At 37.4% G+C, this 72,089-nt stretch overlaps 3 protein-coding genes across 4 annotated transcripts in view; 2 read left to right on the top strand and 1 right to left on the bottom strand.

Annotated features, from left to right (window-relative positions):
• Positions 1 to 18,495, bottom strand: part of LOC145782072 (rho guanine nucleotide exchange factor 7-like) — an 18,617-nt gene extending 122 nt beyond the window's left edge. Inside the window, exons 1-18 of one of the 2 annotated variants that reach the window (XM_082593807.1) lie at positions 16,869 to 18,495; positions 12,890 to 13,001; positions 12,415 to 12,503; positions 11,395 to 11,594; positions 10,712 to 10,849; positions 10,211 to 10,334; positions 9,816 to 9,875; positions 7,873 to 8,016; positions 5,922 to 6,087; positions 5,314 to 5,498; positions 4,806 to 4,950; positions 4,616 to 4,734; positions 4,056 to 4,179; positions 3,378 to 3,458; positions 2,821 to 2,911; positions 2,610 to 2,664; positions 2,375 to 2,448; positions 1 to 1,281 (exon numbers count right to left, since the gene is read on the bottom strand). The exon at positions 1 to 1,281 is cut by the window's left edge and continues 122 nt beyond it. In XM_082593807.1, coding sequence (XP_082449933.1) covers positions 1,197 to 1,281; positions 2,375 to 2,448; positions 2,610 to 2,664; positions 2,821 to 2,911; positions 3,378 to 3,458; positions 4,056 to 4,179; positions 4,616 to 4,734; positions 4,806 to 4,950; positions 5,314 to 5,498; positions 5,922 to 6,087; positions 7,873 to 8,016; positions 9,816 to 9,875; positions 10,211 to 10,334; positions 10,712 to 10,849; positions 11,395 to 11,594; positions 12,415 to 12,503; positions 12,890 to 13,001; positions 16,869 to 16,964 — 2,088 coding nt within the window. In that variant the 5' untranslated portion in view covers positions 16,965 to 18,495 and the 3' untranslated portion in view covers positions 1 to 1,196. The remainder of the gene's footprint in view (positions 1,282 to 2,374; positions 2,449 to 2,609; positions 2,665 to 2,820; positions 2,912 to 3,377; positions 3,459 to 4,055; positions 4,180 to 4,615; positions 4,735 to 4,805; positions 4,951 to 5,313; positions 5,499 to 5,921; positions 6,088 to 7,872; positions 8,017 to 9,815; positions 9,876 to 10,210; positions 10,335 to 10,711; positions 10,850 to 11,394; positions 11,595 to 12,414; positions 12,504 to 12,889; positions 13,002 to 16,868) is intronic. The other variant, XM_082593808.1, reaches the window with a different exon arrangement.
• Positions 18,496 to 38,116: 19,621 nt separating this feature from the next.
• On the top strand, positions 38,117 to 60,518 carry LOC145781616 (DNA repair protein complementing XP-C cells homolog). The gene is made up of 16 exons (XM_082593290.1): positions 38,117 to 38,266; positions 47,602 to 47,736; positions 48,057 to 48,202; positions 48,907 to 49,054; positions 49,346 to 49,480; positions 49,940 to 50,419; positions 51,006 to 51,101; positions 51,944 to 52,060; positions 52,524 to 52,647; positions 53,582 to 53,670; positions 53,855 to 54,091; positions 54,250 to 54,483; positions 54,868 to 55,023; positions 56,795 to 56,964; positions 57,575 to 57,758; positions 59,061 to 60,518. The coding sequence occupies exons 1-16, from the start codon at positions 38,153 to 38,155 to the stop codon at positions 59,223 to 59,225; spliced, it is 2,730 nt and encodes a 909-aa protein (XP_082449416.1). The 5' UTR covers positions 38,117 to 38,152; the 3' UTR covers positions 59,226 to 60,518.
• Positions 60,519 to 63,157: 2,639 nt separating this feature from the next.
• Positions 63,158 to 69,175, top strand: LOC145782129 (B-cell receptor-associated protein 31-like). The gene is made up of 6 exons (XM_082593881.1): positions 63,158 to 63,345; positions 64,549 to 64,649; positions 65,434 to 65,584; positions 66,331 to 66,433; positions 67,543 to 67,654; positions 68,111 to 69,175. The coding sequence occupies exons 1-6, from the start codon at positions 63,254 to 63,256 to the stop codon at positions 68,245 to 68,247; spliced, it is 696 nt and encodes a 231-aa protein (XP_082450007.1). The 5' UTR covers positions 63,158 to 63,253; the 3' UTR covers positions 68,248 to 69,175.
• The last annotated feature ends 2,914 nt before the right edge of the window (positions 69,176 to 72,089 follow it).

Genomic DNA, 72,089 nt, shown 5'->3' with positions numbered 1-72,089 from the left:
CGTAAACAAATTATGCGACGTGGTCTTAGGTTACATTGCAGCTGGTCACACGAGTCTGCAAATTGTGAAAAGTAACGTGTGGAGCTATAAACGAAACTGGTTTTCTATGTACATTGGGATGCTCCCAGTAAAAACGCGAGAAATGGCAAAACGCTTCACATACCAAGTGCAAGCTTATGCATGAAGTGCCTTCAGTTCATATTTCCCAATGCACGCGTCGTAGCCTACTTGCATCTGCAGTTCAGACCACGCATGGCCCACGTTAATATCATTTTAAAACGTGACGTGAGAAGGCTACACATTACGCAGGCCTGCATCTTTTTCAAATCTGAAACTCAAGCTACTTTGCCTCAAGTAACATTATTTTGCGCATGAAAAAGTTAAGATTTTTACGTTAAAAAAAACCAAAAAACATGCAAACAAGATATAGCCTAGTGACGGATTTATACATTTCGGCTTACAGCATATTGGAAAACTAAGTAAAATCCATCTATAATATTTGAAAAAATGAATAAACAAAACAAAGCTAGGCCTATGCCAAAACAGAAATAGGCTACTGTAATTTTAAACTATCTCGTAAGAAAAGTATTTGAGGCAGAAAACTAGATCAATCCTACATCATTACACTGACGCTTACGTAAATTATAACAAAAATGTGATACAAGCGTCCGTCGTTTCACATCAAGATATTTGCTATAAACGTTAAAACCTGCAAAACTTACACACCACAATATTATTGATACGATGACAACACATTGTCGACTGATCCTTGCTACTCATAGCCGAGAAACGCTTGCAAATATGAACGGGTGGATCTGTGTAGCCAACGCGAGTCCACGAAAAAAACAACGGTATTAAGTTCACGATAATACTAAAATGTAAAAGAGCAAGCAGTGTGTATACGTGGGCTACAGAACAGCTCCAGAAACACGCAGTCCGCAAATCAGTATTTTGTACATGACTGAATCGCATTGCTTTTAAAATTACTACAATATCGACATTGAACCAAAGTAAAAGAGACTGATTTGCTGGCTGGGTAATAGATTGTTAAGTTGCCCGAATATTTCTTACAAGAAATAAGAGAATAGTAAGTTGTGATAATAATTGTTGAGATTGGTCTTCAAAGATGTGGAGGAAGCCGTGAAGATGCGAGAAGAGCTCAGCAGCTAGGCCGCCGCGACAGGGAAGGTGACCTATTACAAGGGTTGCTTTTTCTGATGACGCTTTGCAGATGATGATCTTGTAGAAGATATTGGAACATTTTCAGACCCCTGCGCTGCCCTGTCAATGATCGAGATTATTGTATAAGACTGTAAACGTTGAGTGTAGGGATATTTACGTGTATTTCAGTAATAAAATCACACATTAATTTCTCAAAAATTTCATGAGAAAAAATTTTCAGTTACCATATTTTCAGATACTTAAATGGAAAATTAAGATTAATAAAAGATTATACAGTAGCAGAAGCCTAAGCTTAATTATATTTATGACGAAATCACTTTGAATGGCTTTCTTGCATAATTCAAACACAAGACAGCAAAGAAAGAAAATAATAATACATGCACATAAAATTCAAATAAAAGAAGCACAAAATAATTCCATGCGAGACTTCAACATTCTTTTAAAAACAAGCAGTGTTTCATACAAGTAAAAGAGGGTGTTCCATAAAAAAAAAACACACATGAAGCATTTAAAGCATAAATTTGTAAGTTGATGTGAGAAAAAATGATTGCTTTTTTTCCAGAAGTTTTATTAAAGAATAAACTAAACAAAAATACGGTACGTTTTAAATTAGTCAGCAAAATTGTATCCTAAAAAAATCTTTAAAGATGATACTGGCAACAGGTCAAAGGTTTGCGTAAAAGCATGTGAAGCCTTTCATATTATTCACAATCATTTGGCAATGGTTGCTTACGTACCCTCGAAGAGCCATCTACTCTTTTTGTTGGCAACAGGCTGTAAATCAACCAGAAAACAGAAAGAATGATTACGCTAACATACACAATAACCAATAAAATCAAAGATATCTGTTTCCAAAAGCAAACAAGAACAAAAAAATTGTCTAAGATTGCGGTCATGCTTTGAAATGATAAAAATAAATGCTTTAATGTCTTCAAGCTTTGTCAGTAAAACATAAAAAAGCTTCAAACATCCGTAGCCCATGATGTGGTTCTTGAGAAAGGAATGTTTTCGTGGGTGAGTCTGTAGCCGAGTTTGTTTAGTAATTTTTGTGTGAATTCAAACGCAAAATTGGAGGGCAGCAGCGATGGCAGATAAAAGAAAATAAACCATGCCAGGGGTGACAAGGCGCTAGCACTCGGGGGATGCTCTTGTCGCCCCGGGGTGCGAGTTCACCCCAGTGGACTGCTCCAACCTTCTAATCAGCGACTCCAGTCGTTTCCGAGCCCTTGTTTCCTCTTCCAAGTTCTGCTGGAGCTTTTTTTGTTCCTGAATAAAAGCAACGGGTAAAATAAAAATCACGTTTTTATTTGAAAAGTGCAACGAATATCTGCGATGAATACGGCGCTATGTAAAAATACACAATACTATTATCTTGATATACCATGTTATAATTTGTATTACGTCACCAATGTACGTGCAAGGCCTACCTGCTTCAGTGAAGAAACCTGGTCTCTCAGCTCATAAACCGTATCAACAAGACTCCTGTCAAAACAAAAAGAGAGAATGGAAACACGGTTTCTCCACCTTTATATAATCATATTAGCAAGTCATTGCAAATATACTGGTAGAAAAAAGAAGACATCTTTCTTTAACTTTAAGTTAGTCAGCAAATTGTTATAACACAACAAGTGTTATTACTTCTCTTCAATAAGTGTGTCATTGTCGGGGTCTTCCACGATAATCTTTTCCTCGAGGATTGAAGTATGTCTGCTCTTTCCTTGGGCGATAGCTACGAAAAAATGAGGTTAAAATAAACCATTTTTGGCTGGTGTTCACTTGATGATTTACCATTCCACATGTAACGGAGCGGGTGTGGACGAGATTTTAAAACAAACTGACAACACAAATGAAAAGGTTTTCTATATTTTTTATATAGGTGTGTGGCGGATGAGTGAGATGTACAAACAGTTGCTTTGATAGGACTCGGCTAACCACAATGCTAACAAGATGAAATGTGTTGTGCTCGATTTTGGCAATTAGCGACATGAAGACAAATGGTATACACAGAAAAAATAATACACAAAAAGAGTTAAATTAGCCTTGATAACAGTAGAAAGCACTTTACAAAGTACTTCAGGTTTTAATCGTTTTCAATGTCATGAAATCACATCAACTTGTATCACTGCTTTACACTGTCTTGTGTGCAAATTGTTGACACTCGAATGCATGCAGTGGTATGACATAAAACTGCTTACACAGAACGGTGTTTCGAATAGAAGTCGGGGTGCAGTAAGAGTCCAGGACTTGCAGAATCTCTCTTTCCTCTTCAATTCGCCCTGTTAAACCAACAAGCTCATTTCTGTACACAAAACACTAAAATAATAACAGAGAGTAAAACACACGCTTGCGAGTACCGCAGTATGTATGCTTGCATAATGCGACAATCCGCTGCACTTTACACGTTCTATCAATTAATAATAAGCTCAATTCTTGAAAAAAGCGTGGTTGGTTATTCATCATTACCTGCCCGAATCATAAACTGCGGAAGGTTGGAACACATTCAAGATTCTAAAATACACGAGGAAGTATAGTGTACATTAAGCAAGACGCTAACTGTGTTACTTCAAGGGTATTCTCAGATTGGCAATCGAGGGGCTCATGGTTCCACCGGCAAGTGCGATGATTTTATAAAAAAAAAAACTAAAAACCAGCAACACCAAAAAAAGGGTCGCGCAGTAATTTATGTTGGTCATTTCAAAGATAAAATTCAACGTCCGGGACACGGCTGCAAGCTGCACTTGTACAAACCGATCAAACAAAAATTACGTTATATCTTAAGTGGTCTCGTTCCAACTAACACAAACAAACAAGTATCAAATTGTTAACCAGATGTTCGATGAACTGAGTCATATAAATCTACTTTGCTTTTCTACCTTTGTCAAATAAAATCCTTTCATTCACCGCTTGAAGGGGCTCGTCAGCTTCACTGGCCTTACGTTCCAACTTGTTATTTTTCTTTTTGTTTCTTCGGATAGTCTTCGGACTTCTACTTCTTTCCTGTAAGAATTTTTACAACATTAGAATATTGTAGGTACGTTGTTCTCATGCAAATGAATTTGTATACATTTTAAACAAATTGGCATGTCTGTTGTTCTCATGAACATTAAATGTGAAAGAATCTGTGAAAGTCAGAAAAGAAGACAAAAATTTCTTTTAAAACGATATTATATTCCTTGAGTATCGATTTTAATCTTATCAGGAGTATCTGAAATCAAACAGGAAATTCGAATCAAAACGACCAACATACAAGTAGGCTGATAAATGATGAAGACATGCAATGATTTAAATTAAGCGCTATAAGAAGTATTGGGACAATGCGAAATAAACTACTCCTGTTATTTTCGGCCTTGCCAAGAAAATAAACTTCTGAACAGAATTGTAAAGTAAACTTCTGAACAGTGAGCAGAACGGCACCGTGTCTGTTAACCCTTACTCTATGTCTGACCGTAGTGCCATGATCACGGCCATTCCCTATGTTGATGTGCTTGCATGGGGCGGCTGGTCTCAGGCACATTTGGCACCACGTTTTTTCACTGGCGGAAGATGACAGGTCTGCAAATTAAGTCAAATGTGAGTTTATTAATTTTTTTTACTGGTTACCGGAGTACAACTTTGCATCTTACCTGGCTTGCTGTTGGTATCGTGGAACAGAGGAGGAGACACAGCTGGGGATATGTGCTCCACCTGACGACTGAAACTGGCCCCAGGACGCGTTGCTCCTTGAAGTAAGGAGCCAGGAGATGCACGGGATCCCAGAGGAGTGGCATGCTGCAAAGAGATAGGGCATTGAATGCATGGGCACTTGGGCAGCATCAATGGAAGAGTTTTTCAAAAAAGTCATTCACCCCCGATAGTGGGGTGGGGACCAAACCAGAATTGAATGGAAACGACGAAAATTCTTTCAACTTGTTTCGTTTCCACATCATCTGCTCTGCGGCAGATCTACGTACCACATTGTACCTAGTGCAGCATAACTAGTAACTACGATATAAACAATTTACGATGATCAAAACAAAACGCCTGAAAAAAAAGTTGATTAATGAAAATAGAAAAACTTGAAGCAAATACCAAATCTCAAAACGTTAGCAAAATATCTACCGCACTGTGTATTATGCGAAAAAAAAACAAGACCTTTGGAGCAGGAGGAATCTGTGTGACCGGAGCTTGTTTGACAATAGGAGACGGAGCTGGCATGGATGCGACAGGGGCAAGGGAAGATCTGCGATACTTCTCGCACTGGATTCCAAGGATTTTTATCCATGAGCGGCGCTCTTCTGCGGATTTTGTGATAACCACAATCCTTTCGATCAAGTTTCCTAAAACAGAAACGGCGGCTATTTAACAACAACACAAATTTTCAGTACCGTCACTCTTTTGATATCTTCCTCTCACTTTAGGCAGACATTATAGGATGATCTCGCTTGGTCAACAGCATTGCTGCTGTTGGTAAAAATTCTTCTCAGTTTTCACCCTGTTGTCATCCATACATATCAAATATTCAAATATATCAAATAGACATACCCAGTATCTAGTATGGCTTGATAAATTATTCTTGTACGGTACGGTATGTAAAAAGGACAAAACACAGGTAGTATTTCAGTTTAGAGAAAGTGCGAGACTATCAACCCGCAACTATCTCACAAGTAAAATCGGTTTATTTCATTTCAGTGATGCGAAGGGTACGTCACATGCTATTAAGCTGAACATATGCTTTAAAATTGCTGCATAAAAGATGTTACCAGTAATTTCGAATGCATGTTGATACGCAGCGCAATCATCCAGCTTCTTGGCTTGCAGGGCAGTCAGCGGAATCTTTCCTTCGTAGTTGAAGCCACTGAGACGCGGAGATGCAGATAGCATAAGTAGAGCGGTGGGAAACAACAGAAGGTGTCTCTCCTTGCGTTCCTGGTCAAATGATTTTGATTTAGTGTGTGTGATTACAATCATGTTTCGGTTATATGAACATCATTTTTGTCGTATCAGTTATTTCATCTCTAATAGGTTGCTGATGACAGTAACGACAAAACAACACTCAGTCGACTTGAAAAATGCGGCAAGTTATATGGAGAGTTAGTGAAGTATCCCTAACATTGGTGCATATAACTTTCTATATGAATATAACTTGCAAAACCTTCGGCAGAGCAAATAGAATATTTAATTCAAATTTGCACCTTTCTCTCAAAAAACAAAACTACGACCAATGCATGGCTCCAACTGTTACATATGGCGCGGAAACACGGAACCTTACAAAAAAGTTAATTCTTAAACTAAGATCAATACAAAGAGCACATGAACGAATTATGATGGGCTTAACATGGCAAGACAAAAAAACTGCTGAATGGATTTCAAATGAAACAACATCACGGAACATTGTGATAACTATCAAAAAACTAAAACGGTCATTGGTCATGGGCAAGTCATATAGACTAACAAATTACCAACTTGAACATCCTAAGAAAACAAACGCAAACAAGGAAAGCCAATAATGAGATGGAGAGACGAGATTGACAAAGAATGTGGCACAACAAACTGGTACATAAAAACACAAGATCGAATGCATTGGCAAGAAAAGAAGGCCGTCGCTCAGCAGTGGCCTACTAAAGGCTGAAAATGATGATACGACACAACTCAGGGCATTGAAAACAATCTTGGTTGCAATTGCACCTTCAATTGACTTCAAACAGAAAAAACAACACATCGCGAACGAATCAATTAGAATTAGAATTGAAGTAGAAGACACGTGAGCAAATGATTTAGAAGAAATGGTGATAATTGAGAAAGATATTTTGAGAGGATCCGCAGGTCAGCTACATTAATTGGATAATGAAAGGAAAGAAATGCAGAGAAAAAAAGAAGAAGTTGGGGAGATGGTATACAACAATGGCCTGACTAGTCAAGCATCGGATAAACAAAAGGCACAGCAGAAGATTGTGACTTGTGGAGAGAGCTGACGCCAAGAGGAGACGCTGACGGCTCAGAGAAGGCACATGATGAAGTTGGCTTCAGAACGAGTTTGTGAGGAAATTCGTTCCCTGGTGTTTTGAAATAAGTAAATCTCTGGTTTTGAAATAAACAACAACATAAATAATGACGCAAATCAACGTTCAAAGCTCATGCGTGGTGGTTAAAGACTTTAATTAAGTGGTCAAAAAAGCATTGAAGCCAAACTTCGTGTCCATCTTAAAGCGTTTCTTGCCAAAACTGGAGACGTTAAATAAAGTTTTCTTAAAGCTTGTATTATCGTTTTCTTTGAGTCGTGTTTTTTCATCTTATTGGCAATCATTGCATACATTTTTCAAGCAACGACAATCAAACTGTGAAAGCGAAAAAAAACAGGAAAAGTCAAGGCTCTGACTGTTGATCAGGCTGTTATGAATCATATCAGCTTCAACTTAGTCATGTGAATTGTACAATATGAGTAGCTGATCTTTAAAAAATTGTTAATTTAATTGTTGTTTAACTACAAAGTCTGAACTGCAGGCTAGTTGTCTAAAAGAGACTAACTTCTTGTTTATTTTAGAACCGAAAAAGTAAAACCTCTACTTCAGCATATCAATCTTCACAGCTGGTTTGAAAAAAACTTGTGTCAATCAAGAACACGCTTCACATCCTTAGCAAGACAAAATAAATTTTGAAAGGTCTAAACGCCACGTAAAGTTGCAACGGTACAATGAAACCAAGTCCTCTTACATCGTTTCCTATGAGGCAAGCAGCTGATGAAAGATATAAAACTTTTCCAAGAGTAGAAAGTGGTTCCCCTTCCCAGTTTTGAATTGTACTAGAAAGTATATGTTGTTCCGCTTCCTTGCGCTTTCGCGTGTCTTGACACACAATCTGAAACAATTAAGACAGTCAGAATCTACTAAGTAAATACCAAAACATAAATTAAAAAAAACACATGCACATTACAAGTAAATACAAAAGCAAATAAGCAGCAAATAGGCGGTACCACTCCAAAGCAATAAAAATATACAACTAATTGGAGACTGTGAGGGTTTCTTTCAACTTTCCCCTCGGCGTCAAGCTTGGCCACAACTCGATAAACTGTCGTCTTTGAGCAGCCAGTGCTCTAAATAATATCGGAAGGAGTGTTCCCAGCACATCTCAATTCGCATATGGTTATCCATTTCGTTAATGCTGCCATGTTTAAAGAAGTTTGTCTAAATATTACTACACTATCTCTTAGAATACCTTTATAACATCATCTGCAGAAAGTTTCATCTGATTAGAGAAATAGAAAAGAAAATTCTGCGAAAATGAAAAAGTTCCAATTTAGCTGTGGGACCCTGTATCTTCCAAGAGTTTATTACCCAATGAAGAGCACAATGCTTTGGTGCTCGCTCCTCTCGAAATTGGTTAGTGTATGTTTGACTGGAGTGTTACCTGAAACTGATTCTCTTTCTACTTGTGTACAAGTATAATGTTGAGATTTAAAATTCGTCAAGGTTGGTACCACCAGCCTTCAATACAGCTGTAGAGGTGCAAACTTTTCCATTGGTGATAGGCTACTTGCTTTTGGGAATGCCAATATAATTGTTTCTGAACTACTTCATGGCCTGCATTACGTAACATAGTCATCACGACGGTTATCAGTCAAATCTCTTCCTGTCTTGTCTTACAGAGTAATGTGCTAATCTCTTGTCCTATAATAATCATTATAGCGCAAGTTTAAAATTTCAGAATGACGTCATCATGACTCTTATGACGTAACCTTGACGTCATCGTCAAAAATAAATCTGAAGTCTCTTTCTGTCAGACTAGGCCCATGGATAAATTTCAAAGAATGTGTACTGTATAGGTTGCCTGAAATAACACAATGCCTTTTTCACCACTAGTGGCCATCAGCAGCATGACCGGTTGTCCGTGAGATCCTTTGTGATGATCTCAAAACTAGCCACACAGCGCGTGGAAAAAGCGTGTTTTATATATGCTATTTGCAGCGCAACATACTGTAGGTTGGTATGGGATATCCTGTGTCTACACATAACTTTATACATTTAAAAGTTAGCCACAACAAAACACCGAGTTGCAACTAACTGCGCCAATGTCATTATAGAGCAAATAATTTGTCGTATGTATTCGGGCAAGGATGCCGTAGCCCGCAATTCTGGACAGCAAATACACATGCGGCACGTCAATGCATGTAGTATAAACGTCAAAGTAAAAATCTGTTTTATTTAGATTTAATCAAACAGGAAGCGGAAAACACAAAAAACACAATGGTGCAGGTGAACTTTCAAGAAGTCAAATTTATACGTTTTTGAAGTGCGCAATGCATTTGAGCAACTGGCATATTCACAACAAACTGTGGCCAAACAGTTCTATTCACATTTAAACCCACACACACAAATAATGTAGGTCTAATTAGTTCAAAACAGTTCACGAACGCAACACCAACTACAATACTGGATCTCTCATTTGATCATTTCGTGCTATGGTAAAATGCCATCCATAAGAATAGACTGAATAGAACTGAACAGACTTAAGTTAAGGTAAGTGATTTCCGGTATTCTAAAAAGACGTACTGTTGAAACAATTCCTTCCCCCGAGAGAGTTACATGAGTCACGCTAGGATAGAAGACAAGCTAAGTAAAAGGAAGGTAATTTTTGAGAGATACAAAGATTCTACTCACCAGGATCTTCTCAAACGTGGTGATCGACTTGGAAAGGTACGCCCGGTCAGTGTGGTTCTCCTTGAAAAACAATAACTTGGTAACACATTGGTTTGTCACATAACTACAACCCAACAATCGGAAACTTTAACTTACAAAGGGACTGCGCAAAAAAATAGGTCAGTCAACATCGATAAGCAGTAGTTAACGCGTTAAAAACTTGCGTAAGAACCGCCTGCATGATCCTGGCATGGCGCCATGAAACAATTAAGTTGGAGACCACTTTTACCTTATATGGTAACGCGATCTGCAAGCTTCACTGTTTAATAATGGCCTTTACGCTGATGGCCGAAAAACAATAAAGACTAATTTGCTAGCGTGTTAAATTGAACATAAAATATAGAGTTGTACTTTACTTTGATATGTCTGGCCAGTTCTCTTAAGATATTAGGATATTGTTCGAGTCGTTTGAATGGTTTGCTCAAGCCACTTGTAAGGAAGACACTCCCTGGTGCTGTAGAGCCCTTCCCTTCCATGTATCTGTCAATGTGGAGTAAAAACAAGTTTACTAAAAGAGAAAGGCCCGAACAAAAGAACGCATGCAAAGTAAAAAGAATACTAGCAGCAGCATCAACTGTACCAACTACTTTGTGTTGCATGTGCTTCAAAAGATATAACTTTGAAACTATAAACTGACATAAAAAATCAAGCTTAAAAAAAATAACACTTTTCTATTTCAGCCATTTTTTACCAATCGTGGATTTAATGGAAATGATGAATTACTTTGTAGAGCAATACACAAGATATCTGTGCTCTAGTTGTATTGTCATACGATAGCAAGCAATAATTCAAAACAAAGCACATCAAAAAGCAAACCATTAACTATGAGATGAAATCTGTGCAATACAAATGTTTACTTGGATAAAGCATCTTTGTTGCTTTGGATAACTTTTACAGCACAAGGATGATTGCCGCAGTATTCGTTGAATAAAGAATCAAAATTATCACTATGCTTGGAAAAGCATTGACCAACTTGTTGTTGTAAATATGGCAATCTGAAACATAGTTGTAAGCATAAAAAAAACGGTCTAAATATCGGCTTGTGGTTTAGATCCATCTAACGAAGAAAGTCACAACCAAATTGTGACGTTTGACAAGAAACAGCAATTGTATTTACAGCTAAGAAAAAGGCTTTCAGATTTTGTAAGATAGCTTGAATAAAATGAACTATGTGAAAATAGAATCCAAAGACCTGCTTTTAGTGGCTTGCACAACCTTCACGTATTGACTGCACTGCAACGCTAAAGATATATTCAGCATATTTCTAAATATACTTTTTGTCTTTGTTTGATGAACCAGCCTTCACTCAAAGACCAGCATGGTACTGATCTAATGGACAAACAACATTAGAGACCATCAGTCCACCATAGAGACCATCAGTCCACCATAGAGACCACCAGTCCACCACAGATACACAAAACTATTGTGAAAAGATACATTAATCTTGAACTGTGTGTCATGATAGGCACAAACAGTATGAAAACGATTGCTAAATCCTATCATAGAAATGCACAATATTATTCAATATTCATTCACTTACTTGGAATTTTCTTCAATTTCCCGAAGCACCTTTGTGTGGAATTCAAAGATAGTTTCTAAGTTGCCACAAAGCGTCTTATACTCTGATTTTGACAAGCATTCTGACTGTCCAGATACAAACATTGGGCGAATATACTTCATCAATAAGCTTTTAAATTCTTTGACATATGCTCTTTCCGTTTCTAAAAAATTCTGTAACACCTAAAAAAATAAAGGAAAACTTAAATTGATCAAATATGTCAATGAAAAATATGTTAAGGCCACATATAGGAAGTTGTACTTACTGCAACTGACATTTCATACAAAACACCAACATACAGTAGCTTACATTTTTGAAAAAGTGGTATAAAATATCTAAATTTCAAAGCAACAATGTGCAGAGTTATAAGATTAAGACAAAAATTATCAGAAAAGTACCCAGTACCAACTGTTAAAAAAAGTTAATCGTCTCTTGCAAATGAAAGAAGCAGGAACAAATTTATTTGAAGAAAAAAGGAAAACTATTCATAAGATTGTGCAGAACTTTATCATGGATAACTGTTCTCATTCTCACTATGAAAGGAATATATATTGTTTCACAATAGTTAGTCTGACATGAGCAAAACAAATATATAATTATAATATATATAATATATATAATTATATTTTATATATATAATTATATATATATATATATTATTATATATAATTAATATATATAAATATAATATATAATTATTTTTTCTGCAGATTGGATTACGGTTATAATATTTAATATCTTTTCAGGAATGCAGGTTTAGAGGTTTTTTTTGCAGATTAAATTACAGCTGTAATATTTAATATCTTCTCAGGAAGTACAGGTTTAGAGATTTTTTTTGGCAGATTAATTTACAGTTGTAATATTTAATATCTTTTCAGAATTATCGATTCTTTACTGTTTACATGTTTTTTGCAGACCTTCTGATGATCCGTTAGGTGAAACAATTTGTAAAGGCTTCAGATAGTAATAACTACATTTGATTTAATTATATACTAGCCTAACCTGTTCATAAAAAGCTTGTTTGGTTTCTTGATTTTGCACAGCTTCTTCTTTGAGTTTTTGTGCAGCAGTTGGACTGCCAGTCCGATCTCCTGCAGGAAATTAATGTATATATATTATATACTGCATTATACATGAAGAGGAAAAAAGCTTCACATTGAGTTTTGCTTAATTGATATTTCTATGTCTCAGCTAGTATTAATGAGTCAGTGCCTGCTTTTAAATGTTTCATTGAAAAGCCCATAAGCTACTCGCGAATTTTTTTGATTTGATATTTTCCTGTACATAATTTTTTATACTGAAACGGTAATCCACAAATAGAAAGGACAAGAATATTAATCAAATACAACACCGATGATTAATTTGAGTAAGTTAATGTGAAATAAAAAATTACTTGTATATTTGTGTCAAAATTAGATTATGCATGGCTAGGCCAATACTTGCGCGTCGGTATGTCAATAAATGCATCATTTCTTACCTGATTCTGACTTTTTACTGTTTTTCACCTCACGTACATAATTACTGGGAAACCAACCAATCTTCCCATTCAATTTTCCTTCATACCACCCTCCATCATCTTTAGTTATTAACTAAAATATAACCACAAAGTTGTAGATATAATAGACATTTTGATGTGTAAAATAGGCCTTACACTTACAACACATAAATAAACAATTTGATAGAGAAAATAAAAATTTTGTGACAACGTACAATATATATAATATCAGTACTGCAGTAGCAGCTGCCACACAACAGACAGTAGCAACTATTGGATGAACAATGACAATATGTAAGCACATGCCAGTACCACAGCATGAAAGCACATCTTCACTGTGGCACCAGATGATACACATAATTATATAAACATATACAACACACAATTTGTTCTTCAAAAGAAACAGTGCGCCCTGATAGCTCAGTTGGTTAGCGCAAAACCTCTGGAACAAAGAAGCTTCAAGTTTAAGCAGCGCTGGTTCGACTCTCGGGGTGTGCACTAGAGCAACGCACGTTAAGGACTGCTCTTCATTCAGCAGCATTCAATGGATGGAATATTCCCAGCAACAACACTTCAACAATCGGAAACTTCACTCTGTCAATCTCGCTGACCGGATTTGTGTCAATGATTCAAAGTCTCTACAAGTATGCGAAACTGCCAGGATTAAGCTCTGCAAGAAGCTTTCCCATTCCCAGTCCGAGGATAAAGATTCAATCAATCTATCAAACACAGATCACAATACCAGATTATTTACAGTGATAGTTAAAAAAAAGATATATAGATAATAGATATATATATAGTCGTTTGTTGGATATCAAAACTGTCATTTAAAGAGTAAGCTACGGTACCATGCCAAACAGCAGTGGAAGTTGAACTTTTGACAATCAATTCTAGTGTTAAAGAAGAATCTTGAAAATATCATGCAAACAAGACATTACAAATGACTAAATTAGAAACAAAATTAGAATGCAAGACAGATGAGCAAATTATTCAGAAAAACAAAAAATGAAAATTGTAGGACATATTTTTGAAGGATTGGCGAGCCAGCCACATTATTAAATTGAAGGTGAGGTGAAAAAAAAAGAGATCCATGGAAAGATGATGTACAATAATGGGCTGACTCATCAAGTATATAATATAGGTTGTATATCGGCAGAGATGTACGTATACGCCGCAAATTCTACGCCGCATACTTGCGGCGTAGACTTTTTGTTTGTGCTAACGCTTGCGGCCACATTTTTTTGGATAGTTTGCGATTGAGACTACGCCGTAAAGTTTTCGCGGTTTTTTAGCGCATAGCGTCAACGCATACTTTTTAATGTATTTTTTTCGCTACAACACGCCAATACCTTCCAGCACTGCAGTTGAAAGAATGTTTTCAATGGGCAAAGGCATATTGGAACCAAAACACAGCAAAATGTCAGATGAACACGTTTCAGATGTTTGTGTTTCTTCGTGGAAATTTAAAATAAAACTCGTTTGTTTTGAGTGGTTTATACCGTGTGCAACTGTGCATGTTTGGCACCTAGCAAACAAATTATGAGTTTGCGCTAGTGTATGCGCTAACGCTGACGCTGCCAACTTTTTTTACAAGTTACGTTGACGCATACGGCGTATGGTTTTTCGAACGTTTGCGTTTACGGCGTCAATATTTTTTGTATGCGCGTACATCACTGTATATCGGAGAAAGAGAAAGCATAAAAAACTGCAACTTGATGAAAGAGCTGACAGATAATCTTCAGCTCAGAGATGGCACTTGATGAGGATATAGTTAAACAGGCTGAAATGCACATTATTTTTACAATCAACCAATTTTATACTTTGGTCAATGGTCATTACCATGACAAGTGCAGAAAACTGACTTTCACAATTCCTTTGTTAGCATAGCATTTAAATTATTCCTCTAGTCTTTCATTAATCTTGGTTTATAGGTGTCATTTCCATTCTTTCATTACATCAAAGTTCTGTTTGCTTCTTTTACTCATTTTAATGAGATAGTTGTTTATTAAGGCTCAAAGTTGATAAAACAAAAATATTAACTTCATTGCAAAGTATTAATAAGCTGAGATTTGCAGCTGACTTTGGTGAACTTTTAGTCTTTCGCTGCCATCCTTGTTGTGCGAATTATTTGTGTTTATTGTGTTTTTGCTTTTTGTGTCTTTCTTTTTCGCCAACAAAACAAAAAATAAACTGAACTGAGATCTGTTAATTGTATCACCTATTTCCAGACATCTTGATATGATTATTTGATTGATGCATTCAACAAATTTATCCATTTAACCAAAAAGTGTTTATCGTGAATTGAGTTATAGTTGGGAATGTGGTGTGTCCTTAAATTAAGTAGGATTTGGTTTGGGATTTTGATGCGATGAAATGATTAATAAGTAAAAGCAGTAGGCTATACAAATTCCTCTGTTATACAGGATGTCTCACAAACCTTTTAACCCGTATTATATAACCTTGCATAACTTTGTCAATTTTAATGCTTTTTTCATTCTTTTTCAGATTTAACTAAATTAGCCTATAACAAATTTAGATCTGCAAGGATGAAGTACACCAAGGAAGAGAAAATTTTCTGTGTGACTTTGTATTTGGAGTCAAAATCGTACAAAAAAGTGCAGTCAAAATTCAGGCAAAAGTACGACTTCAACAAATTTCCATCAAAACCACTCGTTTTTTATTGGGTCAAGAAGTTTCAAGCTACTGGATCACTTCACAACAACCAGACAATGCCTACAACACCAAAAAATGGGAGAAAAAAGACAGCTAGGACTCCAGAGAACATTGCTGCAGTTAGGGACTCCGTTGGGAAAAGTCCAAAGAAATCGATCCGTAAACGGGCCCAAATGCTTGGTCTGACCCGGTCCTCTGTACAGAGGATTCTGGAGGAAGATTTGAAACTCTATCCATACAGGATCCAGATAAAGCATAAACTTACTGATGCAGACAAGGCTAAGTGAGTTACCATGTGCCAGTGGTTCATGGACATCGTCGAAGAGGACCCTGACTTCCTTGACAACCTCTGGTTCTCTGACGAGGCTCATTTTACCCTGTATGGGTATGTCAACAGTAAAAACAATGTGTTCTGGGGCACCTCTCCTCTTGATGAAGTGCTACAGAAGCCCCTGCACTCAGTCAGATGCACTGCCTGGGTTGCAATTTCAAAACATGGCATCATTGGCCCAATCTGGTTGGAAGATGAAAATGAGAACGCAGTCACCTTCAACAAGGAGCGTTACCTTGTGGTCCTCCAGCAGTTCTGGACCGCTCTGGGGCGTAGAAACAGAGGAAGAAGCCCGTTCCTAAGAGCAGAGCAATGGTTCCAGCAAGATGGTGCCACCCCCCACACTGCTAATGTCACCCTGGCATGGTTGGATGAGAAGTTCCCAGACCGCCTAATCAGCCGCCGCAGAGGCCCTGAGTGGTCCCCTCATTCCCCGGACCTCAACCCTCCTGACTTCTATCTGTGGGGCTATCTGAAGGACAATGTGTACCAGGATAATCCTCAGACCATCCCTGAACTAAAACAAGCCATCACCCAGAAGATCAGGGCCATCCCAAAGGAAGAATGTGTTCGGGTCATTGACAACTTCGCTCGCATGCTCAAATATGCCTCCAACACAACGGTGGCCATCTGGAGCATGTTTTATGAACTGCTGTATTACCACTGTGAATGTAGTATTACATTGTAGGCATGTTGTTTTTCAGAATTGTTAACATCTCAGCTTTCCATTTCAGTTTAGTTTTTGTAACTATGTTGATTGGTTCATGAAATTAAGCGATTTGAATGGGTTAAAAGTTTTGTGAGACACCCTGTACCATACCTACCACAAAATATTTAATAATGATATAATGCCAAGTCACAACCGAAACGAACTAAAAGCCAACAAAAACTTTAGGGCTGTGTGTAATATTTGCTGCAATACAAAAACATTTCACTAAAAAGAAATTTTTAACTAACCTGTATTATGTCACCTTTACCAAATGTCAGCTCATCTTCATTCTGGCGTTGGTAAGCATATTTAGCTTTCACTTTTGGAAGAACATATTCTCCCATTTTAAATTATAAAATGATAATAATTTAAAACAGACAAATTCTACAGGCTATTGAAGTTGTCACAAAAATCAAAAGTTGTTGTTCTCCTAAAACAGCAATTCCAAATCAACATGTTTACATCCAAAATTAAAATAAACAATTGTATACCGTAGAAGGGGATGACTTGGGACACGTGGGTGACTTGGGACAGAATTTACTACATCACTTTCAGCGCCGAACACCCAGTTCAACTTCTACGCAATGCTACAAAATTTATACCACATATGTATACATAGTTTCTGCTTAAGTGAGCTTAATATTCATGTAAAAACTAAGTTTTCCATGAATCTGTGCTAACTTTTTTTTTTTTTTTTTTTTTTCGCTTTTGAGAGTACCTGAAAAAAATTTATCAAGTTTGCCATATTGCCTTGCATGAACTTGGAAAAGTCTATATTGTTTTTTTAGACTGTATAGTTGTGAAACCATCACTGATATTCAAAATGTTTAGAAAATCTTTTTAAGGTGCAATTTTTACCCCCAAACTTCACCCACGTGATCATGGGGTGACTTGGGATAGCTACTCACTTTCACACTGATAACAGAATTAGTCTTAGGAGTAGCAACTCTGTTGAAATAGCATTATTGCCAAACTGAATATTAATTTCTTGAAACTCATAATTATAAATGGGAATGATTCGTGAATTCCTCATGTTAAAACTGGCTGACATCATTTGCAATTACTGCAGGTGTTCTCTTCTGATTCTAGTTGCTCGATTCCATAATTATTCTTATTTCCTTATTTTACAAGCAGGTTTATGAAGGAAATATTGTTCTTGAACTTAAAAAGTATGGGAGAGTATGCGAGTTTGCATATTGAACTCATTGTACAATTGTGATATTTTTCGTTACAGTAACCTTGTAATGAATCTCAAATGCAAAAAATTGTTTTTTGTTTCATCTCTGTTGTCAATTATGATCTTTTTATGGGGTGTAGACTTGATGCAAATTAATATTTAGTGTTAGTGTGATTATGACTGATTTGTCAGAGTCTTGTTAACCTGGTTTTTCTAATCTGCAACTGCAGTGCAAAAACGAAAAAATAGGATATTTTGTGTCATATCATCCAGTTCTGTGTACAGTATGTGTGTGCTTAAAATTAAAGATTCTTTTAATCAGTTTTTTTCCGGTGTTAATAAATTTTTTTAAAAAGACATTACTGTCCCCAGCAACCCCATCCATTTAACTGTTCTAAATCTGTTGTTTTTAAATACTTTCCCAAGTCACCCCCAACCGGGGTGACTTGGGACAGGCATGTTTTTTTAAAAAAAAGTCTTGGAATTGAAGAAAACATTTTTGATCCTTATTTCTTTGTACTCACTCCAGTCTGACTTATAGAATGACCTATGCTGAGGCAAAGCACAAAAAGACATTGCTTGGATATTTGCAATCAAAGTTTAAAACTATTTCAAGTCACCCCCTTCTACGGTATTAGGATGATAATGAGTGAGAAAATCTTCACAGAACACGAAACGCTTGGGGACTTCTAAAAATACTGAAGATCTACGGTATCTAGTTCAATTTTTACAGCTTCATAACATGCATGATTTGTTTGCAACAGTCAGTGGTGGATTTCCAGAAAATTAGCTTCCGGAGCGCTAGTTTTTTACTTTCCAACTGCACTGCACTGCACTAGGTAGAAGAAATTCAGAAATATGTCTTTATAAGACTTTGAAACAACACACTTGATGTACCTAAAACGTTGCTAAAGTAATTATCATGGTTTATAGATGGTATAGCGTTGTTCAATGCAAATATTCACATTTTAGTGAAACAATTATACAAAAAAATACAAGTTATAGCACAGAAAAAAAAATAAAAAAATTTGTTTTTAGTTTTTTCCACTTTTGATTTTTCAAGTTATAGCCTACAATTTTTAAGACACTTATCGTATTCAAAATCATAAAACCTCTGGCGACTTCGGTTCTCAATTGCCGGGTTACGCCAATGGCGTAATCAGGATCCAACATACCGTACTTCGCTGGTTAAAAATTTCTCAGTGGAAGACGGATCATTCGTATAAAGAGTAAACTTTAAACAGTTACAGTGTGTAGAGAAGCACGGTCAGATGTCAGTATGAGGTTCATTTGTGAAAATCTGCGCTCACACTCGCTCGATGAAATTGGAAGGGATTATAGTGACGTTATCAAATTTTAAAGACTCTGGCATCTTCTTTTCGTAGTTATATATTCACGAAGTCCTCTCACAGCAGCTTCGCGTTCATCTAAGCGCAATCTCTTTGCCACTTCAATGATTTCGTTTTCTCCGTGTGTCATTAGGCTACTGTGTCCTCTTGCCAAATAGTTGAATCAAGTATTTTTCAGCTGTTAATAAATGACAAGTCTGTTAAAGTCAACAAGCGATCTTGGATGGAATTTCCTAAGTGATTATAATATGTTGTTGGGTGGAAAATATCACCCTTTGGTAGGGTGGAAATGACCATCTTTCCCAATAGGCTATGGGGTGGGAATGAAAAAGTAGAAGTGGAATTTTTAGACCACCCCTAGAAGTGGTTAAAACTGCACTTTTTGATTTACAGTGTAGAATATGCGGGGATTGAATAGCGGGCTATTTCTGCAATGGTTTACATGTAGCCTAATTCTACACCTTTGAACTCTAAGTTTTCTTCAGCATCCTTAGCAATGCCATAATGTCGTCCGGGTTCGTTCCTTCGTGTTTCAAATAATTTTGCAAGATTATTAATTTTGTTATCTGCATCTCAAATAGTAGCCTACATGCTCTGTTTTACAATTCAAGGCTTAGGCTATTTCGGATAATTCTTGCGAGTATTCGTATATCAAAGCCAAGTCCAACAAGAAATCCGTGGATGTTGTCTTCGACAAGAGTCCTTGATCTTTCGCACGTTCCCGAGAATCTCTTGTGTCGCTAATAGCCCCCTTTTTGAAAAATTCGACAAGTGCTGAGAAATCATTCCAGACGGCACTAACTGTGCGGAAACTCGAGGCTACCCAACGTGTGTCCAGTACCCTTCCAATTTTCAACAACTGCACTTCAACAGCCGCTGCACATTCACCCAATTCCCTGTTATTGTTAGGAAAAGCGTGATAAAGGCTATAGCGTTTGTCTATAAAAGATCGATTCAAATTACTGACTGATTTTACAGCATGACGAACTGATAGTTCCAATCTATGGTTGCACAATATCACACCACAATGTCTGGAAATTCATCACAAAGCAATTTTGCTACACCATTTTTGCGACCTATCATCACAGCCGCGCTATCAAATACAACACCAATCAAACAAGAAGATAAAAATGTTGTAGACATGCCATATGATTTTAGGCAGCTCTTCGGGGAATCATAGATGCCATTTGCTGTAAGAATAGCGAGCTCAACAAAACCAACAAAATTGATACATTCACAGGTTCGCTTCCGTCAAGACTGGTACGAAGATATTGTCAGAATGAATACCCGATTTAACGTGTTCGACTCATCAAGAATTATGGATACTTTTACTGAACAGGGCAAAGCATAATAAGAGTATAAAATATTTGAGCTTCCGAAACTTCCTAAAATATTTGACCTTCCGGAGAAGTCAATTTTTTGATCGAGCTTCCGGAGCGGCGCTCCGGACCGCTCCGGCTGAAATCCAGCCCTGGCAACAGTGCTTTTGCATAAAATACAAAAAAAATATAAATTGTAGGCATTCATTCATTCATACCTTGTCAGTTGTAACGCCAGTGTCGAAGCCAGGTAAGAGCAATGTTTGTGATGTTTTTGAGGTTGTTGTCATCACAAGAAGGGCTAAGGGGGCAGTTGGAGAAAATGTGCTTCATCGTCTGATTGTCTAGGCCGCAATCACACTTTGGGTCAGCAGTCATCTTCTATCGGAAAAACTTGTAGGCATAAGCTAGCTAAAAGACAAAACACTATCCAGCAGCTGACCAAAAGTCAAAGTAGCAGTCCGCCCGATGGCCGATAGCTCAGTTGGTTAGTGCATGACTTCTGGAACAAAGAAGCTTCAAGATCAAGTGGCGCTGGTTCGACTCTTGGGGTGCGTTTGAGCAACACAGGTTAAGGACTGCTCTCCATTCAGCGCATCTAATTGCTTTCCATTCAGTCTGTCAATCTCGGTGAACAGGCCTGCAATTTACAAAAATTACCTCAACAACAGCAAAAAATATAGTTAACTTGACATGTTTTGAATTTTAACTAAAATAAAGAAATAAATAAATTTCAGCTAAATTTTACCCACCAATGCATTGCAACTGTTTTATTTAATTTTTTCTTAATCATTTTAGAAATATCTAACTTGGCAACTCTGGTAACAAAAACTGCAAATCGAAAGGCGGAAATTGATGAAAATAGAATACCCCTTCTTTTCTTCCGTGGTATGAAAAAGAAACTAGAGGTAAAATAATGAAATATATTAAATAATTTGAGTGATATATTTTCCGGCGTGATTGTGATTAGTAATATCCATAACTATGAAATAGGAAAATCTTTGTCTAATGAATCATGTGGGCTATACCAGGGCTCCAAAATAAATATGGACTTGTCGCCTTGTCGGAAAATACTTCATATAAGGATAAAGGAGATTCCCAAAACAGAGATATCTAAAGAAGGGGACACGAAGACTTTTATTACGTCTGACAATAGAAGCAGAGCCACTACAGGGCTTCTGTTTATCGTAAATAAGCTCAGTTTATTGTAAAATTACAATTGGCACGAATATCGCATTAATGCGAATTCGTTGTCTTTTTCTGCAACTGTCGGCATTCTTTCCAATGCAAAACCAGTGGTTGTCAATTTCAACCATTCTCTCTGTATAAGTTGTCTGCTCAATGTTTTTGTTTTATTGTGTATGGTTGAATATGACTGCAACTGAGAGTTTGGCATGCAAATGGGCGTATCTAACGGTTGGCATGGCATGCACTAACCTATTTAACCTATATTGGGCAAGCATGCATATGCCCACGAAACATTAGTTTTCATACTGCATGAAGCAACAGCATGGTTTTGATTTTGAATCATGTATCTTTTTATTTCTGTATTTTATTTGCAGTTGCTGAACGACTGTTCAGACTAATCAACATTTACGATTTTGTGAATGATATTTAGACCTATCGAAGCGTATGTTCTTTTGTTTTAATTAGTTTTGCTCGCCTTACAAATCGTATCTTTATTTTGTACAGGTCGGCTAATATTATTAAAATTCAAATCACGTCGCTAAATATTTCAAAGTTGAACTCGTAATTAAATTTGCTTTGCCTTTTTCAGAAATCTTGCATCATGAACAACAACAGAGGCACGTGTGTTACGCGTACTGCCGCCTGAAACGAAAAAAGTGTTACAGAGCCACTTGCAACCGACTCTCTAGCGCCTCGTAACGAATGCAAAAAGCGGAATGCCAACAATTAAATGCTATGACGACGTCAATGATTTCCATCTGCGATGATCTCTAACAAACAAAAAGCAAGACAAGGCTACATTTGTTTCAAGTCAATCGGCATGGTCTGCTTTTCAACAGAAAAAGTCAGACAAACAATGAATGCCTGCTACGGTTTGCAACTATGGCCTGCTATGGATACAACAGGACGCGCAGGATTATCTTTTTTATGAACTTTGATAAGACCGTGAAGCTTACCTGGGCTGCTCCCAGAAGGATGTCGAAATTAAAATTAATAAAAACAAATTTGACACTTGGGTTTGGCGAAAACCAATCAATACCAACCTCCTTCTCAATTTTAATGCTGTATGTCCTTCTACCTACAAATCTGGATTAATTAAATGCCTGCTCAAGCGAGCACAAGATATTTGCTCTAATTTTGATAATTTTAATATTGAAGTCAATCGTTTACGGTCTGATTTTATTGCGAACAACTACTCCACATGGTTTTTCAATAAGGTGCTGAGGGGGTTTTGGGATTCACGTTCTACGCACTCTTAAGCGGACGAGCGTGAATGGAAAAACTTTCTTACAGTTCCCTTTGTGGGTAAAGCATCGAGACGCTTCGTCAGTAATATGTCAAGTTTTATCAAAATGAAGTTCAACGTGGACATTGTTCCTGTGTATAAAATGTTCAAAGTTGGCTATTACTTTCAGCTTAAATCTGGGACTCCCTCCTACTTGTGTTCAAATGTTGTGTACAAGTTCACTTGCTCGCATGACGCGAATTGTACATACATCGGTACCCGCACAGCAAACAATGTCGGCTGATCGTTGGCCAACGGTCGCGAACGTCGCGGTCGGCTTTTCGCCGCCAAACAACCATTTGCCAACTAACACTATTTCTTTAACTGAACAAAGAATCAGTAAAAAAGGGTACAACATGTTATAATTTGGTGATATAAACCACATAAAACATTTTTTTTACCAAATATATATTGTGTAAAACTTGGTTGTGGACACAATGCTAAGACAATGGTGGGCCAACGTCGCATTTGTCGTCGTGGGCATTCAGTTGAAAACCAACCTCCAGCCACCAATTGTTTATTTTGATATTCCGGGTGAAATAATCTTACATAATGAAAAGTACCCATTACAATTCTGTGAATTGAAGCTTTTATAAATTTTTATTTCAACAAACGTCAATATCATAAATAGGTTGTTAACACAACGTTGAACCAACGAAGAACCAACGTCACGTACGTCACCGTGGGCATTCGGTTGTCAGCCAACCTTTTGAGAATAAATCTCAATTTTGGTGTTTCTGACAAACGAATTAAGAAATATGGCAAGTATGTATTATAATTCTGTGAAATGAAGAATTTTTAAAGTTTATTTCAACAAAAATTTAATATGACTAATATAGTTGTTGACGCGACGTTGTGCCAATGGTGGACCCCACAGCGCGTTCGTCGCCGTGGGCATTCGGTTGTGAACCAACCTTTCTACAACAAATATCATTTTTCGTATTCACAACAAAATAATTCGAAGCATTGGCCAGTAGACTATATGTTACAATTTGACGAAATTAAAGTGAACAAAGGTTTGTTCTAACAAAAACGCTATATAAAAAATAGTTTGTTGAAGCGACGTTGAGCCAATGGTGGACCCCACAGCACGTTCGTCGCCGTGGGCATTCGGTTGTGAACCAACCTTTCTACAACAAATATTATTTTTCGTATTCACAACAAAATAATTCGAAGCATTGGCCAGTATATGTTACAATTTGACAAAATTAAAGTGAACAAAGGTTTATTCTAACAAAAACGCTATATAAAAAATAGTTTGTTGAAGCGACGTTGAGCCAATGGTGGGCCCCACAGCGCGTTCGTCGCCGTGGGCATTCGGTTGTGAATCAACCTTTCTACAACAAATATCATTTTTCGTATTCACAACAAAATAATTCAAAGCATTGGCCAGTATATGTTACAATTTGACGAAATTAAAGTGAACAAAGGTTTATTCTAACAAAAACGCTATGTAAAAAACAGTTTGTTGAAGCGACGTTGAGCCAATGGTGGGCCCCACAGCACGTTCGTCGCCGTGGGCATTCGGTTGTGAACCAACCTTTCTACAACAAATATCATTTTTCGTATTCACAACAAAATAATTCGAAGCATTGGCCAGTATATGTTACAATTTGACGAAATTAAAGTGAACAAAGGTTTATTCTAACAAAAACGCTATATAAAAAATAGTTTGTTGAAGCGACGTTGAGCCAATGGTGGGTCCCACAGCGCGTTCGTCGCCGTGGGCATTCGGTTGTGAATCAACCTTTCTACAACAAATATCATTTTTCGTATTCACAACAAAATAATTCGAAGCATTGGCCAGTATATTTTACAATTTGACGAAATTAAAGTGAACAAAGGTTTATTCTAACAAAAACACTATATAAAAAATAGTTTGTTGAAGCGACGTTGAGCCAATGGTGGGCCCCACAGCGCGTTCGTCGCCGTGGGCATTCGGTTGTGAATCAACCTTTCTACAACAAATATCATTTTTCGTATTCACAACAAAATAATTTGAAGCATTGGCCAGTATATGTTACAATTTGACGAAATTAAAGTGAACAAAGGTTTATTCTAACAAAAACGCTATATAAAAAATAGTTTGTTGAAGCGACGTTGAGCCAATGGTGGGCCCCACAGCGCGTTCGTCACCGTGGGCATTCGGTTGTGAATCAACCTTTCTACAACAAATATCATTTTTCGTATTCACAACAAAATAATTCAAAGCATTGGCCAGTATATTTTACAATTTGACGAAATTAAAGTGAACAAAGGTTTATTCTAACAAAAACGCTATATAAAAATAGTTTGTTGAAGCGACGTTGAGCCAATGGTGGGCCCCACAGCGCGTTCGTCGCCGTGGGCATTCGGTTGTGAGCAAACCTTTTGCCAAAAAATCTTAATTTTATTTATTTATTTGCAATCAGACTCAAAGTCCATAGAATTCAAAATGCTTAGCCTATGCAATTAAATCAAATAGTTTTCAATTAGAGAAAACACAAGTCTCACGAAACAAAGTGTTACAATCACTCATACAAATAGCCTATATTAAAATGTTGCATGACCAAATGCTGCATAAATTTGATTAAAGAAATTCATCTTCTTTTGATAAACGTTTTTACAGCTTTTCAATGGTTTAAAAGTCAGTAAATCGGTTGGATATCGGAAATTTTTGGAAATGAAATATAAGCCGTCGCCAAAAATTCATATAAAAATAATATTTTGTTGAAAATATAACCAAGAAAACTCAAAATGCAAAAATTTTGTCTTGTTTGAGGATAAGGATTTTCATTAGCCTACATCTGCCGTATTTAACGTTTGACTAGAATTAACTACATCAAAATAAAATAATTTAATTTGGACCAAAAAAATGATTTCATCATGTTTTTACAATAACCGCAAATATCCCCCATAAAGTAGCCTACAAATGATCATATAAATGTTTGTGGTGGGCAAAAACTATTTCTCAACCATTCAGACTTTCGAGCGTTCAATACAAATTACTTCCTTTAGCCACAAAACTTGTTGTTCTCATCTCGTTTGCTTCGAATTTTCGAAGTATTTCGTTTCGACCTAAAAGTTTCTTTTGAAAAGCAAAGTCCAATTTTTTCACATTCATCCAATGTTTGAAGATGTTGAATCAATGTAAAATGCCTGATTTTGTTCGCCAGTGATTTAACCCAAATAGAATTGTGGTTTAATTAAATCCAAAGTTTGATTGAATTGAATTAAGTTTAACTACTAGATTCACCCGGACAACAGAGCAGAAATTGATTTTCATTGATTCAACGTTCACAGATGTTGATACAAAAGCATGCTTTGCTGGCTGGCAATAAACAGCTCTTTGTTAATTAGGTCATGCATTGGTGTTAATTAGGTCATCCTCTTCTTTTTTCATTTTTTCCCATGCTGCCCCGCTTTTAAATTTATTCACAGTGAGTTGTGACGGCTTGAGGGCTTGTACGAATTACAAAGATAATATTGCGGTGCTTTGGTATGTCAGCAAGGTCCAACCAATGAAATTGCGAAAGATTTTAAGCCTACAAGCTCCAGCCTCAAATAATATCATTAGTCGCCTGGAAAAGCATTGGTGAGTGTATAGCCTACTAGGTACTGCATATCGCTGTTTTTATTGTTGTTAGCATTTTTGATAAAGCATGAGATGGTTCAATTAGTTTAATGTAGTAGCCTACTATAATTAATTATAATGCAATACCGATACATAATTATTCATAAATTTAAATTTTAGGACACACCTGGGTGTGTACTGTGCAGTGCATTGATTTTTGTGTTAGTTTTGATAATACTAAATAGCTTATCTCCTGTTTTTTCAATGAAGTCAACTTTTTGTAGCAAGCTTGCGCGGTGCTTTTTTTGTAAGGATTCTGAAAGTAAGGAAAAGGTTCCAGATGCTTATTTAATAGATCAATGAAAAGTCAATTCAATACCATTACTTATTTCAAGTCAGTTTGTTTTAAATGGACACTGGTAAAGCAAAGTGTTTCCTCCTACATTGATAAAAAAAGCTAACCCTCAATAATTTGTTTATTTTTATGTCGCCAGTTTTGTGGCTTAGACTACTGTGTTGTATCGCAATTTTGCAATTTTGGTACGATCTAATTGATTAAAAGCAATTAGTTTTAACATAAAATCTAAAAAAACACTAAATTATTTGGTCAAGTTTTTGTTAGGTCATTAAGGTCATTTTCACATTTTAAAGTAAATTGTTTTGAATATTCAGGTCGATGAAAACTTGCTCTATTTGTGAGAAATAGGCTGATGATGATGGATGATGGTGATGACGGATGATGATGAGGCTACATCAGATTTCGATAATCCTTTTTCACTCCAAGCACAAGCATGGTCAGCTTAAGCATTTACCCCTTTACCTTATGTTTCTTTTTCAACAAACTCTCAGTTTTTAATGAATAATAACTACAGACAAAGCTTCTGTAGTTAATTTAACCGTATCTGTCACTGCTTCCTTTTGGAGGCAAGAGTTACTGGCCGAGACCATCAGGTCTACGTCTCTCTTATTGCTAATTACTCCGTCGGCTTATATCAAATAACAACGGGAAAAAGTATGCCTTTGGTCTAAAGCCTTATCTATCACTTCAACCAATTTATTTCGCAAAATATATTCGTGATTGTGTATTTTAGGTAGAAAAGGTGATAAAGACTCGGTTTTTGACCTATTTTCGCCATTTCTTGGTCAAATTTCTCAGTTCACATTTTATTTTGAAAGTCCTCTTGCATAGAACACAGAATTTCATCAATTTTGTTTTTCCGTTTCTGTACAAACAGTATTCCATGCACTTTTTGCACTACAAAGCAATTTGCGCAAATAATAAATTACCTTCCTAATTGATGTCCGCCAGCAAAGAATGACTCATATCGCGTCAAAGACCAACTCCCTGCCCAGACAGCAAAATCGACATTGAATCAATGTAAAAATGACGGATTTTGCTGCCTGGGTGGAGAATGGAATTTTAGCGCTGTCGCGTAATGAATAACAAACACAAAATGAAACCGCACGCTAATAATAAACTGTCAATCAAGCTATTGAATATCAGGAAATTTCTTGCATTTTATAACTGGCTGTGACAAAAGGTTTATTGTAAACTTCACAATTATCGGATACCAGCATAATCGGAATTAAAAGTTAGGGCAAGAAAAAAAACTGAAAGTCAAGAAATCTCAAGTTTCTAGCGTCACTGCTTCTATGTGAAATTGCTGAATTAGCAGAGGGCGAGACCATAAGGTCTACGCCAGTAACAGATACGGTTAATGCAAGGTTGCATGAAAAAGGTGTTTATTACAGTGACGAAAAATCATAATTTTGTATTTGTAATAGAAGTAATTCGCAAAATCTTTGAAGAAATGGTTTCAAAGTTTATTTGTAGCAGGATAATTCTCATTTTCTTTTCCAGACTGTTGTAATCAATGTAATTCTGAGTTTATCCATGGGAGATACTTTCAGAGCTTTTTCAGTGTGATTAGTTCATTGTTTATGGGAAAAAGTTGCTTGTTAGAGTTAGTTACGTGGCTTCAGCAACCAACCTTTTCCACTAGACATATTGGTTTGGACCAGCTATTGGCAATTTATCCCAATGACATTATTATTTTTAGATGGAGTACGAAGAACGCATAACTTGTCCACAGCAACAAATTGAAATATCCATGCCGCTATTTCAGACTGGCTGAAATACGCAAGAGATAGGGATTGAGAAGTTTGAGAAGAGGAAGACAGGAAATTTGATTTAATTTGCCTCATGCCCTTTTCTAGACCGCTGTTATATTTAGCATGTTTTTTGTTTTTGCTGTGATGGTTAGAAATAAAAACAAACTTAACTGCCATCTGTCCTACTTTTTGCTTGTATAAGTGCCTTTTCTAGCAATGTTGTACCGAGTGGAATGCTAGTAGGCTATGGTAGGTGATAAGGTTTACTGCGAATTGAGGCCTCGATCCCACGTCTTCGTGGTCATCATTTTCAGCATAGATTAACTCGAAAAAAGTGAGTTAACAACACGCCATCATGTGGTCAAAGTTAAGAAACGTTTTCGGTTTGGTGAGCAAATGATGGCCAACGCTAGGCCCACGAGTAACCAAATCGTTTTCGCCACAGAGGGGATGATTGTAAATTGCGTCTTCCACGTCGACCCAACGAAAGCGTTTTGTCGTAGGTTGGCCAAAAGTGCACTAACGTTGGTTCTACGATTAAACAACTCTTTTTTGCCACAGTGAGGATAGTTGTAGGCTAAATTGCGTCGTGGATCCCACGTCGAACCAACGAAAGCGTTTGGTCGTCAGGTTGGCCAACAGTGCACCAAAGTTGGGTCTACGATTAGCCAAGCATTTTTTTTTGCCACATTGAGGATAGTTGTAAATTGCGTCATGGATTCCACGTCGAACCGACGAAAGCGTTTGATCGTAGGTGGCAAATGGTCGGGAAAGGATTGGCCAACAGTGCATCAACGTTGGGTCTACGATTAGCCAAGCCTTTTTTCGCCACAGTGAGGATAGTTGTAAATTGCGTCGTGGATTCCACGTCGAACCGACGAAAGCGTTTGGTCGTCAGGTTGGTCGCAGGTGGCAAATGGTCGGGAAAGGGTTGGCCAACAGTGCATCAACGTTGGGTCTACGATTAGCCAAGCCTTTTTTCGCCACAGTGAGGATAGTTGTAAATTGCGTCGTGGATCCCACGTCGAACCAACGAAAGCGTTTGGTCGCAGGTTGGTCGCAGGTGGCAAATGGTTGGGAAAGGGTTGGCCAACAGTGTGCCACCGGGGGATCGACGTTTAACCAACCGATTTTTGTGACTGACGATTCGCCCAAGGTGGCCCGCTGGCCAAATTTGTTACGCGCCAACGTCGGAAACCAACGGAGGGCCCACGGGACGTTTCCGATGGTCTAACGTTGGACCAACGACACGTTGTTGTGCGGGTATGTCTACGCGAAATTTGGCCACGAGAGTGAGGGAGCACTTAGATTTAACTAATTTGAACAAGCAAAGTGCCATTAAAGATCACATATTCGATTGCCACACATGTTCAAATAACAAACCATCCTTGGAGTCGTTTAGAATTATGCGTAAATGTTCCACCGAATTCGACACTAAAATCCACGAGGCTTTGCTAATAAAATCATACAATCCTCGCCTCAATACACAGTTGTTTGCCTCAGGCGCTTCTTATTTACTCAACGTCTTTTCTTGATGCGTCATATGATGCGTCTTTGCCTCGCGTAATTTAAACGCCATGTGATGTGCCTTTCTCCTATGCTCTGCCGTTTCATTTTGCATTTCGTTTTTCAATTTCAGTGTTTAGATCAGTTATTCATTTTCATTGTAGATATGATAAGCAGTTATTTTTTTTTGTTACTTGATAAGGGCTAACGTGTGTATGGCCGAAAACGTTTGTAGCTTATAGTTTATGTTCAATTTTAATGGATTATGTTAAATGCCCTGTGGTTGCTTGGTTGTATATGTCTGTGGTTGAAGAAAGTAACCTCTTTAACAAAATTGCATTAAATAAAATAGGCCTAAATAAATAATTACCACATTTTTATAAGTTACGTAAAATAGACGTTATCACAGCGGCACCAACTTCGGCCCTTCTAATGCTTTGAAATAAGGCAATCGTTGTGAGCTTTTGTATCCCTTTCTTTAAATATATCCTTGTTCAAAAATTATTTATTTCATGCGTAGGCTATTCATCTGAGCTCATTTCGTCTTTATAGTATGAAACTGGTTTCTTTCTACTGTTGGTTTGTGTTCCGGACAATTTTCAAATCGAACGTCACATAGAACCGTTGTCTACAGCACCTGACGTCTTACGTCATGGACTATTGCTAGAAATAGGCAAAGATTGCATCACCTCTGGTCACACCTGTGAAATATTACATCATCGTTAAATCTTGAATTACGAGATATAGTGTAAGCCAAATTCAACAGGTGTTTGAATAGCTTCATAATGCTTATATCGTTATTACGTCACAGAAGTTGCTTACGTGCGTTTCAAATATTGCAATCTATTCTCGTCATTTTAAAATTGTTGCTTGAAAAGTTGGTCGCATATTTAACTGTTTTGCTTAGTGCTTGCCAGCTGGACAAAATTTCCGTTCTTATCTCAGTAATTTGTATTGTAGTGACAAGTTTTAGTGGCGTATCGTGTTGTGTTCCAATTTCGACAGCCTTGAGGCTATTTTTACAAAAATACAATTCTTGAATAGACGTTTTCAGAAGAGTGTTTCTTTCGGTCATTGCATACAGACGAACGGATCCGGAAATCTTATGTTACAATTTTCCCACGAAGAAATTATGGTTTACCGTTGTGACCAGTTTGGACAACTTATCATCATCCGCTTTTACAATCTACTTCTATACTACTTAATTCTGATTCTTGCTGCTTTACTCTATTCATTTTATCAGTATGTTTTTGTGTTGTGCCATCGTTGCTGAACAGGTTGTGTTAACCTGTTTTAGTCACCTTGATAAAGTCAGTCGTGCTGACTGACGAAACGTCGGAAATACAAAAGCTAGTTATCATCTTTAACATCACGAGGTAACCTAGTAGGCTAAATGGTCACCAGAAGAACGCAAATTAATTTTATTACCAAATGCCTGGTGAACAGTCTCACTCTGTTTTTACTACTTCTATTTGTTGCATCTTCCGCTTTCTGGACCGATGCTGTTTTGACGTGGATTGTTTTTGATGTGATGGTCAGAAATGAAAATTACTGGACTGAAGGGAACACTCAAAGTGCCACATGTCTTTTTTGCATTTTAAATTTTCTTGCTTATATTTTCAACAGGATTTAATTTAAATTTAGGCTTTTCAGCAAAGGCTTATTTGGTTTCCAAAAATTTACTGTAAAACCAATGTGACATGCTGATTTACAAATTCCACAAGAAATAAGCTACTTTGTGGTGTGGAACAGTTATTGTAGACAGCTGGATGGGTGTTCTGACTAAACTGGGGAAGGTAAAAAAAACATACAAACGTTTAATCAAAACTAGACCAAAACTACAGTCTCACGAAACACACCAGGGGGGAGCAGCGGGCTGAAAGCACCCAGCCTCAAGACAATCTACAAATACAACGACGAAAGCAGCATGAAAGCGAGATACAGTAACTACAAGGGAAATAAGGTAGAAGGCGACAGACAGGTAGATGCAAGTAGCCTATCCTAAATACAAGTGACATGGCGGCTTATATCAGACCAACGGGGCAATAAGAGCAGCAACACGACAAGGCCAATAGGGAAGAGAGCGGCTGACAAGCGAATGCAAGTAACATACCGGCTTATATCTTACATGTCAGTGAAGCTCATAGCTACTCGGTAACGTTAATGACGTAAAGGAGGGATGAAGGGAATCTATATTAGCCTAAATGTAGTAGGCTACGCTGATGAAGGAGTAAAGCACCATCAAGAATGATTCAGAGTGTGAGTCCTACCTTACGGGTTAAACAAGCCTCTATACTGACAGTGGCTGAAAAAGACAAACAAGGCGCGTCGTGCACAAACGACGCCTGCAGATAACAATGGTCAGACGAATCCTACGCGAGGGAAGCAGGCTGCGACCTACGGAGACTACAGTAGGCTACCTATGTAAGCTATAGAACTGAGTAATGAATGAATATATGCAGTTTTACGTCTTGTCCAGGACGGGGAGCTAGACAGAAGGTGTGCCGCAAAGCCTAAACAAAACACGCACTACAGTTAGAACCCCGGAAAGAGTCATCCAGACATGGATGAAGCACGCCGTCATGACACCCCGATTGCGAGCCACGTGTGAGGCGACAACCAAGGACGGCTAAAATAAGGGGTGCGAGTAGGATTATGACCACAGCAATAAAATAAAAATAGTATTCAACCATTATAATTATAACTTAACACAACTTAACTCAGGTGTAATACGTCGTTGATGTGAAAATAGTCGTCATCAAGCCGTCGTCGCCTGTCACGATTTCTTTCTATCTCTTACCAGGAAAAAGACTTAGAAAGGTTCAATGACGTAGTTCAATGGGTTATAACCGAAAAGCAGTCAATTAAATGTCGAATGGTTTTACTAGTGAAATGATAATATAACTTCTTGAAGGACTTTAACGAATGGCTTCTCAAATAACCCTAATTTCGAACACAATTTATATCAGCACCAATTCTCATCTACTTGTATTCGATTTCTTCAACTCTCAATCAACAATAATTTCTGCACCAACTATCAATCTACAACTCATAACACAACTCTCATAATCAACTCATAATAATCATCATCAATAATAATCATTACGCAAACTACACCACTATTTATAGAAAGTTATTTCGGTCTAGTAACACCGAGAAGGTTACGTAATGTTGCATCACACGAACTCATCGTTCGGTCACGTTGCACTGAGCGGCGTAAACAAGCAAGTTTAAAAAAGACTCTAGATCTGCACGTAGCAATTGAATGACCTAGAATACACGTTACATAATACAGATTTCGTAATCAGAGGTTACTTCAGGATAATGACCGATGATAACCTATAGCATAAGAATTTTACAATCAAAACAGCACGCTCGATCGAGATACAAGCAGCCCGTCGCAAGACCTCGCACATTCATTGTGACATCGCCAAAGGAGCATTTACCCTAGTAACAGAAGTTGGTCACTGTTTCAATACCATAACAAAAACGCTCTTTGTAATCCCCAACTGAATGTTTTCTTTTACCGGTATCACATTTCCCACAAATAAAACAATTTGCCAGTCTTTCTGTTGCTCTCTTCGTATTGACACATCTGGTATGTTACCACTTAGGCTACTTACCCCACTAATTGATATACTCAAAAAAATATAAAAGTTTTGTAATTGATGAAAATAAGACAAAATAGTGAAGAGTATAATCCAATGGTTCCCAACCTTTTTGACCTTGCGGCACCTTATCAAATAGGTAAATAGTTTGCGGCACCCTGGCAAAACTGGATCAATTTTATGAGGTTTCTGTATTTCAAATAACTGTATGAAATAACACGAAATGAGTTGTAGCCTACAGTAGGCTATAGTGCGCGTGAATAAATGTAGCCTATTTATTTAAAAGTCAGGGTGAAATTTGGGCTTGACTTCTTGCACAAAGTCTCTTAATATCTGGGGGCACATTCAATAAAGCCACCCGCATTTCTTCCTCGACTATAAGCAGTCGTTCTCGTTTTTTAGTTTTAATGTTTGATAATACGGAAAATCCACTCTGATATAGGTATGGCGTGGAAAACTGCAGCAAAAGCACAATAGCTTTCTTTCCAACGCAAGGATATCAATTTTAAATTTTTATCCAGAACTCGTCAAATCATTTTATCCAACAAAAGTTTATAATTTTACAATGGTTCGCAAACAATCGTGCAATTTTGTAATCGTGCTGGTTCATACAATCCGATAATCCATCACTGCAATTTAACTTTGTGCGCCGTGAAACGCAAAATGAAGTCATGAAACCTGGCGATAATGATGCGTTTGGTTTGGTTGATTTTGATTCTTTATCCTCGGACTGACAAAGCCTTGATAGGTTGTTTCTGGTAGTTTCGCATACTTGTGGAGGCTTTTGACACAGGGCGGGTTAATGAGATTGGCAAAGTGAAGTTTTCCGATTGTTGAAGTGTTGTTGCCGGGGAATTATTCCAACCATTAGGTGCCGCTGAATGCAGAGCAGTCCTAAGAATGCGTTGCTCAAGTGCACACCCCGAGAGTCGAACCAGCGCCGCGTGATCTTGAGCCGGGCGCTTAACCAATCGGGGCGGACTTTTTATGGAAAGAACAGCAACGAGTCAAAATCTCTTTCACGCTGTTTTTCCTGGGCAAGAAAACATATATAGGCTTACCGCGGATTAGAGTTAAAATAAATAAATAAATTCTGCACTTAACGGGTTAAAGTTAAAGTAAAGATTGGGAAGCAGTATTGCAATATCTCGCGGCACCCTTGAGCATTGCAATTGGCACCCCAAGGTGCAGCACCACCCCAGTTGAGAACCACTGGATAATCCAATATAATGTAGGCTACGGTGATAAAGTCCAGTGTAAATCTACAACAAAATAGTTCAATGTAAATCCAATGTAATTCAGTGTAAATTTAAGAAGCCTAGTCTAACAATTTACAGCAACAAAATCACGTGGAAATTACCAGAGGGTTCATCTGGGTACCAAACCGGCAACATGCTGGGCCCCAACTAGGCTGCCCGATTGGGTCCCAGTTGAATTTGTCCATCGGCTCAAGTTCCTATACCCAACTGCTGAGCAGCCTAGTTTGAAAAGTTTGAAGAAAAAAAACTTCCGAGCAGTATCGAACTGCTATCTTTTGTAATATGGGTCAAAGACAGATCACGTCAAAAAAACTTTGAGTTCAGTGGTAATTATGAAAGCAGCTTGTCTTTGTGGTTAAAGGAAAGGCAGAAAAAGAAAATACATTAAAATACTGCCATGATAACAAATGGTGCATTAATTTAAATTAAGACTAGCTAGTAGCTACTAATATCGTGACCTAATGTGGGAAAGTGAACTCAGCTTTAATTTTGTAAAACGTTGTTGTAAAAATGGGCTGCCCAGACTGAACCCACGTGAGATCTTACATTATGCCTTGTAACAATATTGGCAGTATAAAACCAACACTGACAAAGATGTTTTTATACAGCCAATAAAAATATATTTGTTTGGTAAAAACATTTTTTTAATGTTGGGCACCATATAACACCCATATTTGGATGACTTTACAACTGGGCTACCCAGACTCAACCCACATTAGTGCTCATAACTCCTGCTTTTTTTAAACTAAAAGAAAATAATTAGAAGCTGAAATTAAGAAATGTGGATCATTTTTTGACAATTACCGTAAATAAACATAAAAATTGGACTTATGGTAACATATTTATGGCCCATAAATAACGCACATGGTAGCCTATGCCCACAAGCCCAGGTGCCCACTTGAATTTTCACTGGGCGCCAGTTGGGCTTGCTGGCCGAGATAGGTTCCATACTTCTCCTACTTGCAAAGAACTCTGCACATTGTCAGTGTCGTGATTTAAATATTTTCTTGTGGTTTCCTCTTCCATTGGCCTCGTGTTAGTTTTGCTTTGATGATGTCGAGATATTACTTTCCATAGCATACAGTGGTGCCGAAGTTAGTTGAGGATTGGGGGGGATAAATCAAAATTTTATCAAATTTTAGACAATTTTGAACATTGGGGGGGATGCATACTTTTATACACAATTTTAGTGGTTGTGGTAGGCCTATTAGGTTTATTAAACAATCACCGGACCTCGGTAAATTAGCTGCTAACAGCATAATACACAGACAAGAAATAGTGGAGATAAAAGCGCTACCTGTGCTCTTGTGAATGACTGCTGCAAGATTAAGAAACAAGCAAAGAAAAATTGGTACCTCCAGCTGGATTCGAAGCTATGACCTTCCAATGAATACTTAGTTTTTCCAAAAAAAACAACAGAAGTTATAGGCTACTTTTCTTTTTACCCTCTCCTTCACTAGAATCACTACACTTAGTGCGCTATAGGACAAAGTCACTAGTCAGGAGACTGAAAACAATCGAAGCTACAGAAGAACATTTGCAAATTTATGACAAAAATGCTAACTTTCAAACACATCACAAGAACTTGTTACAACCAAATTGCGTTTTACGGTAGTGCTCATTGAAAATACATTAGCACTGTCATTCATGCTGATGTCATTAAGAATATTTTGGTCAATGTTGCAAACAATGCTAGCATTTAACCTTTCCTGTCCCAAAGTATTTCTCAGTCAGGTTTTCAATCTACGAAGATTGGAAAACGACCTCTCACAAGCAGCAAAGCTTACCGGGCAAAAAGAGGTTCTTAATCAGCTGGAGTATTTGAGAATAGAGAGGTTTTTTTCAATTCGGACAATGCCTGGTAAGCTCTTTTGGCATCGTACAGAGATTTTGGTGCTGTTGCCTTGCTGAATGAATCAATTTAATAACTCATCGATTGTCTATTCAGCTCTGGATAATTTTTGACCATTTCAGGAACTATAAGCCGGTCTTGAAAATTCGTGCAAGTTCTTTATACTTTGCCAAATCAGAATTCAGGCTACTTTCAAACCTCTCGGTCAGTTCAGACATAACTCTGTCCATGAACTGATTGTAAAGTATTTTATAACTTAATGCAGTTGAGTGTCTGCAGTAGCTGCCATCGAGCCTCCACCCAATCTTTCAGGGACTCTTCTTTGCCGTGGTGCTTGCAAATAAAATTAGCAGCAAATTTTTCCGGAATACCTTCAGTGAAGGTCCTTAATTCATTGTCTAGCGTCAAATCCAAGACAATTAGAACTGTGATTAAACATCAATAAAAGAAAAACAACAGCAATTCGAGATGCTTACAAACAACTAAATCGAAGTACAACTTCATAGCAACTAATTTTTTCTGAATTACCGTATTGGGGGGGATGCTGCCAAAATATTGGGGGGGATATATCCCCCCATCCCCCCCTACTTCGGCACCACTGATAGCATAGCTGAGGTCTGCAAAAAAGTGGAAGCGGCAATAATTAACACACGAACGCGAAGGAAAGTGTGCTCGAAAAATAAATGATTTCAATCAATCATCAATCATTTTATTTTTCGTCATTAACGCGTCCGGGACGAAAAAGATACTAACTACAAAAAGCAATGGCCGAGTGGTTAGCGCGTTGGGCTCACAGTCGAAAGCCTGCATGTTCGACTCCAGCCACCCGCACTTGCTGTTGTTTCTCTAGGCAAAAAGGGAGAAGCGACAAAACACGAACGTTAAAAAGTAAAAGGTGTCTGAGAAAAAATAACTTTACATAAAAAAATAGCTCAATGAATGAAATAAAATTTAAATTATCAGGCCAATCCGATTTGCAAAATCTGTTTTTTTTTTCGCTTTTTGACGTATGCCTCAGCAATGGAGTTATGTAACAAATACTGACCTCGGTTGTAGAGTTCAAAGGTTACATTTCGCGGGAATAAGTAAAGTGGCGTGAATGAAGATCTGGGTCGCATTTTGGGCTTTGTTTTGATACTTCTAGTTTAAGCTAATTACCCTCTATAAAACGTTGCTATACGTTTTAGGCATATGTAATAGTAATACCATGGTAATACTATAGCAGGAAATAATGACTTGGTGATATTTTATTATTAGGCTTAATAATGTGCTAGACTTGTAAAATTTGCAAACAAATGTATACAATAGTCCAGCATAACTAAAAATGCCTAAAAGAAAAACGAATGAAGTGATCAATGAGTCTTGTAGCAGTGAAGAAGAATGGGAAGAAGTCGAAGAAAATCAGCATCTTAACATTCACACAAAACAAAATGTGGAGGTTTGACTTAACTTTTTTGTATTTTTTTGATCCTAAAGCGACAAAATTATCAATTCTGTATTATATGGTGGTAGCAATTGACTAGTAGACCGTATGGTCGTTTCGTTGTCTCTCTGTCAGTTTGGGAACTTGTGCCACTTTTGCAGTGTAGCCTATAGGCTATACAACTTGCATATTTCGCCACTGTTCCTGTTTCTGGCAAATAAACCATTGATTGATGCATGCTACGGTAATATGGTACCATATGTATATTGCATAGTATACTACAGCAAAGCATAAAACTGTGTTTATGCAATATGGCACCATAACATGTGTCTTTATTTCAAAACTATCTGCTTATGATTATAATAATGATTATAAATATTTGATGTTGTAAGCACCGAGGTGCTTTTTCATCATTCTGATATATATATATAACGCATTTGCTGTTAATTAGGTTGACAGCTAGTTTCATAACTAATAATTCTAACCATCAGTAACATCTGATAACATATATAAACTTTTAGAAGACATATTAGTAGGAGCAGAAAATGAAAAAAATACGACCATATCGGTATGTACATGAAAAATACATACGGTGACACAATAGTACTGTCACTTAATACATAACATCATAAGATGATTTCAAGGTAAATTTCAATGGATCACTGCTCCAGTGCTTGTCAAGCCTTGCCTTGAATGCATTCAAGCTAAGTGCATTTATGACTGTTGGTGGTAAATTATTCCAGGCATTTATTACACGTACTGTGAAAAAGTTGCTTCTCAGCCTTGACATAGCTTGTGGCTTATACAATTTTAAGTTACGGCCTCTTGTATCATAGGTATTTGGATTCATTTGAAAAAATACAGTATAATTTACATCATAAAAACCATTTAAATATTTACACACTTGAATAATATCATGGCGAAGACGTCGGAATGCTAGAGTAGGCAAGTTTAATTTTTCTAATCTTTCAGAATATGACAAATGCCTTAATCCAGGAACTAATTTGGTTACACGCCTTTGAACATTTTCTACTACAATTACAGAGTACTTATATGTTGGGAACCAGATTAAATTATTGTATTCCAAAATTGGACAAATTAAAGCATTAAAAAGAGTGACAAATACTGTGGTATCAAAATGAGATATAGAACGTCGAATCAGTCCTACCATACTGTTATCTCTAGAAACCATTTTTTCTATGTGTTTTCTGAATGATAAGTCCTGATCAATAACTACACCAAGGTCCTTATAGTCACTTACAAATGTCAATTCTTTTCTTGAGTTGTCAGTATAGTCTTGAATCATGGTATACTTGAATGTTGGTGGGTCTTTTCCCATTCTCAAAATACAGGACTTTTCTGGTTGGAATTTCAATTTGCATTTTCTGGACCACTCATTCAATGCATCAAGATCATTCTGCAGTTTTAAACAGTCACTTCTGTCCATTATTTTTTTTTATATTTTTGTGTCGTCCGCAAAAACTTAATATTACATTTTACACTTTCGGTCATGTCATCAATATAACATGCAAATAAAGTTTGTCCCAATACACTTCCCTGCGACACACCACTTTTAACACTAAGGTTTTAAGGGAAAGCTTAGAAAAGGTGGACTGGGATCAAATACTAAGTGATACTTTAGACTTACCAGAGATGTGGAAAAAATTCAAGAATAAAATATTTGAGGCTTGTAACAAATTTGTACCCCATGTCAAGATATCTGAAAAACGACAAAGACCAAAATGGTATTGCAATCAAGCCCAAACTGCAATACAAAACAAAACATACAGAAAATGGCTAAAATCAAGAACAAATGAAGATTATAGATTTTACTGCAAAAGGAGAAATACCTGTACAAAAGTCATACGTAATGCAGTTAAAAATCATGAAAAAACTCTAGCAGCCAATATATCTTGTAATCCAAAAGGTTTCTGGAACTATGTAAAATCCAAAACAAGTGATCAAGAAGGTGTTGCAGACATTGACAGGGCTTATGGAAGAACAGATTCTGATGATCTCAAAGTTGCTGAACTGAATAGTGCCTTTTGTGGTGTATTTGTAAACGAAGAGGACAATGGGAATGAAAGAGATTTTCCCTCATTCAGCACTAAATCACTTACTCATGAAATGGAAACAATCCATATAACTATTCAGCAAGTAGGAGCTGAACTCAAATCACTTAATGTTAACAAAGCGATGGGACCTGAGGCAGTGCATCCCAGACTGTTAAAGGAAGCTTGGTGTCAAATCACCTATCCCTTACAAAAAATATTTAATAAATCATTGAAAACAGGACAACTTCCAGATGAATGGAAACAAGCTGACGTAACAGCCATCTTCAAGGGGGGTGACAGGCATTGTCCATTAAATTACAGACCAATTAGTCTCACTTCAGTAGTTGGTAAAATTCTGGAATCACTTGTGAGAAATCAAATTACACTACACATGAAAAAAAAAAGGCTTTTTCTCTCAACACCAACAATTATGTTGTGCGTTGCCGTTACAGTACTGTTGTGGCACAAAGCAGCTAAATCTGTTTTCAGGATCTTGCTTTGGTAGCCCACCACAAACCTAAGTTATTTCGGATGCAACCTAATTCCTACCATGAACAATTCGTACCGTCACTTCGTACCTTAAAAAGATCAAGAGAAAAAATTATAAAAAGCCAAAGTCGCTGATTGCAGTTTCCGACTTTCCGCAAACATGCGGTAAAACGGAAACTGCAATCAGCGACTTTGGTTTTGTTCTATTTTTTTCTATCGATTTTTTCAGTTTGTTTGCGGAAACACCCTAACCCAGTGCTTTCCAACCGGTGGGTTGCGACCCATTGGTGGGTCGTGAAGCTATTTCAGGTGGGTCACAAAACATATACCAGGCCTCGAAATTCACAGCGGACACGGCAGACATGTCCGCCGTCAAAGCATGTGATGTCCGCAGGAAGTACCCTGTAGATCGGTCATATTTGTCCGCCAGAAATAACACAAGAACTAGCGATACAAATCATCATTGCATATAGCACGAACATTTGTTGCAAGAATGCAATTTCCGCGCATCTAGAAAATGTTAGTATTGCATCCCTTAGCTTTCATTCAAGCAGGAAAACTTTTGATTTTTACGTTGCTTCAACGATTGATGACATTGAATCATCGTAACAAAGGTGAATTCTTCGCTAAGAATCGATGAGAGTGCCGGTGCTTCTACACAAATCACGCGCAACTTAGTTCAAGTCTTACGTCACAATGTCTGGCTTTGATCTCCGAGAAATATTGAATAGGAAAGGTTGGTTACAAAATTAGAAATACGAGTAGGCTATTACAGGAAGATGCAGCAAAATTTGTTAAAGTTTTGGTATTACAGTAAGAAAAAGCTCAGGGAAAATTCACTTTTGCTCACATGACACACAAAAATAAACCTGAAAAAGCCTAGTGATACTTTGCACAGCAGAAAATAGTAGCGTTAGTGTAGAAGTTTTCCAACTCGTGCCTAGAGCATTGTGACGCAAGAAGCCACACGACCTCGTTCGGTGGAAGTTAATCAGTTATGCGGCAGCTACACGGCGCTTTGACTCTTCAAGCACACGTCGTTGGTCTGATGAAAGCCTTTCAGAGTGCCTTTGCTGAAATTTAAAGCCTTCTAAACCGAATAGCTATAGTTCTCAAATGGCAAAGAAATATCAAGATAAACTGATTAAGCATTACAATCGACGTTAAAACTGGTGTGTCCGCCGTGAGACTTAATTTGTCCGCCGAGATGGCTGCTCAGACCGGACACGTTTGTCCGCCGTCAACAAAAACGAATTTTGAGGCCTGTATACCGACATTACTATGGATCTCACAAGCCGCAGTTTGGTTTTGAACAGTACTGCGCTTTCACCATCGCTACTCTTACCTTCACTTTGTTTGTTAACTTTTTATTTTCATGAATTGTACGCCCTGTTTTCTATTAGATCGAGAATTTAATGCATTATCATTACATAACAATTATGCAGCAATGTAACAATAAGATGTGTTGTGTCGCATTAACTATTTCAGTACGTACGCCAGTAGTCAGTGTTGGGCGCGATAACTCATTTTTCAGTTAAGCGATAACGATAATCGATAAACGAAAAATGCCTAAAGCGATAACGATAAACGATAAATCAAAAAAAAGTTAAGCGATAACGATAAACGATAAATTATCGCCGATAATGTCCGATAACGATAATTTTTTTTTTCTTGATTAGCGCTGCCCCATCCCATGCAGCACAAACTGTTTTCATCAACATGCCGAAAAATCGAACATAATATACTGTAAATGGACAAAACTTTTTGTAAGTTATGCATAAATAGAATCGCAATAGCGGCAGTGGGCATTGAATCTTCAACCTCTTGATCCAGAATCAAACCACTGAGGTAACCGCCGTGCTTATAATTATACCTTCAGTTACCAGTTGGATGCTTTTATCAATTGAGTTACACTGCCGCTTACGTGCAGTAGGCAAAATAATTAAATCAAATGAAAATACCATAAAAAATTCCAAACTTTGTATTTTGTTTTCTGCTTAAAGGGCTGTTTACAGCAAAGTCAGCAATAATTGAAAAAATTCCCAAAAACGTAAAATGCTTGAAAATTTATCAGTAATCATAAGCGTTATTGGTAGTAAAAATGTGCATACTGTGAAATCCATCAAGCTTGTCAAATTAGTCGTGTTTGTTTAAGAACAATAACATAATTATCGTAATTTACTGATAATTTCAGATAATTTTTTTTGTTTTCTTTGTGAACACCATCATTAAAGCAATGGCAGAACGCTCAGTTGTTGAGATAAGAATTACAATGTAGGCACTGTATTAGTGGGAATAAAAATATTTGATTGAGGTAGGCTATGTCGAATAGGTAAATGAGAAAAGTTATACTGTATTTAGCATAATTTTACCACGCAACTCGATGCGCCTATTGTCATGCAAAAACTACTACAAGATGCAAAAATGTGATATCGGTCTGCATGTCAAATGCTTCAAGCAATATCATATTCTGCAATGACTTGTTTCAGTGATGTTGTGTTACTTTGCTAATTTTCATCTTCATATTTTTTGAACTTTCATTTCAATAAAATGCTCGATGACAATAATGACATGACAAGACATGAACAAGACATTTCCCATTTATCACTTTGAGCGATAAGTAAAATGTAATAACGCTTAAGCATTACGCACAAGAAACTTGTGAAATTTGATAACGGATTTGCCTAGCGCAGTGGTTCTCAACCTTTTTTCTTTCGTGGCCCATTTTCGTTGCACAAAAACTCTTATGGCCCATTAATTGTTTATGCAAGAAAAAAATTGCAAAATAGATTTAAAAACAAAAAAAAAAACAGCAGAAAATGTTCCAAAACAGATTATACCGTGCAGCAATGAGATGCGTGCTCCTGAACGTTATTGACCAACTTGTAGTTACAATGGTTCTCAACATTAATGCCGTATTCCTTCTTTGAAAGACACAACTATTGTCAATTTCTCCCCACAATAATTCACAAAAAAATACTAAAAACAGATCTGCACAAATTTCAGTGGGCTACCTTTCAGTTAGGCTATGACTTGATGGTAATCACAAAGTGGTCTATTAGGCCTACACCATAAAGCGTTGTAAAAACTCGATGTTGATCTGAAACTATGTGCTCAGTCATAAATAAATTAACCATTTCAATAGATTATTAGATAAATTTACATTTGATTTACATTTCTTCCCAATTCCTTTTAACACGATTATTCCTCCTTTTTAAGTTAAAAATTTCTCTTTACGATGCCAAGTGGCTCCCTATAAGAACCACACTGTTGTAGTTGCTTAAAATCAACGTTCGTATATTATTATGCAACAGACGGCATTGATTACATCACGCCACCAAAATTATTATTTCAATAATTAGAATGAAAATTACCATTCTGCAAAAAATTTCAGCAGCACCATTCATTGTTGCTACAATCAAAACAACTAAACAAAACACACAAGTTTAAAATTAACTATAGTTACACAAATGAAACTAAATTTTTTACTAACTCTGGCAAATTTTTAAATCGGTCTGTGGCCCATCTCAAATCTTTCCATGGCCCACCAGTGAGCCATGGCCCACCGGTTGAGAACCGCTGGCCTAGCGTCTTATATATAGGACGGCTTTTTTCTCAAAAAGTACAAACACAATTAGGAAAAAAATAATTGTGATATGTTTTTTAAGTCATAATTATGCAATATTTAAATTTTCCGAAAATTTTTTTAAGTACTTTCACTTTTGGCACAAATGGGTTAACTTTTTAAGTTAAATGGCACTTATGCATTCGGTTATTATTTTTGGATTAAAGTTATATCGCCAAGCTAGAAAAAAATCGATCTTACAGTCTATAACCGATCTTGTGTTGTTGTTGTCTGTGAATTTTGTCTTTTAATCTGAGTTTGTGACGTAACCGCACGTCTCAAGGCAAGTTCTTGCAATTTTAGTTAATCTAATCATCTAAAGATTTATTGCGCTTAAAACAGTAAGTTTCGTGTTTTGACGAAAGAGATTTTATTTTTTTACCACAATTACTAAAAACTAACACTTCCAACGAAAAAAGAAAACACAAGAATAAAATAGTTGATCGTGAGGTGGCGTGAAAGACCATGTTTTCCGATGTAAAAGCGGCCTTGTATTGCGACACTTTCACAAACCACTTGCCAATTTCTTTCGCTTCGCTTCAAAGGAAGTTGTACCGCCTGTGCGCTTACATTTTAATTGTAAAATTCACTCGCGATTGCCCATTGCAGCAAACCAACAAGAAACTTGTTGCATGCATTTCATGGCATTGCAATTTGCAACTCTAAAAATTATTGTGTTGTCAAGGCCGTCGCTGCAGGGGGGCATGCTCCCTCTCCTGATAACGACCTGTGCACACACACTTCAGGTACTGAAGAAGAACTGGTTTTAATTTCAGTTTCATTAACTAGGTGGCTAGTAAAAATATTACTTTTCATGATCTTTCCACTTGTGTGTTGATCCAAAATAAAATTTATCGGCGATATATTATCGGCGATAATCAAATATTGCCTTTGGCGATAACAATAACCGAAAAAATAATTGAGCGATAACGATAAGCGATAAAAATTTATCGCCGATAATGCCTATCACTGCCAGTAGTAAAGATGTTGTAATAAAGCACTGCCCTAATCCTTTTAAAATGATTGCGGAAACTCCGATTAACCCTAACCCTTTTAAAATGTTTTCGGAAACTGCGATCAGCAACTTCAGCAAACTCTTAGGATCATTACCGGAAATTTTAAAATGTTTGCGGAAACAGCAAAAAAACAGAAACTGCGATCAGCGATGTTTAATTTTTTTCTCTTGATCTTTTCAGTTTATTTGTTTGCGGATACTGATCAATACTTTGATACCCTAACTACCGAAACCTAACCGATACTCCAATACCCTAACCTTGCGGAAACTGCGATCAGCAACTTCGGCTTTTTTGATTTTTTCTGTCGATCTTTTCAAGGTACGAACTGATGGTACGCATTGTTCATGGTACAAATTAGGTTGCACCCAGTTATTTTTAACAGAACACAAGGGTCAACTTACCTTCGCTGAGCAACCCGACATCGGGAACTTTCATTTTCACATGTAAGGCAACATTAACCAACATCTTTCTGATCTTCTGCACACTTAGCACAACTGTATGACAGTTGTAATGCAGACCCATATGCTCAATAATGTTACAATATAGATTTTATAATGTACTTAACACATTCATGGAACTAACCGCTATGTCTGTAGGTCTATCAGTATCAGTGGTTAAAAACTCTTTTTGTAGCCAAAAACACAATGGTAGAGATATAGCCTACAGCATAAATTGCATTTGGTTGACCCGGAAAAAACGTCAATTTTTAATGCGGTCACATACCGGATACATGGAACAGCTTTGAAACTTGTTATAGACTGCACAAAGGCTGCACGCAGGCTGGATCTGGCCCGTGGGTCATAAGTTGCCCACCTCTACACTCGGAATGGCCCGTTTCGGTGAGTCTGATTTGGTGAGTCCGATTCGGTGAGTCCGATCCCTTAACGGGGGATTTTTCCAATTTTTTTTTTAAATTATTGGATACCGTAGCCTAATTATCATTGCCGTTTTAGGGTTAGGGCTTAAGGGTTAGGGTTAGAGGTTAGGAACTCACCGAATCGGACTCACCAAATCGGACTCACCGAATCGGACTCATCGAATAGTAGCAGACCCCTCTACACTATAGCATAAGAAAAAAATTTCACCTAGAACATGTTTTCCATTACGACGATGAAATAGCAGTGCAAACAAATGTGGTAGGCCTAGGCTACTGAAAGGTGATATCATTTGTTTTCAAGGTCACTGACTGGTCACTCTGACTCTGGTCAAGGTCACTGACTCTGGAACAGAGCTTTTCAGTGTCACTTTACAACAAAAGAAACATGTGGAAGTAGCGGTAGCACCTGCTACTTTTGGTCCGAATAGAAGTAGCACATTACTTTTCATTGACTTGTATGTGTAGCGCCGCTCTTATGGCATATTGTAGAAGTGATGTGCTACTTTCCAAGTAGCGGATGCCCATTTCTGAGAATAGGCCTATGCAATCGAATGAAGATTTGCTTTTTTTACTCTCAGTTTCAGTCACACTTTCTCACCTTTTAACCGAGTTTTCAATCATCCAAATTTATGTTTTTGCCATTGGCTTATAATGCTGCCTTCCAGTCCAGTTCATGAATTGTTTGGTGCAATTTATCTTTTGAAGTAGCTTTCTTCCTGTTTTGTTTAGTATTTTCAATTTTCTTTGATTGTTTTTTTACAGCATTTAAGCAAAAGTTAGTGTTGCAATTTTATAAGCAAATGAATAATGTTTTATGAAACAACCTGTGGTTCATGTGTATTGTGGCTGTGCGGAGATTCAATGTAATAACTGTTTTTAGCCCCCCTATTTTGAATAGTGCAAAAACTAGGATAATGGTGACTAACATAGTCAGAAGTGGTGGCAAACTTCAAACCCCTTTTGTTCATGTGTGTGTGATGTCATAATCATGGATCAATATACAGTATAATAATAATAACAATGGGCTAACATTAAGCTATTTGCTGTTATTGATTGTTATGCTATTGTCATACACGCATCAAACAAATTGAGTGCTTTGGAGTTCACAATCCCCTGTAGTCACACTACTACCATTGCAGTTTATAAAGGGAGATAGAATACAGAGAGAATGATTAAAAACACTGTACCTGAAACTGAAACCCTATCAATTTTAGTTTTGTTAATTCGAGACCCTAATAAACTGTTGTGTTGTTTAAAAATATATTATGATTAACTGTGATGTTGTGTAGATTGAGTTAAACTTACCTGACAAACTTCAAAAACAACGAAGCAAAAAAGAAGAAAATATGCGACAATGGGTAGCCATGTTTATTAAGCGAGCAATAAATAAAACGAAGAAAAACATACAAGTTGCAATGCATAAGGTGAGAAGTCAACTTTTTATATAAGGATTCACAGTGCTATAATATAAAAACTAAATCTGTAAGATAAGGCTATGAACAAAAATGCAATAAAAATATGTTTTTCCTTTCAACCCCTCTTTGAAACAAACTTTTTCTTCTAATATTGCCTTAAATTGTATATCGTATAAGTATTGTAACAGGAAAACAGTTCCAGTCAACTTTGGTTTCAGGTAGGTAAATCATAACTTTGAACATTCTCTCTGTTATCATGCAAAGTAGGCCTAGCTGATGTACTAATTGTAATGTGGTTAGTGGGCTTTAAAATGTAGAATATCTTACAGACCCATCTACTTTGCCTCGTCACAGCAGGATTTCGTTTGAATAAACTTTGCAATGATGATGAACTTCAAGGACTTGTGCTTTCATGTTTGCCAACACAATTCATTAAGTTGCTTTCTTTTAATTTAACCAAGGAAAAATTAACAAGGTACGGTACCACTAAGCGTAAAGTACTTTCTGCTTGCTTATTTTGCATAGCAAATATATATATAATATATAAAACAAATGAAAACTATTAATACTACAAAAAGTGCTCAATGCTAAGCAAAAAAGCAGAGCGAATTAAATCAAATATAGTTATTACTATCTGAATCCTTAACAGCTTGTTTCGCCTAAAGGAGGATCATCAGAAGGTTTTTATTCAAATAGATAAATATCAAAATAATTATCCATTTGAATAAGAATCTATTTGAATAAGGATCTTCTGATGATCCTCTTTTAGATGAAACAGGCTTTTAAGGATTCAGATAGTAAGAACTATATTTGATTTATATAATATATATATGAATAAGTAGCATAGAAGTTCATAATTCTGACTTTTTATAACTGCAAGGAAAATAATTCCTAGACAAAAAAAGGATGGCCAATTTTAAACATGATTTAAAAGGCGGTCTAACATAATATGACTAGTTTGACAAAGAAACAATTTTTTTATTGATTCCTCTAAATAAGGCAAGATTCAATTTTGAGTGATGAAAACATAGTGAAAAATCCTTTATTTTCAATAACAACAATCAACTTGTTTAAGCATAAACAATAAACGTCCGAAAATATGTGTGTGGAGGTCTATTTGGTTATAAGTTGGTATTTTTGAAATCGTAAAAAGACGCTTTCATCAACCATGTTTTGCAGTCTTGTAGTATGGACTAAGAAAAATTTTTCTTTGGAGGATGATACTGGAAAGTCGTGTATTGGTTTTCGCAATTCTCAAATGAAACAAAATGATCTGAAAAAGATGATTGAAAAGTTTAGTGCCAGACAAAAAATTAATTTTATTCTGGTAAGCATCAATTTAGATAATAATTTTTTCAATCAATTTAGACAACAATTTACTTTCGATTTAAGTTTACTTAACTCTTTTCTGACTTGTAAGTTTTTATAAGTGAGTGTCGAGTTAGGTTGCCACGTGGTAAGAACATTTGTGCTGGACTTTCCATTGGAAGGACACTTAATGGAGTGGTAAAAATGGGCAGACAAATTGTCTTACTTGCCTTCGCATTCACTTAGTCTAAATCCTCAGGCTTAAGCCTGGACATGTGAAAAAAAAATCAAGATTAAAATTTATTTTCAGATTCAATTGCTCATCTTCCGCTCTCTTGGGTTAAACTCTCGCCTTGTCATGTCATTACAACCCATCCCGCTAAAACCTATGACAGAAAAGCAAAAAGAAGAAAGGACGAAACGCACCTTGGAAGCTTTGCAGAAAGTATGATGCAATTTATTATTATTATCGAACACCTTTTTTGGCATTATTTGTCCCATAGGTGGCGCGTTTTACAGATTAGTGGCAATTTCGTTTGAAAACTGAAGTCTGAAGAACGAGGAATTGCTTTGCCTCAAACTAAAACTGCCAACTTCCTTCATCGGTGTAAAGTTTTTCAATGTCTGCTGCACGAGGTGTAGTAGCACGAAATATGACTAGTTTGATACCGCCGATGTTGAAATGCACTGGTGGATAGATAAAAGATCACATTTAATTACAATTTTGCACACGTCGTTGCCGCAGAATGTGGAATTGTCGTTGCCTTCTCACTGCTTCAGCGCCAGCTTACCAGTTTAGAAAATGCTTTTATCAGTCCTAAAATTAATATTTTATGGATCAATTGAATAACGTAATACATAATAACAACAAAGCACACCAGGGTTATTCAGACTTTTTTTCCAGGCTAAGGCAAAGACAAGCAAATTGGAAAATAAATTACAAGAAGATTCTCTGATTGTTAATGCAACAATTCCCCAACTTGATGGCGCAAACGACGAAGTCAAAGTGACGAGGCGATCCAGTCGAAGAAGGTCAAGTCCCCCGAAATCGTTAGAACAGAAAAGGCAACAAAAGAAGACAACGAAAACTGCTAAGTCATGCAAGAAGATCAGCAAGCAGTCTAAAACTGCCGATTCAAAAGCGGAATTGCGTGTTGACGTCAATGAAAATCTTCCCAAAAGCTCGAAAGGGAAAAAGCGTGTTGCGACGTCCAAGTACGAGTTCAGCGGCGACGAAAATCTTTCTTTTTCTGGAGACGATTTACCGACAGCGAAGAAAATTAGCAAAATGGCGGCATCTGCAAATAAACCTTCAAAAAAACGAAAATCGGTCATGGAAGGTGCAAACTCTTTAGGAGACACAATTCAAAAATCTGTAGTCAAGGTAACTAGTAACTTGAGAAACTCGTCGTCTTAAAGTGTACCTAAGAGCTTTTGGTACAATATTTCTCGAGAAATTTTGATGAGAATGATTGGTTGAATGAAGTGCATAGCTGCTGAATGATCAATAAAGTTTGCAAATAAATAATGCGCAGATTTGCAAAATAATATCATTGAAATTTTATGCTTTTATTCTGTGTATTATTTCGAGATTAGATATTTACATTTATTCTTTATGTGCATCAGACCAATAGGTCTATATTTACCACTAAACATGCGAAAAACAAAACAAAAACAAGCAATACAAGTAATAATCACAACAACCAGTTAACAGATGATGCTGTTGTGGAGAAGTGCCAGCGAGTAAATGCGAATGGCAGTATTGAAATACGGCTATTTGACAAAAGCTACGGAATTGCAGAGAACATTTATGTAACAAATTTTTTGAAGATTGACATTTACATAAAAATTTGTAATGAGATTTGCAAAGCACTGCGAAAAAGGGCCCTGGCAAGCTTAAATTAGAAACTCTTAAAAGTACACGATAAATGTTTGAGTGAATCAATGTTTTGCTTCATCTGTTCATGCAGAAAAGTAAAGAACTTGGACCACGAATTATCTTTAGTTCTTCGACTAGTGACAGCGATGAAGATTCGGCGCCAATCAAACAACAAAGTCAATTACCGGTAAGGGCAGACAAGACACAACAGGGTTGAGCATTATAACATCATAATTTGCATATTCACAAATAGTTTTAACATTCGAACGTTTTCGGTTTAACTTTAAGCTCTTATCAGGAGTCTGGAAATATTTATAAAAATGCAATAAATTTTAACTTGAAGGTAACTAGCTAATTGACTAAGCATCAATAAATACGCTGCCATGGAAAACAGACAGACGGAATTTGACACAAAAATTCAGTAAGCGCTGTTAAAACAATTATTCGCTGGAGACGTGTCCATTCTCTTTAACATTTACTAGATGTATCACGTTACACCCTGTGGTGCAAATCCATGTGTAGTTAAGTAGTTGCCTTTTTCGTAATGTGGTTTGTTTTTCACACTGTTGGTTTTCAATCGCTGCGTATTTCAGTTACCTTGAAGAAGTTAAAATTTATTGCATTTTTATAAATATTTTCAGATTCCTGATGAGAACTTAAGTTAAGCCGAAAACTTTCGAGTGTTAAAACTATTTGTAAATATGTAAATTATGTTATAATGCTCAACTCTGTTGTATTGTTTTGTCTTGCCTGTCTTTGGTACAAAAAAGCAATCTCTCTCCCGAAACTACTGTATAAAATACCGATAAGGTTAAAAGTTTGTGTTTCTTCTTTTACGCTACATTTGCAATGGAAAGTTAAAGGTTGACAAATTAATTTGTTTAATTTTTTTAGTGATAAATATGATACTTGTTCACCAGGCATCTAGTTATATGACTTCTTGCATTTTTCTGGTGACAATTGGCTGAGAAACCGTAAGACGTTACCAAGAAGCTACAGTTCGGTTACTTTTTTTGTGTTATTTTTTAGCAACCGACCACAACTTCAAGCATGAGAAACAGTTCAACAAAGTCGAAGAAAAGTAGAAACCCAATTGAAAGCAAGACCAATCTTCGCAAGCGGGATAAGAAGATAAATTATGCCAAGGTCTTTTCAATAGCTTTATTTCTTGCGTTTTTTATGTTTCGTTGTGCTGTTCATATGTTGTAGCGGCGACCATACGAACAGGTGAGAATAAAATAGCATGGAAAACCAGCATCCAATCTTCACGTGAAACCGATTGGTTGACCCCTGGTAAAATCATGATATATTTAGTAGTTGACTAGTTGTTTACTTCAAACATAGTGGCATGCCCATTGGTGTAACTGTAACTGCATTGAAGAAAGTTAAATATATGCCAGTTTCCACGGCTTTGCAATTGACGCGCCTAAAGTACTGTTTTAAAATAGAAATAAACGTCTTGCAATGGTCAACTAAGACCTTTGGAATTCCTGAAACGTGACTCTCTTTATTGCATAAAGTTGAAATGCGTTGGCACACAGCATATGTTGATGTCAACGGCGCTTTATTTCATTCCCAGTTATAATTTTACAAATAACGTTCCATGCAGAAAGATAGCGACGGATCTTCGGACGATGCGGCGCTGAGTTCCGATGAGGATTTTGTTGATGAAAGTCCAAAAGTAAACTCCAAGAAGCGCTCATCACTAGCTCCTTCCACTAAGCCAGCAAAAAGTAACTTAACAACTTATCATGTTAATTTGTTGAAAATTTATTTTACATTCGAAAGGTTGGTTTTTGATGCAATTTGTAAATTTTATAGCTTTGGTAGAGAGATACTTTTTGAAAACCATAGTCAGATAATTGATAACAGCTTTATAAGATTGAATTGCATAATTCAAAACATAATACATAAAATAAAAATAGCTACATAACTTCAAACGTTTTCGGCAAAACTTTCTACCCTCGTCAGGAAAATACCTTAATTCATCTTAACAAAAACAAATATTCGTGAAATGTTAATAATAAATGACTGAAATTAAATAAAACTGCACTGACCTGCGTACAAGCAACAACTGACGAACGAACACAAAAGGTGGTAACAATCTGTCATAAACTATGCGGGAGTGTGGTCATGAGACAAGATAGTGAGTGGAACAACATTAAGGCAATCAAGGAAATACTAAAAACGGTGAAGACAATCGCTGCAAGAAAAGAATCGGCCTCCCCTACTGGTAGATACGAAACAAAATTTGAATGACTTTGAGAAAGACTAAGAAACGAATAATAATAATAATTTATGGGCCAGCATGGTAACTCAACTCATACGATGGGATAGTGCAGTGGATAAGGCGTTGACTTTCCTATAATGCGAACCTGGTTCGACTCCCGGCTTAAGCTGGTTGTTGATAAGCACCGCTCACTTCTACCCAGGGTGTAATAAATTAGGCGGACGTAGTTATTCAAGCAAAGGCGGCCGAGGAAAAGGAACTGGCCACCCTACTCTGGTTAATGCCGAAGGCTTATTATAATGAGAATCTTATCTTCTTATATCCCAAAGCTCAGCAACTAAGCATACGACTACCTTTTTTTTATTATAATAACTCAATGTTGAGCTTGTCGCTGAAACGTTTCATTTTTTCCAAGTAATGTGCGGTTTTCTCGTCAGGAAAACGGTCATTGTCAAAGCGTTTGCCTAGTCGAGATTCCAAGTCAAACAACTCTGTCAATCAGTGGATAGAAGTGTTTGTGCGAAAGGTTAGTTGTCACAACATTTCAAGCTGCGCTCTATCTCAGTGCGCACCTTGAAAGCAGACGTATTTTTGCTGTTAATTGAATTAATCAGTGATGAGGTTAATCAGTAATCGTTCTGATTACAATTGATTAAATTGTATTATGTGTTACTGTAAAGTTGTATTTTTAACCCAACATGTTGACAAAGGTGGGTTGGATCTGCGTTGACTGCATTTCCGGCACAATCGACGACGCAAAGCACATGGAGACCAACGTCAGCAAGCCTCTTCATTACGTTGTGACGTACGACAATCAAAATTGCGTGAAGGACGTCACTGCACGTTACGCTTCCAACTGGCTCATTACGACTCGCAAGTTACGTATTGGAACGGTTGATCAAAACTGGTGGAAAAACACATTGCTACCTTATAAAACAAAAAACAAGGTACCATCTTCTGCGATAGAATCCCCTTTTGTCATAAGTTGGTAGACATTTACAATTCAAGAAGTTTTGTGCATAAAACATATTGATACTACTGATATTAAATTAGCATTTGAACACAGTCACCCATCCATTACGCTATTTGTACATGTTTTGCGTAGAAACAAGACGAAGAAGAAAATAAGATGATGGAGACCAATTTACTTTCTCAACCAATGCCTACCAGTATCGCCGCATTTAAAAATCATCCTCTGTTTGTGCTGCGACGACACTTGTTGAAGTACGAAGCCATTTACCCTCCAGATGTACCATCCATCGGTTTTATCAGGGGAGAAGAGGTCCTACCCCGTTCGTCTGTGCATGTTATGCACACCCGCGAAAAGTGGCTACAAGAAGTATGGAAAGTATCACGTTCTTTTAAAATGTTTAAATTGATGGCAGCTTGTAAACAGTAAAACTGTTCCAATCTCTCTCTGATTACTGACTCTTCAAGTTCTGATAACTTTGTTGTATTGAGAAACATTGCTCTGTTAATTTTTACTTGGAGATAGAGTTATGAATATTTGGTAAAAAATTGTGTTCCGTTGATATTTGTGGGCAAAGAAACAAATTTTTGATTGGTGTGCTGTTTTTCAAATTACAGTTTCGCAAGGAATTTTGCACGAATTCTCGAGCTTTTAATTTGATCTATTCTAGATTATTGTCTGCTCAAATAGTTCTTAAAGGTTAGATGCCAAAAGTTTATAGATTATTGTTTTCATATAACCATTTATTTAAAGGCTCTATCGGTTAAGGACGGCGAAGAACCTTTCAAAATGGTCGCTTCCTACCTACTCAATAAGAAACTGAACCGAGATTCCGACGCCTTGTCATTAGCTTTGTTCGGGAGATGGCAGACCGAGCCTTACAAATCTCCAGTTGCAAAAGACGGCAAGGTATAAGCAATTAGGGTTTGCATATGATGGATTGATTAATTGTTCACTGTTGTTCCCAGTACAAGGATAAATAGTTACGGAAGCTAAGACGCTACTTAAAAAATGTGGCCATGTATGTGCTCACACATGAAAAATAAACCACTTCGATTGAAACTTGCTGTCTACAGTGCTTCCCAACCTTTTTCAGTTCGCGACCCACTTTTAATGCAAGTTTTATTGTGCGACCCACAATGAGATATGACATCTTTATTATGGCATCTTTACTACTGGCGTATGTACTAAAATAGTTAATGCGACACAACACATTTAATTGTTACATATTTGTTACATTGTTGCATAATTGTTACGTAATAATAGTGCAATAATTTCCCGATCTAATAGAAAATAGGGTGCACAATTCATGAAAACGGAAAGTCAACAAATGAAGTCGTCGTCGTGTGAGCCTCTGGGACTGAGGGTTTATCTTTTTACCACCCCAGGTTCACGATGTTCCCGGACTACACGGGAAGGCTACTAGAGAGCAGCCAGTCTTTGGTTTCATCATCCATGACACGCAGACCTTCCACTCCGTTAGGTGGCTTGAAGATGGAACAGCCATTGATGATGTGGTCTGTGGTCTGTTCCTCGGCACCACATTCACAGGAGGAGGAAGAGGCCATTTCCCATTAGTGCATGGTTGAGCGGAAAAACCCGACGCTCGTGCGGAGACGGTTGAGGCGCACCCACGCCTGTCTTGGTAGTGTCAGGTCGATGGGGCGTGTGTCGGCGTCGGGGATGAACGAATAGAGTCTGGTGGCGCTTGACTTCCATTCAGAACTCCATTTATGGTCCGCCCAAGTAGCCGCAGAGATGTCTTTTACATCAGCTTCGTTGATCAGAAGTTGAGCGGCTGACACGAATGGGTGTCTTGATTTCAGTCGACGTGGGTGCTCGTTTGGGAGAGTAGAGATCTTGTGGTGAAGGTGGTTAGACTCCAGTGCCCGTCGACCGAGTGGCTTCTTCGTGACGAACTCAGCTGGTTGGATGCCAGTGAGAATGGGGAGATTATCCAATGGTGTGGGACGCGGGTATCCGGTCGCTGTGCGCAGGGCGCTGTTTATGGCAGTGAGCACTGCGGCACCAAACAGGTGCACAGTACTCTGCTGAAGAGTAGGCAAGGGCTGGGACTGCTATACGCAAAGTGTCAGCCCTCACCCCCCAGCTAGAGCCTCCCAGGCGCTTGAGTAGCGCAGCGCGGGATGTGAGTTTCTTGCGCTGTGACACCAAATGATGGCGGTATGTGAGCGATCTGTCCAGTGTCACCCCAAGATATCTTGGTTCGGGGTAGAAGGAAAGAGATTTTCCGTTGTTCTGGACGTGTAGCTCACGATCAGCTTCCCGATTGTGGAAGTGGAAAGCTGCTGCCACAGTTTTGGTTTCGCTGAGTTTCAGTCGCCAGTTGTGGAGATAAGCATTGACCAATGAAGTGAAGATAAGAGTAGCGATGGCGAAGACGCAGTACTGTTCAAGACCAAACTGCGGCTTGTGAGATCCATAGTAACGTCGCTATTTTTAGAAAATTTTAACATTCAGTAACATTTAGAAATTCTTGGCGACCCACCTGAAATAGCTTCGCCACCCACCAATGGGTCGCGACCCACCGGTTGGGAAGCACTGTGATACAATATGTGGATAATTTTGCCATCCTTCAATTCCTTACATTTTTCTCCATAAAAATCATAACCTGGTTTGCTCACTAAGTCATTCGATAGAAATTGTTTGCGACTTTCAGGTTCCTCGCAACGAGTACGGCAACGTTGATCTCTTCAAACCTAGCATGTTGCCTATCGGTTGCGTGCAGATGAGGCTTGCCGGGTTAAATGTGGTGGCAAGGAAGCTCAACATCGACACTGCCACAGCTATTGTTGGATTTGACACTCATCATGGATACCCGCACCCAGTGTAAGTTGGCCATGCGCAACCATGTTGCGAGAAGCACGAAAAGACTAATTTGATGGTTTGTCACATCTTTGTTTTTATTGTCTTGTCGAAACGCAACATTTACAAATGTTTACTTTCATGAGAAATAAAACAATTTTCAGGCATGCACGTAGGCAGCTAGTGTCATATTTATTGCATATCCTTTTTATTCTTCTTTTTAAATATGTTACTGGTTTTGTGTTTTCCGGTTCACACATGAATATCTAATACCTTACGAAAATATTGTTAAGAATTCTTCTATTTTACTCAATTTATTTATCAACAAAATTTCGTTATTCGATCTTTTCCGCCTGGAATCATTTGTCCCATGTTGTATAAGTGACATATGATGCTATCCCCACTAGCAGAGGTTCGTCGGTTTTTGCAACTTTTTCGCCATGCTTCCCGATTGTTAAGGTTAATTCTATCCAGTTTCCTTGTGCTGATATCTTCTCTCACCAACTCCAGCCATCTCTTATTTTGTTTCCCATTTTTGTCCTGATTTCCCGTGTTATTGCCATTACTGAAGTCTCGTGGTAAACTCTAAAGTTCATATCATAAGCAACATTTATTCCATGTTGTGTTGTTTCAGTACGGATGGGTATGTCGTGTGCAAGGAACATGAAGACATTTTGAAAGCAGCATGGGAAGAAGATCAAGCTCACGCGGCCCAGCGAGCCAGAGAAAAAATTGACAAACGAGTTTATGCCCGTTGGAAGCTGTTTATTCGAGGTCTTCTCGCCTTGGAAAAAGTGCGAAATAAGTACAATGATAAGGTAACAATTTTATGTTACAAAAGTTTGTTGTCTGATAATTAATATTTGGGTATAAGTCTTGTTACTCACACAGCAACAGTTTACCAGCTTCTTTTTTAACAAACAGAAATTGGTTTTGCCGTGCTGTTGAAGCATCGTCAGTCTGATATCGCCAAGGCCTATGAGAGGGGGGTACGAAGGGTACGGCGTACCCTTGAGGGCCCAGGCCTGTGTTTGTTGGGGAGCCCGAAATTGTGGTTTTATAGTTTACACGCAAAAATGTTTGGTTAAAACCATCTTAAACGACTGATTTTAAGCATAAAAGTTGTTATTCTTTAGTCCTTGGGGGGCCCGTAATCTAGCAAAAGGGCCCAGAAAGGTAAACGAGTGCTTTGCGAGCAAATTAGGAACCCAAAGTGGTAATTTAATGCTTAACGTGCAAAAATGTTCTGTTAAAAGCACCCTAAATTAAATCATAAAAGTTAGTTATTCTCCTGTCCGAGGGGGAGGGAGGGGCATAGTGTAGCAATAGCAGGTTCGAGAAAATCCCGGGCAAAAAGCCCGGGTGTTTTTTTTTTTAAACTATTTTGACAAAGGTAGTTTCTCGCTTATTTCACTTCAAAAATACTTTCGGAGCAGGACCGGAGCCGGAGTCAAAAAAAGTGACTTTTCTCGTTCACCTATGCTAGTGCTGGGCATGTGGTGAATGCAAAAGTTAATGAAGAAAGATTACGATTGGTCAGATGATTAACTTGATTATGTTTTAAAAAGATGTTATGTTTGAGCCTTGGTAGAGAGCTTGGCTTGTACCAGATACATATAACACTCAGTAACGTTAACGGATTTAATTAACATTAAACACACAAAAAAAAACATGAAAAAACTACTAAATCCAGTGAGGTTTTTAAAGTTATTGTGACTGGGCAACGTTCTCACGTCATAAAACGTGGTGTAATCCTGCGACTAACTCATTATATTGTAGGTTGTAGCAAAGTGCAGCAATTGAGTTTGGAGAGAAGCACTACGTTTTAGGGTGGAGCACAAGTGTTACAAAATACTCTAAATTAAATCAATGGAAATGTTGCTGCTTAACGGACTCCTATCCAATAGATATCGTGTAACGTAATGACGTATCCGTTGATAACAGCTACGTTATATACGTTGCAGTTGATAACGTGTGACGCAACGTCATAACGTAGCCTATTCAATTGATAAGTTGTAACAAAGAAAAGCATACAGCCATGCACTGTAGCTTTTCTTGCTTGGATAATCTTCTTTATATAGAAAGCGTTATGGTTAAGTTTTGTTTTGTTGTCTTTTCAGACTAATTGCGATCGCCCGCTCAGCAATGCGAAATCGTTGAATGGCATGGCTTGGCAGGCAGAGAAATTACAAGCCGCCAAAAGAGAACAGAAAACACGTTTTACTGGTCGGCGATCAACAAAAAAAAGAGATGACAACTTCCCGTTTGAAGTAGAAACTCTGTAGCCCAAATATACAATTGCTTACGCCATTTAGCGTCCGAACACTTTTCTATTGGCTGTATTATCCTGTTTGCATAAGTGCTATTGTCATTGGCGATTTAGTGTTTCATTAGCTACCTGTTTAGGGAACGTTCAAATATTACGTAACGCTTTTTTTCCAAATTTTTGACCCCCCCCTCCCCCATGTAACGCCAACGTAACGCTTTTTTCAATCCCCCCCTCCCCCATGTAACGCTTTTTCACTACAAATTTAGCACAAAAAACTACCATTCCGTACTCGAAAGCGTTACGTAACGTTTTGCTTGAAGCCCCTCCCCCCCGATGTGACGCTAACGTAACGCTTTGCATAAACCCCCCCTCCCCCTCGAAGGCGTTACGTAATATTTGAACGTTCCCTTAGTTGTTACATTTATTCACTTTCGTGGTCAAAAACATGCCCGGAGGTGATAATCAAAAACAAGAAAGTATGTAACTTTTGAGAGAGCTTTTCTGCAACTAAACCTATGTTCTTGAATTTTGCTAAAAAAAACTTTGAAAAACCTATAAAAAGCGCACAAAAAAGGAACCTATAATAAATCTATAAAACGATGCAATTGCAAGGAACTGTTCTGAACTGAACATAAACGTACTTAAGTAGTAGCCTATAATTTGAGGTTAAGAACCGGCATAAATATTTCACAAAGATGTTCTGTTATGACATAACAACAATTGATCATGTAGTGCTCATTGGTTTAAAACGCCGACTTGTTTCAAGCAGTCTGAAGCTAGGCAAATAGGCTGGTGGATTTACTTATGAGCAGATTTAGCCTACTTTCTCCATTGTTTGACTTGCTATTTTACACGCTTGTAGGTAACATATAACTTAGTAGGCCTACTGTATTTTTAACAATGTAGGCCCAGTCCCATGTTCAAATTTTTTCTTCGATACACTTGACCTTTGACCTTTATGTTTGAGGTGTTTGTTTTCTTTCAGTTGTAGCCTAAACCAGTAAACCTACCTAATTCTTTACACACAGCTCATTTTCGTATTTCTGTATTAGGCTATGTTTTCATGTTTTTTGCATACTTTGCTCTTGCCTGTCCACTTGTAATAAGTTAGGACTGATAGTGATGACAGAAAACAATTTTTTGATAAACTTATAATATTCATGTTGATTGCAAATACATACGTACCGTAGCCTACCCCCTCATCGCATTATTTTAGATACCATAGCCCAATTTTTTTTTCGAACTGTTTCCTCTGTTTCGTGGTTTTTGTATCAAACAATTTTTTTCATTAAATCAATCATGTGGTGCGCATCGTTTTCTTTTCTATTACAATTTTCTTTTGCTAAAGGGCTTGGTTGGTGTCGAATCTTTATCCTAGGTGTGACAACGCTTTTGATAGCCTAGGTTAGCCTATTCCTGGGCAGTTTTGTAGAGGCTTTTTTGACACAAGGCCAGTTCCCAAGATTGGCAGAGTAGGCTAATGTTTCCGATTGTTGAAGTCTTGACTTGTGTTGCAAACCAAATTGTTTGTTTGTTTTGTTTGTTTATCTTTATCCTGCATTGCGGGAAAGCGGACTTGAGCGCTATGCATCGGTGTACGCCTTCCGACATACACCTGACCCACGCTGCAGCCGACTGCAATGTCTGTTTCCGGTTGTCTACTCTACTTATGACTTAAATTTGGTACTACCCATTACTCGAAATCGATCACTAGGTAGAGGCAATTATCGTTAAGTTTCTTGCCCAGAGAAACAACAGCAAGTGAGGGTGGCTGGAGTCGAACATGCACGCTCTCGACTGCGAGCCCAACGCGCTAACCACTCGGCCACGGCTGCCGACTTTGAAGCAAAATTAAATGAATAACCTGACATAACTTACCGATAATGATGTTCTTGCAAACAGTTCCCAAAAAAAATTAAACTAGGCTATAGGATTGCCTGGTACGGTACTCAGTTCTGTGATATTTAGGCTAATAGGCCTACTGCAGCCAGTGCAGAGTGGTAGATCAAGAACCTTTGCTGTCCCAAACCTACTCAGTGCTGCCTAGTGCCTAGTTACTTACAAACCTCATGGCTAATAAGCTGGTCAGTGGTCACCAGAGCAACTTCGACTGCCAGAACTTTACACAGCTAGCTGACTGTTAGCCCGTGGCTCTGGTTAGCCTAATCATTCTGCTACAATTTCAACCAGGTTTCTGCTAAAAGCATAGTTAGATTAGCGGCGCAAGGTGCTGCTTAAAAAACGGCCATAACTTTTTTTGCCAAGGGTCCCTGGTTTGAGGAGAGTGATAAACGTAATCTAGAGGAATTAAGCTTTCCAACGATACCAAATTTGTTAAGGTCGCAATTTATTCCAGGCGGCCCTATATTTTTGCATTTTACGCTCAGATTACTGCTTCGATTTGCAGAGCTGCTCTGCATTGTTATTTTTTTGAAAATTGCAACACACAATGTCAGCGAATGACGTATAGGTATAAGTAAATATGATCCTTTGCCAGTTTGCTTTGATAAAAATTGGGATCTTGTGATGGTGACTACAACGAATGAATGACTGAGAGTGAAGAGAGATGTCGAATTGGACACGTAATCTAAAAATGTTAAAGTTTAAGTAGATCTGCATCACATGACTACAAGAAAGTGTAAATGCTATAAAATATGCTAAGCCTGGGCAATAGCTCACTTAGTTCAGTGTAGCAGTCTAGTTTAGGTAATTTTATTTAGACTGATTCATAAAGTCACTAGTCTATCAGTTATTGGGTTGGGTTTAGGTAGATTAATTCTTGCACTATGCAATTAATTTCGCCGACAAAGTTGCTTTTCATTGGTGTGACTTCTCTTGGCTTGTTCATGGGCCATTGCAGTGGCCTTACACGTAACAGAGTTAAAATAGACACTTTATAGCCATTTTGTTCACCTGATGTGGGCCACTGTAGTGACCTTACGTTCATATATAAAGTTATAAAAGCCACTGTAGTGGCTTTATGTAGGAAAGTATCGTAGTTAAGGTCGCAAACTCAGTTTATGAGCCTCTGGGAATGAGAAGATAAGGTTGTCTTTGCTGCATTCATAAGGTTCTCTGTACTATAAATACTACGTCTGGTATTTCTAATTGAAATTATTTGCAACCTTTTTAAATTTTGTTCTAGCCTACTTTTGGAAAATGGTAACTATATATAGCTTTTTCCTTTAGATCCTTTTCCTATGTTTACGGTATGTATGATTCATTTTGCATACTGTGTCCTTTAACTGTTATGAATATGTTGTTGGTGAATCGCACAATAAAATACACCACTAGTTGATCTTCAGTAATGCTATTAATTTGCTTCGCAGTTGACAAAATATTCTTTGATACCTGGCTCAAAAGTTGGATTGGGGCTTAGCCTAAGTTTAAAAAGTGAGCCATGCCCAATAGATTTTCTAAGTTTTGAAAAAGTTTTTATATTTGTAGCAAACGCAAGCAAGTTACCGTACATCTTGGCTTTGTGCCTGAAGTATGTATGGTACATTAGTTATATTTAATGTCTTTTACAACATTGGTCCAACTTTTGCCCAAACAAATAGTCCAACTTGTTGAAAGTAGAGTGAACCACTCTGCCAATCTCTGTGACTGGGTCTGCATCACTGCTCCAAAACCTCTACAAGTATGCAAAACTGGCAGGATTAGGGTTGCAAAGAAGCTTTCTCTGTCGAAGGATAAAGGTTCCCAAACCAATCTATATAAAAATTTATAATTTTCATTTCACTATGACACTCCTTTGCTTCTCTGCCTAATCAGGGTTTGGATGAAACAATTCTTCATAATAATATGACAATCTATAACTTTGTTTATGATTTTAACGATTGTGTAATGTGTAGGATTGGAAGCTATTCTTTACATTTTCATAAGAATGAGGATATAACCATAACTGCCAGTAAATAAACATTTTTCATTCTAAATTTAATAGGTTGGTTTTGTCATTTACTTAAGATAAGTTATACTTGTTAGTATTTAAAGGTGTAGTTTCAGTGTGTTGTCATCATTGAGTAATATCCAAAAACATTGATTATGAGCTTTCAGTGGACGGTTGTGGCAACATTCCTGTATGCAGAAATTTTTCTGTGTTTCTTGTTGTGTCTTCCTTTTATTGCTGCAAAAAGGTATATGATGGTGTTTATGATGATTCTGAATAATATTAAGTTCTACAATGGATGAAAAAAAGTAGAATGAAAAGCAGTTTTCATAGAATTACAAGTATTATATATGCATTTTTTTTTTGAATTTAATATTTTTCTTGAACGTGTTATGTTAATGTCCATTGTATTTTGTTACAAATAGCCAATTTGATTTTAAACACTCTGCGAATACTATAGTAGACCATACCATGTAATGTCATGATTGGAGATATTTAAAAAAACGTTTTGTAATTGCTTGTTCATGTTTTTTTTTGTATATTTTGTTATTTTTTTATGATTTTTGTATTTCATGTTTAAACAACAAAGCTAGAGCTTTTCAATAGTCATTATAAAAACTGCAAAAGGGAGAAAAGCAGATCTTCAAAATTATGGCTGCCAATTAGTTTGTTAAAAGTTAGATTAATTTCAACTTATGTGAGTAAATCTTTGAAGCAAAGAGAAAGCCTGCACTTTGCAAGTTAGAATTGCATATGCAATTTTAAGTTCACATCACTTGTCATTGTGCACTTATGGTTTTTCCATAGTTTGGCTTTCATGATAATGTTTCATTTTGTGTTTCAAGTCTTTACATATACAAGATGTACCCGACTGATAAAATAAAGTAGCTTACCATATATGTAGAGGTGGGCAGGCACTGCTAAAACAGTAGCGGTGCCCACCTCTGCATATTTTTAACATAGCCTAATAAACCGTACCGTATATATACACTTATACAGAATGGCCCGTTTCGGCGAGTGCCCTATTCGGCGAGAGCCCTTTTCGGCGAGTTCCCTATTCGGCAATTTTTTGAATTTTTTTTTTAAATTATTGGCTACTGTAGCCTAATTATCATTGCCGTTTTAGGGTTTGGGGTTATTTTTTGAAACTTTTTTTAAATTATTGGGTACCGTAGCCTAGTTATCATTGCTGTTTTAGGGTTAGGGGTTAGGGTCTTATTTCAACGTTTAGCGACGTTAAAACGATGTAAAAGCGGCAATGCTAATTAGGCTACGGTACAGTACCCAATAATTTTTAAAAAAATTCAAAAAATCGCCGAGTAGGGAACTCACCGAAAAGGGCTCGCGCCGAATAGGGCACTCGCCAAATCGGACTAGCCGAATAGTAGCAGACCTGTATATACAAATGATGAATCATTACATAACCTATCCAATGTCACCTTTGTTTTAGATGGCAATATCTATTCAAGTCCAGGCTGTTTGGGTTGTTAGTCAGCTATGGAAATCTTGTTTTTGTGGTGTTGATCGCGGTATTATGTCTTCTGTTTGCTGGTATGTTACTTTGCTTTAATTATATATATCTGTTTTAGAACAGTTGTCTTCAACAGGGGTTTTGCAGAACATGTGTTCGGTTCCCCATTTTTTAGGGGAATTGATTTCTTGCTTCAGTTTATTGATACGCTTTTGTTTTTTGTTAACTTGCCACATTCATACTCTAAGTTGGTCAGTTCACCAAACAAAAAGTTATTTCTGACTTTGTAACAAGTGTTTATTTGTTTTAAGTGACTACTTAATTTTTTAAGTGTAATAAGTTAACAAAATAGTCGATTTTATCACAAGCGATGCGTGATTTGCAAATTTTTGTTAATTAGGGTTCCGCTATGACAAAAAGGTTGAATAGCGCAAGATTGAAACTGAGACCAGCATTAATAAACATTGAACTACGGCTGGACTTGCTTTGTGGCAGAAAGCAGTGGTACCCATCACACTGAATACTTTTGTTTGCTTTTTTGTTTTGTTACAGTAATAGGCTTCGAATACCGGTAGCTTGTTTTTAGTTTTTGTTCTAATTAAGCTTTTTAATAAATATCACAAATGTATACTATGCACTGTTCATCATTTTAATCGTGAGCGGTTGCGAAAAATATTAAGAGAAACAAGGGCCGCAATAAAAAAAAGTTTAGGAAGCCCTGCGTAGACCACTGAATGCTGTGGCACATTTTTGACTTAAAAGATCCTGATAATAATTTGACTTGTAGGTAAGTTGTCCAATATTTGCAACCATTATATTCAGTAGAAAGATAACAATTAGACCAAAGATCTTGTTTTGTTTCAGATGCCGTGCGAGAAGTGCGTAAATATACCATATCAGATCAAGATCGATTAAATTTGGCCAACAATGCAAATTCACAAAACCATGTAATGATGATGCTGTTTAAAGCTCAACGAAATATTTACATTTCAGGCTTTGCTTTATTTCTTGGACTGTAAGTTTTTGCATTTGTTCAATCATACGATTTTAATGTTGGCTTTTGATATCAAATCAATCAGATTTAAAGGTAAAATGGCTTGTTGCCCATGCCTAATGGTTAGAGTGGTCGCCTTTTAGTTAGTCGATATGAGTTTTATCTTGTCAGGTCATACCAAAGGCCCTATAACAATAATACTGTATAACGTATCACTGGCCATTAAAAGCAATACTGCATATATATACAGTATATAAACAATACATGAGGTGGGAATGATAATGAAAGGACACACATTATTCTTTAGGCAAATGCTTGGTGTCCAACTGTCCATTGTTATTGAATTTTGGACTACAGTACACAGTACAATGCCCAAGGGTTGTTTGCTTTTTCAGTAGTACAGAGTTGGAAATGTTCACGGTTTACAGACAAAGGTATTGGCTCAACACATGCACTTGGCACAAAAATATATCTTACGACTTCAATGCTCAGGGGTGAAATTAAACTGAGTTTGTGTTGCAACAATAACGGAAAACTATTTGAGCATACAATCAATAACCAAACTGAATTCTAGGGTTGTTTTTTTTTCACACAAACGTAAAAAAATGTCACAAAGTTGTCTCAATCAGCAGCAACCTTAATACACAGGAAAAGAAACTTTTACAACATTATAGTTGTCCATACCGATTTTAATACTATCACATTCACAATTGAAATGTGTAATTGCAATAACTTTGATGGTGTTCTGAACTTGAGCTTTTTTTTAGGGTTTTGCGTCGCTTGATGCTTCTCATCTCGGAAACTGCTGTTTTGGAAGTTCAGTGTCAAGGCATACAAAGACAAGCTGAAAGTGCATCACGGACAGCACAAGTGAGGAAAGTTTTTATTTCTTAGTTTTGAACGACTCGTCGTCATTGGGGCCGAAGGTCTATCTTTTTACCACCCCAGATTTACGATGTTTCCGGACTAAGCTGGAAGGCTAATAGAGAGCAGCCAGTCTTTCGCTTCATCATCCAAGACACGCAGACCTTATACTCCTAAAGGTGACTTGAAGGTGGTGCAATCGTTGATGATGTGGTCTGCGGTCTGTTCCTCAGCACCGCATAATTACAAGTAGAGAAATAAGCCATTCCCCATTAGTGCATGGTTGAACGGAAAAGCCCGACACCCGTATAGAGACGGTTGAGGCGCACTCACGCCTGTCTTTGTAGTGTCAGGCCGGGCGCCGGCATCGGGGATGAACGAATGGAGTCTGGTGGTGTTTGACTTCCATTGAGAGTTTCATTTATGGTCCGCCCAATTAGCCGCAGAGATCTTTTGCTCATCAGCTTCGTTGATCAGAAGTAAAACTGGCACGAATGGGTATCTTGATTTCAGTCGATGGAGGTGCTCTCTTGAGGGAGCAGAGATCTTGAAATGGAAAAAATGTTTTGGCTTCAATGCTCGTCGACCGAAAGATAGAGTGGCTTCTTCGCGACGAAGCTCAGCGGATTGGATGCCAGCAAGAATGGGAAGATTAAAATGACTGACGAACGTATACAACTTAAACTGAATCAAAAACAAACTATAGGCATACTGTATTGTATCTTGGTGACTTACGCTTGCATATCATAGCATAACCAATAACCATTAAAAAAGTAGGAAGTGTAGTATCATACGGTGCCATAACAGATGTTACGTTAAATCGTATAGATATATATTGCAATTATGTGCAAAAATTGCTACTCTCCTGATAACCTTAATAACCTGTTGCACTCTTAGTGGGATCCTCAGGAAGTTATTCAAATAGTGATTAGTCAAATTCTAGTTCTTATAACCGTCTGAGGGTCCCAGCAAGGTTGAAACAGGCTGTCAAGGTTTCAAAGGAGAGTTGCTGCCATATTTGCTTTAATTTACTCTTTTTGCAGGCTATAATATTTATTGTATGTGATAAAGTTAAACATAAAATCTTGATAATTTACATTAAAAAAATACCTCAGGAACTGATGGATCGATCAAATGAAGGAGGAGATGCGGATCCTTCACCTGAGATGAAGGCTACAAGGGAAGAAATTGAAAAGCTTGAATCTGAGCTTGCTGAAGCGCGGAACGGTAATTGCTGAGCACTGAGCTGTTTCAAATATTTTCCTTTGATGCAAATGCAATAAAACTACCATTACCGACAAAATTGATTAACTGTGTAGATAACTCGTCATGCTTTTACGCATGGTTAACCGGTTATTTGATCGGTGTGAAAATGGTTAAGATTTTGCATTAGTCGTCACTTTATTCCTTTCGATCCCATCTCAACAGTAATGTTTATAAAACTGCTAAGAGTGAAGTGTCAACTCGGACAACGATAAAAACCCGTTGTTATGAGTCTATGCCCTGAGTCTATGACGAGTCTTTGAGAACTGATCTTTGTCACACCTTGCAAGGAAGTTCATGTAAAGAAACTGGAAGCTCTTTTGAGCATGATGTTGACTAATGCGGTTGAGCTCATGCTCGATGATAATGCCTTAAGTACAGTACTTGCATTTTTATTCAACGCATTGAGTTTGTGTTTAGACTTGAAGAAAGCTGAGACTGATACAGCAGCGATGAAATCCCAAGCCGAAGCCACTAACAAGGAATACGATCGACTGATGGCAGAGGTTGCCAGCTTGCAAGCAGAGATTGGGGAAACTAGCAAAAAAGACGACTAGTGCGGGAGTGTGATTTCTTACCCTCTCCGTGACTACTGTTTCTTGACGTGATTCTTTTCGTGTTGTCAAGGAGTTATGATGCTATGTATAATTGCTGTATAAATCACTTGCGCTGCAACAGCTTACTATATATTTGGCATTACTAAATGAACGCTATTTAACTATCTATAAAAGGAGATTGTTCTGTATTTACGCAAAATAGATTGCCTACATCGGCTACGTCAGTATGTTTGTAACCTAGCGAAAAAAATTCATTTGTCTTATTTTCTGTTGCCGAATTTACAAAGTCGAATCGGTGATTACTGTGCAGCCCAGTCCGTTGGAGATACAAAAAGTTTAAAAGTGTTAAAGCTTCACATGTAGTACATTGGTAGCAAGATTGAAAATTTATTGCAGTTTTGTCCACGCATGTCATTGAATGGTGTTATTACGCTTTTTGAACTGTTGTTGCTAATGCCCATGGCCAACCCATCAGAGTAAAAATATTTGGTTTATTTGCGGGTTTGCTTCTCTTTTCTATTCGAGTTAAATTTTAAGCCAAGCGAAGAAGGCCGCTTAGGGAACGTTCAAATATTACGTAACGCTTTTTTTCCGAATTTTTGACCCCCCTCCCCCATGTAACGCCAACGTAACGCTTTTTTCAATCCCCCCCTCCCCCATGTAACGCTTTTTCACTACAAATTCAGCACAAAAAACTACCATTCCGTACTCGAAAGCGTTACGTAACGTTTTGCTTGAACCCCCTCCCCCCCGATGTGACGCTAACGTAACGCTTTGCATAAACCCCCCCTCCCCCTCGAAGGCGTTACGTAATATTTGAACGTTCCATTAACGATATTTGCAGTGATGTTGTTGATCCCCTACTGATTCGAATCCGTTATTTATACTGTTGTGATAATTGTTTCGTTAATAAAAGCAACTGCTTTTGCTTATTGGTTGATGTCAGTGTCACAACGCAACTATTTGAGAAACTAATGTGGTAGATTGGACATGCGTAAATATCTAAATATTCCCTGGACAAGTCGATGTGAGGACGATTGCGGCGAGTCGCGCTGGATCCGGCCACCCTCGTGTACTGTAGGACAGGTCTTGCCCAGACAGAAAAATCCTGAATCAATGTGAAAATCACGGGGGTTTTCTGTTTGGGTCCTTTGGGTCATAGCCTCCTTAAGTAAAGGACTGGAACCTCCCATGCTCGGGGTTTGTAACTTGAGTGTGAATGATTAACTTGAGTTCTGGCTAAAATGACTTCAGGAGAAGCTAGAAACACAATCTTGGATTCCATATTAGGGTTTTTGAGGATGGCTAGTTAAATAGTGTTACTTTCAACACCATCTGAGGTCATTTTCAAGGTCAAAATATTATATTTTAAGGTCAAACTACAGAAATTTGGTCATTTTTGCCCATTTTTTTGTGTCTAAATCGTACAGCAAAACTGTTTGAAAGAAGTCTGTGACGAAATATGATATTGTGCACCTACTGCATCTATTGTGTAAGATATTTTCTCTCACTGCGTAAGTTCTTTTTATTTATTTTGGGAAATATTTTGGTGATTTCATAAGCCCTTGCAAAACATTGCGGTTCCAAGCTTTTGTGGCGTAACAGTTTACTGAAATCATAGCTGTAATTTGCATGACAAGACTGAAATGCGTTGCCGGTTTCATTTTGCTGAGTTGTTATCGTTTGTAGATGCACCTTTAGCTAGTAATAATGCTGCTTTTACTACTTCAGCAAACATTCTATTGAAAGTTAATGTCCTCAATGTAAGTGACAAAAAAAGTCTTTGGGATGCCTCAGGAGGCAAAAAAAGCTTTCCAACTTGTAATAGACATTGTCTATTATGGTGTCATCTTGTTATGTATTGTCAATTTGTGTATTATATTGTAATCATAGACTCCTTCAGGTAATAGCCATAGTGTTGAGAAATACATATGATGTTTATGTAATAGCATATTTCGTCACAGACTTCTTTCAAACAGTTTTGCTTTACGATTTAGACGCAAAAATGACCAAAATTCTGTAATTTGACCTTAAAATATAATATTTTGACCTTGAAAATGACCACAGATGGTTTTGAAAGTAACACTATTGAACTCGCCATCCTCAAAAACCCTTATAGGGAATCCAAGATTGTGTTTCTAGCTTCTCTAGAAGTCATTTCAGCCCAGAACTCAAGTTGATCCTTCAGACTCAAGTTACAAACCCCGAGATCGCAACATAGGAGTCCATGGTTTGGGTACTAAAAACTCATCCTTGTTTCCTATAAAATGAGTACAGATGGTTACTAGACCGCTTCAAAAACAGCCCAAAAAAATTTTTTTTGGAAACTTTTAAGTCTTACCCCCCAAAAAGTTTCCATTTACTATAAAAACACCTTGTGTGAAATATTTTTTAAAAATATTAATGTTTAGGGGTTCCCCTGCCCCCCCGAAATTTTGGCTTTTTTAACGAAAAATGTCAAACTTCAGATGGCTGTATCTCAAAAACTTTTCATGCAAACATACAAGTGTTGGGGTTCATTTTCATCAGCATGGTGAGCACTATAAGTAGAGAAAGTCAAACAAGGCAAAATTTGTATTAAGAATATTTTCGATTATTACTTTTTTTTCGTTTATTGTAATATGGAAAGGGTTGAGTTTAAAAAATTGAATTTTACAAATTTACCTATGTGAAATTAGTAGCTTAACAGGATTCAGATCCCTCAACAGTATACAGTACGCACAAGGTCATAATGGGTCCCCCACCCCAAAAGTGGGTACAGTATTATCTGTTTAGAACAGGGGTTTCATGGTGACCAACTACTCATTGCTGCCCAGTTAAGGTGTTTTTAACTGGCTGGGGAAAGTCCTTCCGGTGACGAGAAACAACTTGCAAAAGATACTGTAGCTGATCTTCATCCTTTGTCAAGTGCCCAGAAAAGCTTTGCACAAGGGCAACGCCTCTTTCTGCATGGTCATTTATTACAACAAGTGACTTGCAGAAAGCTCTGGCAGTCTGGTAATCTTCATTTCCTTCCCACTGCTAGCAGCTGAAGAAAAGAATCTGGAATCTTCAGTTTTTGGAACAGTGATTGTGTATTAGAAGTAGCAAAGGTTTGCAATGTTTTGCTGTCGATGCTGTCTAATGCCACAGTAACTCTTTTTGCTGGGCCCTCTTTGTTATCATTATGGAACATTGCTTTTACCATCTGGTCCTTGATGTTTTGTAAGGCATCCTCATTAAAAAGGGAAAGACCAATCAACTCTTCTGAGAGATACCATAAATGGTGAGCCATCTTCTCTGTCGTCACCACAGAAATCGCTTTATTAGTGGTTGCATAACCCTTCAACTTTTTCAGAAGGAATAGATCATTATTTGGTGCTTTCACTGCAAGTGGAGCAGTAACTCACGTTTTGACATAAATGCAGGAAAAGAAAATGCAAAGATCACGCAGTCCTTTCTCTTCACTGGACGTCAAAGGAAACTGGCCCCGGAACATTCATTACCTTGAATGTATAAATAACTTTAACCATCCACCGTGCATGATGGTTAGCACCAGGGGCTCGAAACCGGATTTCTCGAGATGATAGAGCTCCAAGAATTAGCAGTGCTAACTCCACAACCTCCCGATAATCATTACGGGGTTGCGATTTCATGGTCAATGCTTTGCTGAGGAACTCTATTAGCTCTTCCTTAACGTCCTTTACACCATTATCTGCAACATCATCCGTAGAAGCGTCTTCCCACTTTTCTTGATCTATGAAATTCCACTTCACTTTAAAACGTTTGAAGAGCTGGATCTCTGGTGCAGAAGGTGATGTCATCACTTCTGTAAATAAGTTCCTGTATGTGATGTCGACACG

This window comes from Aplidium turbinatum, chromosome 13 (genome assembly GCF_918807975.1).
Source record: "Aplidium turbinatum chromosome 13, kaAplTurb1.1, whole genome shotgun sequence".
Classification (NCBI taxonomy): Eukaryota; Metazoa; Chordata; class Ascidiacea; order Aplousobranchia; family Polyclinidae; genus Aplidium; species Aplidium turbinatum.
This window is presented reverse-complemented; position numbering and strand designations above follow the sequence as displayed.

Excerpts from the sequence above, each read along its gene's own strand:
- LOC145782129 (XM_082593881.1), top strand. The coding sequence starts at position 63,254 with ATGAGCTTTCAGTGGACGGTTGTGGCAACATTCCTGTATGCAGAAATT. Across the intron at positions 65,585-66,330 it reads TTTGCTTTATTTCTTGGACT|GGTTTTGCGTCGCTTGATGC; the intron begins GTAAGTTTTTGC and ends GCTTTTTTTTAG. Across the intron at positions 67,655-68,110 it reads GCTTGCTGAAGCGCGGAACG|ACTTGAAGAAAGCTGAGACT; the intron begins GTAATTGCTGAG and ends GTTTGTGTTTAG.
- LOC145781616 (XM_082593290.1), top strand. The coding sequence starts at position 38,153 with ATGCCTAAAAGAAAAACGAATGAAGTGATCAATGAGTCTTGTAGCAGT. Across the intron at positions 54,484-54,867 it reads GCGAAAAGTGGCTACAAGAA|GCTCTATCGGTTAAGGACGG; the intron begins GTATGGAAAGTA and ends ATTTATTTAAAG. Across the intron at positions 57,759-59,060 it reads GAAATAAGTACAATGATAAG|ACTAATTGCGATCGCCCGCT; the intron begins GTAACAATTTTA and ends TTGTCTTTTCAG.